Source organism: Muntiacus reevesi, chromosome X (assembly GCF_963930625.1).
Source record: "Muntiacus reevesi chromosome X, mMunRee1.1, whole genome shotgun sequence".
Classification (NCBI taxonomy): domain Eukaryota; kingdom Metazoa; phylum Chordata; class Mammalia; order Artiodactyla; family Cervidae; genus Muntiacus; species Muntiacus reevesi.
The window spans coordinates 123,341,482-123,413,570 of NC_089271.1; the positions used below are offsets into that span (position 1 = coordinate 123,341,482).

Sequence of the window (72,089 nt, forward strand, 5' to 3'; positions counted from 1 at the left end):
ATACACACATATATATGTAAATGCTTCTTATAATTTGATGCAAATTTCCAATTTTCCAGTTGTTAAAGGTGGAAATAGTGTCCCTCAATATCTGTTGAGACATGATATCCTTCCTTCTAGGTATCTGACACATTTAATTATCCTATTCATTTCCTTTCTCTTTTATCACTCTCTCTGTACTATCTCAGCCATAACAGTTAAGCATGTTTGTATCTCTCCCACCATAATTACAATCAAGCACATAAAATATTTCATCAATCCAATTTGTCTGCCTAAATTTTATCTTTTGCAGATTTCTGAAACAAGTGCTTTTTTTTGAGCACACTGTGTACACTAGAATCAATAGACTCAACAAAGTCAAAATAAGTTTATATACACACACATATTCAAGTATAAATATATAATTATAGTGTAATATATATTATAGATATCTATCTGTCTAGATATCTATGAGATATGTATGGCTTACAATGTGTCATAGGTATAAAGAATCCACCTGCCAAGCAGGAGCCATGGGTTCGATCCCTGGGTCAGGAAGATCTGCTGGAGAAGGGAATGGCAACCCATTCCAAGTATCAGCAACCCAACTTTCCAGTATTCTTGCCTGGAACATTCCATAGACAGAAGAGCCTGGCAGGCTACAGTTATGGGGTCACAAAGAGTCAGACACGACTGGGCATCTGAGCATGCATGCATGAGAAATATAGATACTCAGATTATTTATTTGGCATGCTGGAGACCCAGTAGAGCTGATTGTGTAATTCCAGTACAAATTTAAATAGGAGAGCTGATGCTCTAAATTCTAGTTTGAAAGTCTGCAGGATTTTTCAGTTCTAGACTGAAGGCACAAAAGATCCATGTTTCAGCACAGGCGCGATGGGATCACTCTTACTCAGCCTTTGTGTCCTATTGTGATCTTTAGTTGGTTGGATGAGGCTCACACACATTAGGGAGGGCAATGTGCTTTACTAACTCCACTGATTCAGTGTTAATCTCATTCAGAAATCACCTCAGAGGGATTTTCCTGCTGCTCCAGTGGTTAAGAATCAACACTTTCACTGTTGTAGCCCAGATTTGATCCCTGGTTGGGAAACTAAGATCCTGCAAGCCCCGTGACATGGCCAAATATATATATATATATATCCTCAGAGGCAAACACGGAATATTATTATTTGAGCAAATGTGTGAGTACCCTGTTGCCTAATCAAGGTGACACACAAAATTAACCATCGCAAATTTAACCCTTGTCAATATGGCACCTATTCAGAGCCTTAAACCATACTTAATCTCTATACAAAGACAAATACAAGGTAATACTTTCACCTAATATGATATAACTTATCCTGAGTATAACTGAAAACATAGAAAATCTTTCACAAAAAGGGGAGGTAAAGTTTTTGGGTGATGGTTACTCATGTCCTTGATATTCTATTACTTAAATATATAAATATTATGATAAAAATTCTATATATTATGTGTAATATAAGAAGATAAAAGAGAGAAAACAATTGCTAGATAGATAAGGACACACACACAAATGTTCTAACAAAGTAAGGAGAAATGAAGATTTTAACTGTCATGGCTATTTTCTCCTTGTTTTTCCAGTGTCCATTATGAATCCTCTCTGCTTTTAGCAAGCCCTTCACCTGGTCAGAGGCTTCCCTGGTGGCTCAGACTGTAAAGAATCTGCCTGCAATGCAGAAGAACTGGGTTTGATCCCTGGGTTTGGGAAGATCTCCTGGAGAAGGGAATGGCGACTCACTTCAGTATTCTTGCCTGGAGAATCCCAAGGACAGAGGAACCTGGCAGGCTACAGTCTATGGGGTAAGTCAGACACAACTGAGCAACTAACACTTTCAATTTTCACCTAGCCATGGTTCTTTACTTAGGGGAGGGACCCAAACCATCACTCCAAGAGATTCTGGGTATTAGTAGTTCTGCCTGTATTGAATTATTACAATTTTTTTAATTGACATTAATCATAGGGTATGGTGACACATAAGAAATACTCTAATAGATCTCCCATATTCACACATATTCTTCCTTGCCTTTGTTGTGGAGTAGTAGTCCATTTTCCCCTTTGTAGTCAGGAACTGTCACCCCAGCTAGCAGTTACTCCCTCCTTTTCCTGTTCATCCAGGCACATGAGGAGACCAAAATGGCCAGGTGGTATTCTTAACTTTCATTTCAATGGAGTCACTGTTGTATCTCCTGGTGGAAGCATTCCTCCCTTGGGAGCTAAGAACTCTAGGCCAGCAGAGCATAAGGTCACAGGAAGCAAATATTTTGATGTGATACTGGGGCTCACTTTGTTATTGAGAAAAGCAAGTTACTAGGTGAAATAAATGCTTGAAGTTCTGCCCAATCAGAAAATTTCCTTTCACTACTATCCTTTAGGAAATCACTATAGCTGCCCTCTTACAGGTGATGCCTACGTATCATGCAGAAACATCTATAAAACAGGCCCAAGTCTTCTCTTCCCTAGTCCACTGACCATTGGGAACACCTCCATGAGGCCAAGAAGCAGGCAGAGAGAGAGAAGGTAGTATAGCAGAAATGGGGACCCAGAAGCATTTGGAACACTTCTTCGTGTAACTTACTTGTGCCTTGACGGCATGCCTAGCTTGACTTGTATATAGGATTTCCACTTGATGAAGGAGTGCTCCTGTGCATGCCCAAATTTACAGTGTGATGAGTCACATAACACCCAGTTCAGATGGGCAGCTCAGGTTACCCAGGAACTTAGTGGCCCATGACCAAGTATTCATTTTCTACTAAAACCCAGTAGTAGGCCCATAACTTTCTCCTCAAAAGGGAAGTAATTATCCACAGAGAATGGTGGCATTTGCTCCAAAATTCGAAGAATCTTCTCTTCAGTTCACCTATAGTAGCCTACTAGAGACTCCTAACAGCCTCCCTGTCTTCCACGGACACTTCAAGCTTCATTGGACCTGAGGGATCATATTACAAAAGTGCAAAACAGCTTGCACAGCAGCCTGGACCTGTTGGAGAACCTTCTCTTATTCAGGGCCCCACAAAATTGTAGTAGCTTTTAGGATCACTTAATAAATAAGTTAGAAACACACTCAAATAAGAACTTTCTCCTCCAAAATCCAAAGAGGTCCATTAGGCATTGCACCTCATTTTTGGTTGTAGGAGAGTCAGATATAACAACTTACCCTTCTTGACATGCTCCACACCACCGCATTCCTAGAAATTTTAGTGAGGTGGAAAGACTGAATTTTGTGGGATTAAACCTTATCTTCTGACACACAGATGTTTCAACAATAAGACTAGAATAATTCTTCTTGCTTGTTCATTGGGTCCCATCAGCATAATGTCATTGATATAATGGACCAGTGTTACATCTTGTGGAAAGGAAAGGCAATCAAGATCCCTGTGAACTAAATTATGACATATGGCTGGATAGTTGATGTACCCTTGCATTAGAACAGAGAAGATATATCTCTGGCCTTGCCAGTTGTATGCAAACTACTTGTGCTGATCTTGACAGGGATGGAGAAAAGTGCATTTGCCAGATCAATAGCTGCATACAAGGTACCAGGGGATATGATAAATTGCTCAAACAATGAAACCACATCTGGTACAGAGGCTGCAGTTGGAGTCACCACCCAGCTAAGCTTACAATAATCTGTTGTCATTTTCTAAGATTCACTGTCTTCTGTACAGGATAAATAAGCAAGTAAAATGGGGATGTGGTAGGAATAATCACTTCTTATCTTTCAAGTCCTTGATTGTAGCACCAACTTCTTCAGTCCCTTCAGGAATGCAGCATTGCTTTTCATTATTATTTTGCTGCATAGAGACAGTTCTAATGGCTTCCATTGGGCCTTTCCCACTATAACATCCCTCACTGTACAAGTCAGGGAACCAATGTGGGGATTATGCCAGCTACTGAAGTTTTCTATTCCAATTCTGCATTCCAGAACAGGATGAGTTCAGGGATCACTGAACCCGCCATGAGATGAAATGAGGTAAAATTATTTTACCTTCATAAACCCCTACTCTTTGGTGGACCACAGTGACATTTCAGGTCTCCTGGAGTTAGGACTCTGTTTTATGATTTAAGTTAGACTTTTGCTTACTTGATCTAGAACTTTTATGACTATAAGATCAAGTAATAATTTAGTAGCCTTCCTAACATGTCTACAAAAGTCATGATCAACTAGCCAGTGCCATAGGTCTGTGAAAATCAGATGACTGTTTGCTGCTTTGACTCAACTGTCCAGTATGGTAACCACACCATCTTGCCTTTAGTGGTTAAGTGTCACCACATGTCACTGTCACCCTGGGATCTTATTACTCCCATTGCACTTAGGTTTCCCAATTCAGTGATTGCATTTCCCACTGAAAGGTGTGGCCTACAGAGAAGACCACAGGACTTTTCAAGGATACTGGGCTCCCCTCACAAGTTTCTTTCTTAGTCATGGTGAAAGACCTTTTAGACCCTCCCAGTGTGGATGAGTAGTTCTTATGTGACAAATCTGTTCTAACGTTTCAATATCCCTACGCCTTTGAAGTGCTTCCTCTACATTAAAGTAAGTCATGTCTAGAATTTCAAACTCAAACATAGTGGGGCATCTTTTGATCCATGAATCAGCCAAACAGAGCCCTCTCTAATTCCTGATACTGCACCATTAAATGCAGAATCTCTGCTTTGTGATTCTGCTTACATATATAAATTTAGTCTGTACAACTTCATGTTCCTCCCACCATTATTCCACTTCCGTAGTATTCATTACTAGACAAATTTGAAAATTCAAGCAGTTTTGTTGGAGTATAGCACAAATTCTTATGGGTCATACTGTGTTTTGATACCTTACCTTTAGGAACTTGCTAGAACTTGAGTCTAGTTACGGACCTAGATGCAGAGAGGAGTGGTGGGGGTATCTTGAGAAGAATCAGCATTGTTTTATAGAATAACTGACTACACTAGATATGTTCCCATTGGCAAAGAAGATTCATTAGGATTTAGGACTCCATGTCCCCAGCTCCATCAGTGTTCTCCTGTATGTCTGCATTCCAACTTTCAAGGTCCTAGTCCTTCCCCATCAATTGTCTCACTTTAACCATAGTCATCCTGTGAGGCTGGGAGTTTAAATTATGTTATAATGCAGCCAGATGCAGATGAGATTCTGGGGATGGTTTTCAGCAATTACAGGAGGTATCTCCTTCAGAGATACAAGATTTAAGATTCAGAGATATAAGCAATAGAATTGTATGGCATTTGAACTCAGAATTCAAATCCTTGAGCTCATTCTTTTTTTCCCCAATTTGTTCAGAGACATTAGGAGTAAGCAGCCAGTCTCCCTGTATTAGTTTGTCATAACTGTTCAAAATATCATATACACACTGACCTAGTTCCTTGCTTTTAAGTGGTTGATTAGTATCAACCAGTTCTAATGTCCTGCATTGCTAGATCATAGACTGTCAGTGCTCTGTTTAGTGCCAGAAATAGTCATTAGCATCTATAAATCTACCGAGGTTAGAAATCCAATTCCAGAAACTCACAAGTCACAGAACTCAAATTCCATTCTTGAACAACTCAGTACAAAAACCGGTACCATAAAAACACTGCCGAGAGAGAGAGAGAGAGAAGAATGACATACAGACAATATACTAAGCAATATACTAAGATATACTAACCAATATACTAAGACTTGGGAAGGACTGAGGGATGCCTCAGACTAACAGCCTGGGAAGATGTGAGCAGCTATCAGTTTAACAACTCTTGAGGAATTGAATCCTGCCAAGAACTATGTAAGTGGACTTGTCAGTGGATCTTTTCTCAATCACATCTTCAAATAAGAATGCAGTCCCTGCTGACACCTTGATTGCAGCCTTGCAAGCTTCTGAAACAGAGTACTCACCTGCAGCGTACCTGGATTCCTAAACCATGAATACTCTGAGATAAAGAATGCATGTTTTTTTAAGCCACTAAGTTTTAGGGAGATTTGTTTTGCAGCAAGAGATAATTAATTCAAGGCCATATGCCAGTATGCAGTCTTGAGTTAACATTGTTTTGTCTGAGAAAACTTAATTAGAGAATTTATTCTTTAAAGAAGTCCAAGTTTGATACTGCCTCCATGGAACTGGTAAAAACAAAGGCAGATTTCATCTAGAGGAACACAGCTTTCAACACAGGGCTCAAAAAGACTTACAGATGAAGATATAAGAAACATGAGCTTATAGATAAAACAGAAAATCTTGAAACAAGTCCTAAGATTTAGATTAATTACAAAAAATCAGAATAGCACTTTTACCAATATTTCAGAGAAGGTCTTAGATACTGTAATTTTTTTAAAAGAATTAGAAAAAAATCATAGAACTGAAACAGTTAATTGTGGAAACAAAACAACTGAAGCTGGTCAAATACTGGGTTAGACATACCTGAAAATGTAATCACATAGTGAAAAATAGAATTACTTAAAAACATATAATCAACGAGCTTAAAAATAACATGAAGGAATATTTAAGAGATGTAGATAAATGAATAAAAAGGTCAATATATACTGAAAGAAGATGCAGATGGAGAGAACTGGGTAGAAGCAACATACTAAGAGATAAATTTTGAAAAATTAGCTCCTTCTAATGTCCAAATTCCTTACTACAGAAAACTTGAAATAAATGACAGAAGAAAATCTTAGTTTTAAGGTTATGAGGAAAAAGACCTACTCAACAACAATTTTGTATGCAACTAAACAATAATTAGGGTCAATAAAAGCATTTTATAAACAATATAAAAATTATTCATAAGTTATCATTAAAAGAACTATTAGATGTATTTCTGGTGGATAAAAATGGAACCAATCTATTAGGATGCAAGAAACAATGGCATACAAATAATAAATACATTGAGTAGATTTGTTATATGCCTTGCCTATAAAACATAAGTAATGGTAAGATTTAAGTATAAGTGGTTAATGGAAAAAGTAAAATTCAATGCTATAATGTACATTATTTTTTCACACACCTGAACAGTAGATAGTGGTAATTTCTATATGTCATGCTGTAGTAAATCATCAAGGTTTCTCATAAACTGAGGTGATTGGCTTGGGGACTCTTAATGCTTCTGGCTTCCCTGAGTACCTATGGTATTGATCTCTCAACACATTTATATAGATTTCTTAACCATACCATTTTCCCAACCACAACATTTGGAAATCTCTGATCTAGACAAGTATAACCAACAAGATGGAGGTAGAACGTTCCTGGAATTAAATCCTATTTTATTTCTGTTGTAAAAGGGATGGTAGATACAGTAAAAAGAATTAAAGTATCCTTGTTAAAACATTGAAAATAATGATAAAAAATTAAAATATAATGTAGAATACTTAAATAGATAAAGTAATTTGGCTGAGGTTAACATATAAACACTACTTTGTATAAAATAGATGACCACCAAGGACTTACTGTATACCATAGGGGAACTAGACTGAATATTATGTAATAATCTATAAGGGAAAAGAATCTGAGAAAGAAATATATACAACTGAAATACTGTGCTGTATACCTGAAGCATACATGACATTATAAATAGTTGACACTTGAATAAAAAAAAATATAAAAAAGAACTTAGGTTAAAAATTAGATAAGGGGAGAGGATAAATTATATGGTAGCAAATCAGTATCTCAAACTCAACAAATGTCAAACTGAGTTTTAAAATCCCTGGAGGAGGAAGTGGCAACCTGCTCCAGTATTCTTGCTGGGATAATCCCATGGAAAGTGGAACCTGGTAGGCTACAGTCCATGGGGTCACAGAGTCAGACACAAGTGAAGTGTCTGAGCACACATATTATTTAAAATACACATACTTAAACTATGAGATCATAGAAATGTGAAAGAAATTATATAAAAACACATAACAAATAATTACAAATAACAAGAAACAGGATCGTGATGTTAATATCAGATATAATAAACATGAATTGAAAGCATTATTCAGAATGTGATTATTAATTAGTGCTAGCAAGCTATTAAAACTATGAACTTGTTTATATTCAGTGGTATATATAAGCTTAAAATATATAAAGATAAAATTGATTATGAATAGGAAGTTACAAATCTGCAAATACTATATGAAGATTTAATGTGAGTTTCCAAATGATTTATTCATTGTACAGTTTAAAATAGCAAGGTTTATGGAAAATACAAATAAAATTTGTAATCTAGTTAATATAGAAACTGCAACTGCCATTTACAGAATTTAGAATTCATAGAACACTTCCATTAGTAGCCACAGACCAGAGCAAACTCAAACCAGATTTGTTACCATATGGACAACAATGTATTAAATTAGAAGCTGATAACAAAATGTAGCCATATTTTCCAAAATCAAAAAATGTAAAGCACTTTTATATAAATGACTCATGGAATGAAAAATAATATGAAAAATTTGAGTATCTAAATGAAATTATAATTAAAACACTGTATATAAAATCTGAATTAGAAGAAAATTACCTATCAAATTACCAAGGGCATTTTTCACAGAACTAGAACAAAAACATATCTTAAAATCTATATGGAGGCACAGAGACAGCCAATAGCCAAAGTAATATTGAGGGGAAAAAAATGGAGTTGGAGGAATCAAGCCCCCTGACTTCAGACTAGACTACAAAGCTATAGCCATCAAAGTAGTATGGTACCAGCACAAAAACAGAAATATAGATCAGTGCAACAGGATAGAAAGCTCAGAAATAAACCCAGGCACCTATGATCGATTAATCAATGACAAAGGGATCATGACTATACAGTGATAGAAAAACAGTCTTTTCAACAAATTGTGCTGGGAAAACTGGAAAACTACATGTAAAAAAAAAATGATCTTCTTTACCATCATACACAAAAAATAAACTCAAAATTCATTAAAGACAGAAATGTGAGACTCAACACTATAAAACTCCTAGAGGAAAATATAGGCAGAACACTCCGACATAAATCATAGCAATATCTTTTTTGATCCATCTCCAAGAATAATGGAAGTAAAAACAAAGATAAACAAATGGAACCTACTTAAACTCAAAAGCTTTTGCAAAGCAAAGGAAACAATAAACAAAATGAAAAAGTAGCCCACAAATTGTGAGAAAATATTTGCAAATGATGTGGCTAACAAGAGATAGTCTCCAAAGGTTACAAACATGTGGCTTAATATCATCAAAACAAATAACCCAATCAAAAAATTGGCAGAAAGGTTTCCCTGGTAGTCCAGTAGTTAAAATCAGTCTTTCAATGCAGGGGACACTGATTTGATCCCTGGTCTAGGAAGATCCCACATGCCACAGAGCAGCGAAGCCCATGTGCCACAACTACTGAAGCCCTTGTGCCTAGAGCCTGTACTCTGCAACAAGAAGCCCACACACCACAACTAGAGAGTAGTCCCCACTTGCCACAACTAGAGAAAAGTCCATGCATAGCAACGAAGACTCAACACAGCCATAAATAAATAAATACTTTTAAAAAAATGGGAAGAAGATCTAAATAGACATTTCCCCAAAGAAGACACTCAATTGATCATGAGCACATGAAAAGTTTTCAACATCACTAATTTTTAGAGAAATGGAAATCAAAACTACAAACACCAGTCAAAATAGCTATTCCCCAAAAATCCACAAACAATAAATGCTGGAGAGGGTGTGGAGAGAAGGGAACCCTTGTACACTGTTGGTGAGAATGTCAATTGGTACAGCTACTATGGAGAACAGTGTCAGTTCAGTAGCTCAGTTGTGTCCAACTCTTGCATCCCCATGGACTGCAGCACGGCAGGCCTTCCCTGTCCATCACCAATTCCTGGAGATCACTCAAAATCATGTCCATCAAGTCACTGATGCCATCCAACCATCTCATCCTCTGTTGTCCCCTTCTCCTCCTGCCTTCAATCTTTCCCAACATCTGGGTCTTTTCCAGTGAATCAGTTCTTTGCATCAGGTGGCCAAAGTATTGGAGTTTCAGCTTCAGCATCAGTGCTTCCAATGAATATTCAGGACTGATTTTCTTTAGGATGGACTGCTTTAGGATGGACTCTCACATCCATACATGACTACTGGAAAAACCATAGCTTTGACTAGACCTTTGACTAGACTGAGGACCTTTGTTGTCAAAGTAATGTCTCTGCTTTTTAATATGTTGTCTAGGTTGGTACAGTGTGGTGATTCCTTAAAAAATTGAAAAATAGAGCTACCACATGGTCCTGCAATCCCAGTTCTGAGCATATATCCAGAGAAAAACATGATCTGAAAGGATATGTGGAAACCAGTGTTCACTGCAGCACTGTTTACAATAGCCAAGACATGAAAGCAAACTAAATGTCCATTGACAACAGAATGGATAAAGACGATGCGGGACATATATACAATGGAATATTACTCAGCCCTTAAAAAGACTGAAATAATGCCATTTGCAACAACATGGGGGGACCTAGAATGTGTCATACTGAGTGAAGCCACAGAAAGAGAAATATGATATATCCCTTATATGTGGAATCTAAAAAGTAATGATACAAATGAACTTACTTACAAAACAGAAACGGACTCAGACTTAGAGAACAAACTTTTGGTTATCGGGGAGGAAAAGTGGGGTTGGGAAGGGGTAGTTAGGTAGCTGGAGATCAACATGTATATACCGCTATATTTAAAATGGAGAACCAACAAGGACCTACTGTATTACACAAGGAACTCTGTTGAATATTATGTGGCAGCCTGATGGGAGGGGAGTTTGGGGGAGAACTGATACATATGTATAGCTGAATTGCTCTGATGTCCACCTGAAACTATCACAGTGTTATTAATTGACTATACTGCAATATAAAAAATTAAAGAAATAAAAATAGAGACTGATATAAAAAAACAAAAATAAATTAAAATCTAAAAACATAAAAATAACATCCTAATACATTGAAGTTGATAAATTAGTAGAGAGTAGCTATAAATTCACAATATTATTTATGAAGATGAAAACTGTAGACTTTGTTGAAGAAAACAGATGAAATAATATATAAGGTAGTATAATGTGATATTACTATAGCTATATTTTAGATTTTTAAAACTCAAAACATTGAATAACTGTATATGGATACCTTGAATAATGCATATATAACCGAATAGAACCTAGGAAAATGTAATTTAATAAAACTGAACAAATTAACTTGCATATATGACTTGGTAAGTTTCTACCAGAATTATCTTTCTTTAGTTAACAGCTTTATACTGTGAACAAAATAATAGAAGTCTGGACACGGGCAAATGAATAGGCAAGAAGATTCAGAACAAAACTTAATATTTGAATGAAAAAAAGGGGGTTACCATCATGATGTAATAGAAACTGGATTCACCATCCTTCTGGAAATAACTGAACAATGGATGAAATTTATGAAATAATTTTTAAGACACTAGGTATTATGCATTTAAGGGCCTTGTCTACTTAAGGTGAGCTATATATTTGTACCAGATTATGGGAAAAGATTTCCAGGAAACTGAGGGAAAGAGAAGTGAGGCAAGTCCAATGAATCTTCTGCACTGAGTATATGAAACAGGCTATGCGATGGGACACAAAAGGCCTAGAGTTTGCAGGACACAAGAGTGAAGAGAGTAACACAGGAAAACAACTCCAGATCTCTGCAGAAGAGCTCATTCAATTATTGAACTCAGTCAACCCATGAGCATATTGCTTCTGAGGAAGTGACCCAAGACCAGAAGTGAACCATACAAAAGGATTAGAGGAAACAGCATTCAGAATTCATACAGGGCCAGGAATAATGCTTGTTTCTTTCAACCAAACTGGAAAGTTTCATGAAGATTCGTGGCTCACTGGTAGAGTACAGAGGATGTGTCTTACCTCCATAGGAGAGAAAATACTTAGCCCAAGACTGACCACTGTCCTGGTTTTACCTAATAAATGTTAAAAGCAAGTCCTGGAAGATTAAATTGCTTTCAGGTAACTTAGCTGTGTACCAGAAGGAAGATGGAGATTTTTTTGGAATTAAAGAAAAGTTTCCAGAACTCAACAGGGTTAAATCCACAATGGCTGGCATGCCATTAAAAAAAAAAAATGAAAAGATGCAGATGAGAACCCAAATGAGAACAGAAATTAATAAACAGAAACCAATCCAGAAATTACACAATGACACAGTGTTTAGAATTAGCAAAGGTCATATCAATTATTATAATTTCAGTCTTAGAGAAGTTAGAGACATGAAAGATATGTGAAAGTTACTTAGTTCTTTACAACTCTTTGTGACCCCGTGGACTATACAGTCTCTGGAATTCTCCAGGCCAGAATACTGGAGTGGGTAGCCTTTCCCTTCTCCAGGGGATCTTCCCAGCCCAGGGATTGAACCCAGGTCTCATGCATTGCAGGCGGATTCTTTACCAGCTGAACTACCAGGGAAGTATAGCACAAATCAAATTTACACAGATAAAAACTCCAAAATATGCTGAATGGATTAAGGGCATATTAGATACTACAGAAAGAAATACTTGTGAATGTGGAGATATTCAATGCAAATTATAAAACAGAGAAGATAATAAAACCATAAAATGAAGAGAAAATCAGTGAGCTGTGGGCAATGTCAAAAAGTCAATTACATGTGTAATTAACATCCTCAAAGATTAAACAGAGATAAATGTGGAAAAAAAACTTATTGAAGAAATAGTGGCAGACAGTGTCTTAAATTTGATGAAATGTAATCTAGTCAGTTCAATATACACCTGTAGTCATAGCAATTATTTGATGATTCCTTGGAAAAGACAAGAGGTAGCTGTAGCAGGGATTTATTTGGGTGGCGGTTCGATAGGATTCCTTATGAGAGGAAGTCTCTCACAGTAGGGAACCTTCCAGATACTTTTGGATCATTGCTCAGAAGGAGAAGAGGGATGGGGACTCATAGAGGGGAGGGAAACAGAAAGAGAGCTTACATATATGTGATGTCACTTAGCATCATGGCAGGGAATCTCTAGGGTCAGAACTCTGAAGGCAACAATAGTTTGGGGTCTTTTACAGACTCAGGGTTTGTCAAATCTGTGGCTAGCAGATGTTGGGTGCAGCTGAAGTTTGGGTTGAAGTATGAATTTTCTCAGGGATGATTTCTACATATTTTGCTCAGCATTAAGTGTTATTTCAGATTGGGAATTTGACACTTAGATTGTGGTAACACTGGAATTCATACCCGATTCTCCAGGATTTTCTGTGGTAGTTTTTAAATCACTTAAAGTGTGGTATTAACATTTGATTTGAGATTTTGCTAGACCATTTTTGCAAAGGCTGTTCTTACTGTATGTAATCACTGAAGTCTCTATTTTCATAACTTATATTTAGGCAATATTTCAGTAGAAATTTCCTTTAATGCCACAGGCTATAACAGAACAAACAAACCAAAAAAAGAAAAAGAAAAGCAAAACAAACAAAAAGACTCAGTTACCTTTCCTAATCTGCAAATTGCCTCTTTTCTGTAGCCCAACATGAAAGCTTGATGTCTACTCAAGTCCTTTTTGAGCATATATCTCAGCTTTCCGAGTTTTCCCATATATGTGGCTGGTGTTGAACATCCTAATTCCACAAAAAGCCTCCCTCTAGTTCCTTATGGGGTCTGTTGTATGTCTCTGCCCATAATCTCTTGCCTCAGGTGTCTGTGGATTTATTGTCCTCTTGCAGCTTTTATGAGAAGGGCCAGCTACTTATCCCACCTGTTTCTGGAGTTGGGAGAAGTAGAAATGAGTGCTTTGCTTCAGATATCCCCTGAACATGTTAGAACAGATGTATATGATAATCTGCAGATAAGATCAGCCAGTTCTCTCAAGTTTAAGAGAGGGAACTGGGAACTAGAGTGCTCCCACTGCAAGACCAAGACTGGCTGCACACCAGAAGAATGTGGGGAAAAGTAAACATACATAAATTTTTCTATCATTTTGGAGGATGTTTTTTTCTGATTGAGTGTTCACCTGGTTTCTATAAACCTTTGACTGTTCTCCAGAAATCTGACAAAGATGGCTCAGAGAGCCCTGCTTGTTTTGTATTTTTCTTGAGGGAGAATAAGGCCTTGGAAATTTGTAGTACCCCATTTTTCTGACTACCCATACTTTTAATATATCCCAGATCTGTAGTGAAAATCCACTTCACTCAAGTGTTGATCTTTCTTTTAAGGATTTGTGAAGTGAAGTGAAAGTCACTCAGTCATGTCTGACTCTTTGGGATCCAATGGACTATACATGGAATTCTCCAGTCCAGTATACTGGAGTGGGTAGACTTTCCCTTCTCCAGGGGATCTCCCCAACCCAGGGATCGAACAGGTCTTCCGCATTGCATGTGGATTCTTTACAACTTGTTAAACGTTTCAAAAACATTGTTTTCAATTTAAAACTTTTTAATATTATTTCCTATTTCTTTTTTTGGCTGTGCTCTACAGACAGCACGTAGGATCTTAGTTCCCTGACCAGAGATGGAACCCATGCCCCCTACATTTAGCACATTCTTAACCACTGGACTGACAGGGAAGTCTGTCTTTGATTTCTGATTGTAGTTTGTTATCCTCTTCCATCTCCTTACTTTAGACTTCTGCACAATTATTTTTATAGCTTCTTAAGTTGAAGACTTAGATCATTTATTCTAGATATTTTCCTGTATGTTCATTTCTTTTGTTACTACTCACTTAAATAACTTATCTAATTTTGCTGTGATTACTGACTTCATCTATGGGTTATTTCGAAGTATGTTCCTTAGTTTTTAAAGTTTGTCTATTTTCTGAATTTTTTCCCCTAGTAGGAGATTAAATTCCATTGCAATCAGACTGTATACTTATATTAAATTTCTAACTTTTCTTATGGCCATGTATGATGTCATATAAATGGAATCATATCACATATAGTCTTTCGGATCTGGCTTCTTTTATCAAAGTACATTTAAGATTTATCTCAGTTGAATGAATTACTAGTTCCTTATTTTTATTGCTAAGGAACACTCCATTCCATGTGTGTTCCAAGGTTTATCTATCCATTCACCTTTCGAAAGGCATCTAAGTTCTTTCAGTTTGGGGAAAATTTTGAACAAAACTTCTATATATATGTCCAAGCTTTTGTATGAACATAATTTACATTTCTCTTGAATAAATCCTTAGGATTTGGATTGCTAGACATATGTTGTATGGTTATTTAACTTCATAAGAATCTGCCAAACTGTTTTCTAAAATGATTATAACATTTTACATTCTTACCAGCAGTGTGTGACATTTCAGTTGTTCTGCCTTCTCTCCAGAACTTTATATTTTAAGTTCTTGTTTATAGTTTTATCCATTTTGATAGGTGTGCAGTGATAACTAATTGCGTTTGGTTCCATTTTTCCCAAATGGTGATCAACATTGTTCTTCATTAGGGGAAAACAAATAAAAAAAAATGAGGTATCTTTATAGTCATACCAAGATAGCTAAAATTAAGAATGCTGACAATTCCAAACTTGGTTAAGATGTAAAACAACTGGAACTCTCAGATGTTGTTTTGGTTGTTGGAAATAGTACAGACAGAGCCTTGAGAAAGAAACACAGTCTTATTTTCTTACAATATAATTTTCTTCCCTGTAGTAGCTGAGATTTGCAAATTATGAAAAATATAAGACTGAGAATTGTTGGTGTCCAAATCACATTGGAGAGGCCTCAGGTAAATATGAAGAAGTTATGTCTACAGTTAGAAGGAACTAGGAATGATAGTGATTGAAAGCAGGTGACTAAAGTATCAATGTAACTTGGAAGTTTCTCACTTTTGTTGTATTTGGTTTAAGCTACAATTTTAAGATAATTGTTGAAAAAGCTTAAATTTAACTAACATCTTATGGAAAAAACCCAAATGAACTTTTCGGCTAACCCAATATTAATAAAGAATTATTGAGTAATGTTAACATCATGGCATCATGAAATGCTCCCTTTTTCTCTCGTCTTCAGTCTATAACCATTAAAACAGCTATAACTTAACAAAGATGCTTCTGCCCAGGACTCTGGACAGTTCCACACATTTGTACATCTAAAGGAAGGTGGAGTGGACACATAGAAGAGGTAGAACAAGGGGAGCACTTGAGACAGTGCCTGTGATCCTGGACCCCTGGTTGCAGTGGCTGAGCCTGCAGCCCCAGAGAACCCAATAGCATCAGGGAAGGCAACGCACATAACCAGCCTTTCAGCTGCAGTGGTGTCCACAGTCACAGGGAACTAACTGAACACAGGGGCAGTAAAACCTGTGACCCTGTCCCATCAGGCATAGAGGCACCTATGACTCTGGCCCTGCAATACCACCTACAGTGGTGGCACCCATGAACCCAACAACCCTAGTCAAGGCAGAGACACCTTTGACCCTGGGTCCCCACCCCTCTTCATGATGGGAGAGTATACAACTCAGGATACTGGATCCAGTACAGGTGCCCACCATCCTGGCGCCACAGGCAGCATTGCCAGTTACACCAGTAGCAGCAAGGCATCCGTAACTCCAGAGGCACAATCAGCAACATTGAGGGGAGATACCTCTGAAAGAGTCCTTGTAGGGTGGAAAGCTTCAATTCTCAGGTATACCCAGAGGTAGCTCTGAGAGGAGAAATGAAAACCTTGTGATATAGTGCCACCTACTGGAAAAGAAAAGAAAGGCCCCTAATTACTAACCTGTTGAATTCTTAGAATCAAGGAAGAGAGAAGAATAAAGAGGCGAGGAAGAGAAGGAAGAAAGGTGTCCGTTACTTCAAATGCATCAGCAGAGGAACGACATCAAGTAACATGAAGAACCACACTAACATAGTATCACAGGAAGAAAATGACAGTTCCCAAGAAGCCAAACTTGAAGTCATGATACTTTGCCGTGTAACTGATACAGAATTCAAAGTAACTGTCATGAAGAAACTCAGTGATATACAAGAAAACCTAGAAAGGCAGTTCAGTCAGCTCATGAATAAAATTAACAGAAGGAGAAATTGAAGCTCTTAAAAAAAAACAGTATGTGTGCTCAGTTATGTCCAACTCTGCAACCCCATAGACTGCATCCCACAAGGCTTCTCTGTCCATGGGATTTCCCAGGCAAGAGTACTGGAGTGGGTTTCTATTTCCTACTCTAGGGGATGTTCCCGACCCAAGGATCAAACATGCATCTCTTGTGTCTCCTGCATTGGCAGGTGGATTCTTTACCACTGAGCTACCTGTGAATCCCTAAAAAACAAAGTACCAAATTATTAAGTTGAAGAACCCCCCCCAAAATTAGACGAATAATGCATAGAAAGCATTGTAAATAGAAAATACCATGTGGAAAGCAGAATCAGTGAGTTCAAAGGTAGAACTCTAGCAATGACACACGTAAGAGAAAGAAAGAAAATCTAAAAAAATGAAGAAATTCTATGAGAACTACCCAACTCTATTACAAAGGGAAACATTAAGATAATGGGTATCCCAGAAGGAGAAGGGTAGAAGGTAGTATAACAGCATTCATTTAAAGAAATAATAGGTGAGAACTCCCCAAATATGGGGAAGGAACAGGATATAGAATTTCATGAAACCAGGAGAATACCTAATTACCTCAATGCAAAAAGACCTTCCTCAAGATGTATTATATTAAAACTATTACAATTCAATGACAAAGGCAGAATTTTAAAGTCAGCCAGGGAAGAAAAAATGGTAACCTACAAAGAAACTCCTATTAGGCTATCAGCAGATTTCTCTATAGTCAAGGAGAGGGTGGAATGACATACTCAAAATACTAAAAGATAAAAACTGTCAACCAATAATACACTATTTAGCAAGATGTCATTCAACTATGAAGGAGAAACAAAAACCTTTCCCAGAAAAAGAAAAGCTGAGGGAGTTTGTCAACCCTAGACCTGCTTTACAAGACATGTTGAAAGCAGCTCTTCTATCTGAAACAAAAAGGCAAAGGCACATAAAGCTTTGAGTAAGGTGATAGAATCAGATATTTTCAATTCCATATTAGAATGGGCTGTTAAACAGTTAATTATAGCATGAAGGTTAAAGAGAAAAGACAGTAAAAAATGATTACACCTACTGCAATTTGGTAAGAATATCAAAACATAAAAAGGGATAGATAATGTGAGATAACAAGAGCATAAAGGGGGGAAGAGAAAAAGGGTGAACATCAGGCAAATAAAGATAAGATGCTATCAGCAGCAAAAGGGCTATTTTGTCTATGAGACATCTTAAAAATACCTCCTGGTGACCACAAAACATACATCTATAGCACAGACACACAAAAAAGAGGAAACTGAGAAAAACATAAAAAACTACTAACATAAAATGGTAGAAAACACAAAAATAAACGAGTTACAGAACAATCAGAAAACAAAAAGTAAAACTGCTACCTCATGCCATACACAAAATAAACTCAAAGTGGACTAAAGACTTGAATATGGCCTATGAAACCATAAGCTCCTAGTAGAAAGCATAGAAAGTATGTTCTTTAACATCAGTTTAGCAGTACCTTTCTGGATGTCTCATGCAAGGGAAGCAAAACCAAAAATAAATAAGTGGGACTACAGCAAATTAAATCATTTCTGCACAGCTCAGGAAACCAAAACATAATCAAAAGACAACCTACTAAAAGAGAGAAAGTATTTGCAAATCATAAATTTTATAAGAGTTAATGGTCAAAATATATAAAGAACACATACAAGTTAATAACAAAAAGAATCCCAATTTTTAAAAATGAACAGAGGAGCTGAATAAACATTTTTCCAAAGATGACATATGGTAATTCAATAGGCAAATGAAAAGATGTTCAACATCCTTAATTATTAGAGAAATGCAAATCAAAACCACAATGAGCTATTGCCTCACAACTGTTGGAATGCTATTATGAAAGAGGTAGGAAATAACAAGTGTTGGAGAGGATGTGGAGAAAAGAACTCTGTCATTTTGTGCTTACTGCAAGGCAAATGGCTCTGCCAGTTGGGACTACAGTTTATCAAACTGGGAGAGTGATAACTTTCATTGTTGTACAAAATTTTATCATATATTCAGTTCTGAACAGTTCATATGGAAGAGAGGTGTGAGCAGGCAGAACTTACCAATAAGTTCTTGATAACTTGAATTTACCAATACTGCAATGACACTGGCCCAGGAGACAGAGATCATTTGGGTCCCTGGAACCTGGAGCATATCTCCCTGAAAGATTTATCTGCCTCGGCTGCCACCAAGGGTTCCTGAGTTTCAGGATCAGATATAATACAACAAAGCAGGATCTCCCTATGAAAAAATAAAAATAATTTTTGTCACAGTTGCTTTAGAATGAACACAAAGTAGGATGCTGAAGAATTACTTCTTAAAATTATACATTAATAGCTTTAACTTCTAGCTAATTCTGCCTCATAAGCAGGATGTTAAGACAGTGACCTGTTTATAGTAAAATAGTGATACATCCGCAAGTGACTTCTGAACTAAAGTTGTTTAATATGCATGCTTGTTGATGCAGTATGGTCACCCAGAAAATCACTCTGCCAGTAATAGCTTCCAGTAGATGTAGCCTTAGTCCTGAGACACTGGCCACCAGCCTCAGTGTGCCAATATTGGGAAAAGTAGTCAAATATTAGAATACTTGTACAAAGAATTAATTGGTGAACAAATCATAATTAGAGGGAAACCCAAAACATCATATGACTAACATTAAAGCATAATTTTTAGAAATATTTGTAGTAAGATAACTTTATATTAACAAAGCTACGGTTATTTGTGAAGAATACATTAGTTTACTAATCATACAGAGAGGGTCAGATGAGAACTAAATATGGGATGGATTGTGTTACTCTTTATCACCCCTATACTTTATGTCTGAGTTTAGATGTCTAAAATATATGTGTTTTGAAATTTAAAGAAAAAATTTATTGAAGATCCGAAAAACAATTTCTAAACGGTTAACTTTTTTTTCCAGAAAACTGTAGCTGCATAATGTATTGCGTCTATCAAGTTAAAACATGTATTAGGCACAAATACATAAACCATGAAACAAGCCACCATTCTTCAACAATCTGAGCAAAGATAAAATGCCTAATGAACAACATGGATGGATGACTCGCAAAGGATGGGCTCCTTTTACTTTAAGCACCATAAAAAATGGCGGGAGCACAAATGGATGAGTGTGTTCAGTTATATACATTGAATCGAACCTTTGGCACTAGGAATCAAGAGTATCATGTCATATAGCATTAGCACATATTGTAAAAGTGTGTTGTGCTAAAGCACAATGTTCAAAAGCAGCTTTGCCCACTAAGCAATAAAACAATCGACAGCATGTCTGTTATCCATCACCGAATAAACTGGCAGCAACTTTGAAAAGAAAAAAGGAGCTGTAACTCCTTTTATTTTATCTATTTAAAATCAAACAGAACACAAACATTAATTCTGTTAACATGAACGTTTACAAAGTACATTGTTTCTACAAGAGAAGGACTAAGAAACAAAATGTGTTTACAGAGATCAAAAATGGGTGAGTGCAAGCATATCACACAGATTTCCAGTGGGACTCACGGGAACAGCTTCATAATCGCTGGCACTAAACAAAGTTGTAGAGTTCTTTGCTGGGTATTTTAGGAAATGATGAAGATAATTCATTCAAAAATAAAGCAAGGCCATTCTGATCCAGAGGTGTATAGACCAACATTGCTCCAGTTCTAAAAACACTCTCAAGAGATGTGAGGACCAGTACACCTGGGACATGGGTGCACCAGGGTGGTCCACAAGGATCTCAGCGTAGGAGGCCTCTCAAACTTATACAGCTGTTGGGTGGCCAGCATCGTGCTGAACTCCTTCTTTACAATGGCCAAATTTCATTGATTGCATACTCCTTATTATCTGTGTTGCTTCAAGATTTCCGGTACGTTGCATAACCCTCTAAATGGAGGACTTCAATGGTGGCTCAGCAGTAAAGAATCTGACCACGAGTTACAGGAGCAACAAGAGACACCAGTGCGATCCCTGGGTCAGGAAGATCCCCTGCAGAAGGCCATGATAACTCACTCCAGGATTCTTGCTTGGAGAATCCCATGGACAGAGGAGCCTGGTAGGCTGCAGTCCATGGGGACGCAAAGAGTCGCATGAGACTGTCGCAATCTGGAAGACACGCACTAGCACGGAATCCACACTCTTCTTGACAGGAAGATGAGAGAGCTTGTTTGGGCCGGGTAATTAAGTTGCAGTCATCACCTAGCCACAATTTGAGTTGTTCGAGGATGGTGACTTTGATGGCAACCGGCTCATGAACGCTTCCTCGTTGTCAACAGTCGGATCTACTCAAGACCACCTCTGGGGAGGAGGCTGAGGTGACTCAATGGGTCTGCCACCATCTCCAGTTCCAGGGGAGTTCTAAGTTTGTCCTTTTTCCTTTTCACTTCAACGTTTCTCTGCTGCATTGCAACAGGCTTCTTGACCGAGGTCGCCCCTCGCATGCATCTTCCACTCTGCATCCCACTGCTGACTGGCTCTTTGAAGTTCTTGCTTTGCAGATTGGTATTCACATGTTTGAGGACTCTGCTTTCTGGAATCCAGTCCAAGCACAGTAATGTATGAAGTAAGGCACTTGCTTATCTTCGATGGCAACTTCTAGCTACTTTGTTTCATAAAGAATCAGCTCCACAAGCACGGCACTCTCTCACCCTCCTGGAACTGAGGCTTCGGATCCTGCTTTGGTGCTGTGGATGAGAGATTCACTGCTGCCGCCGCCGCCTCCTCTCACCAGCCCTGACTACTGCCCCCTACTCTCTACCCCACCCAGCTGTGCGTCAGACTTGCCCTCAGGCATCGCCAACTCTACGTCCTGGTCCCAATGCACCTGCGTCCACAGACGGCCCAGCAAACGGACCTCAGTGCTTTTTTGAGGAGCTAAATGTTTAACCGGAGGTAAGATGACAGAGACGATTAATTTGGTCTTCCAAGATTCAGACCGTAAAAAATCTGAGCGCAGTGCTACAGGAGCTACAGGAGACATGGTTCGATCCCTAGGTCAGGAAGATCCCCTGTAGAATGGCATGGTAAGCCACTCCCAGGTTCATGCCTGGATAATTCCACGGACAGTGCAGGCTGGTGGGCTAAAGTCCATGGGGAGGCAGGAGTCGCATGAGACTGTCGCGATCTGGAAGACACGCACTAGCACGGAATCCACACTCTTCTTGACAGGAAGATGAGAGAGCTTGTTTGGGTCGGGTAATTAAGTTGCAGTCATCACCTAGCCACAATTTGAGTTGTTCGAGGATGGTGACTTTGACGGCAACCTGCTCATGAACGCTTCCTCGTTGTCAACAGTCGGATCTACTCAAGACCACCTCTGGGGAGGAGGCTGAGGTGACTCAATGGGTCTGCCACCATCTCCAGTTCCAGGGGAGTTCTAAGTTTGTCCTTTTTCCTTTTCACTTCAACGTTTCTCTGCTGCATTGCAACAGGCTTCTTGACCGAGGTCGCCCCTCGCATGCATCTTCCACTCTGCATCCCACTGCTGACTGGCTCTTTGAAGTTCTTGCTTTGCAGATTGGTATTCACATGTTTGAGGACTCTGCTTTCTGGAATCCAGTCCAAGCACAGTAATGTATGAAGTAAGGCACTTGCTTATCTTCGATGGCAACTTCTAGCTACTTTGTTTCATAAAGAATCAGCTCCACAAGCACGGCACTCTCTCACCCTCCTGGAACTGAGGCTTCAGATCCTGCTATGGTGCTGTGGATGAGAGATTCACTGCTGCCGCCGCCGCCTCCTCTCACCAGCCCTGACTACTGCCCCCTACTCTCTACCCCACCCAGCTGTGCGTCAGACTTGCCCTCAGGCATCGCCAACTCTACGTCCTGGTCCCAATGCACCTGTGTCCGCAGACGGCCCAGCAAACGGACCTCAGTGCTTTTTTGAGGAGCTAAATGTTTAACCGGAGGTAAGATGACAGAGACGATTAATTTGGTCTTCCAAGATTCAGACCGTAAAAAATCTGAGCACAGTGCTACAGGAGCTACAGGAGACACGGTTCGATCCCTAGGTCAGGAAGATCCCCTGTAGAATGGCATGGTAAGCCACTCCCAGGTTCATGCCTGGATAATTCCACGGACAGTGCAGGCTGGTGGGCTACAGTCCATGGGGAGGCAGGAGTCGCATGAGACTGTCGCGATCTGGAAGACACGCACTAGCACGGAATCCACACTCTTCTTGACAGGAAGATGAGAGAGCTTGTTTGGGCCGGGTAATTAAGTTGCAGTCATCACCTAGCCACAATTTGAGTTGTTCGAGGATGGTGACTTTGACGGCAACCTGCTCATGAACGCTTCCTCGTTGTCAACAGTCGGATCTACTCAAGACCACCTCTGGGGAGGAGGCTGAGGTGACTCAATGGGTCTGCCACCATCTCCAGTTCCAGGGGAGTTCTAAGTTTGTCCTTTTTCCTTTTCACTTCAACGTTTCTCTGCTGCATTGCAACAGGCTTCTTGACCGAGGTCGCCCCTCGCATGCATCTTCCACTCTGCATCCCACTGTTGACTGGCTCTTTGAAGTTCTTGCTTTGCAGATTGGTATTCACATGTTTGAGGACTCTGCTTTCTGGAATCCAGTCCAAGCACAGTAATGTATGAAGTAAGGCACTTGCTTATCTTCGATGGCAACTTCTAGCTACTTTGTTTCATAAAGAATCAGCTCCACAAGCACGGCACTCTCTCACCCTCCTGGAACTGAGGCTTCGGATCCTGCTTTGGTGCTGTGGATGAGAGATTCACTGCTGCCGCCGCCGCCTCCTCTCACCAGCCCTGACTACTGCCCCCTACTCTCTACCCCACCCAGCTGTGCGTCAGACTTGCCCTCAGGCATCGCCAACTCTACGTCCTGGTCCCAATGCACCTGCGTCCACAGACGGCCCAGCAAACGGACCTCAGTGCTTTTTTGAGGAGCTAAATGTTTAACCGGAGGTAAGATGACAGAGACGATTAATTTGGTCTTCCAAGATTCAGACCGTAAAAAATCTGAGCGCAGTGCTACAGGAGCTACAGGAGACATGGTTCGATCCCTAGGTCAGGAAGATCCCCTGTAGAATGGCATGGTAAGCCACTCCCAGGTTCATGCCTGGATAATTCCACGGACAGTGCAGGCTGGTGGGCTAAAGTCCATGGGGAGGCAGGAGTCGCATGAGACTGTCGCGATCTGGAAGACACGCACTAGCACGGAATCCACACTCTTCTTGACAGGAAGATGAGAGAGCTTGTTTGGGTCGGGTAATTAAGTTGCAGTCATCACCTAGCCACAATTTGAGTTGTTCGAGGATGGTGACTTTGACGGCAACCTGCTCATGAATGCTTCCTCGTTGTCAACAGTCGGATCTACTCAAGACCACCTCTGGGGAGGAGGCTGAGGTGACTCAATGGGTCTGCCACCATCTCCAGTTCCAGGGGAGTTCTAAGTTTGTCCTTTTTCCTTTTCACTTCAACGTTTCTCTGCTGCATTGCAGCAGGCTTCTTGACCGAGGTCGCCCCTCGCATGCATCTTCCACTCTGCATCCCACTGTTGACTGGCTCTTTGAAGTTCTTGCTTTGCAGATTGGTATTCACATGTTTGAGGACTCTGCTTTCTGGAATCCAGTCCAAGCACAGTAATGTATGAAGTAAGGCACTTGCTTATCTTCGATGGCAACTTCTAGCTACTTTGTTTCATAAAGAATCAGCTCCACAAGCACGGCACTCTCTCACCCTCCTGGAACTGAGGCTTCAGATCCTGCTTTGGTGCTGTGGATGAGAGATTCACTGCTGCCGCCGCCGCCTCCTCTCACCAGCCCTGACTACTGCCCCCTACTCTCTACCCCACCCAGCTGTGCGTCAGACTTGCCCTCAGGCATCGCCAACTCTACGTCCTGGTCCCAATGCACCTGTGTCCGCAGACGGCCCAGCAAACGGACCTCAGTGCTTTTTTGAGGAGCTAAATGTTTAACCGGAGGTAAGATGACAGAGACGATTAATTTGGTCTTCCAAGATTCAGACAGTAAAAAATCTGAGCGCAGTGCTACAGGAGCTACAGGAGACACGGTTCGATCCCTAGGTCAGGAAGATCCCCTGTAGAATGGCATGGTAAGCCACTCCCAGGTTCATGCCTGGATAATTCCACGGACAGTGCAGGCTGGTGGGCTACAGTCCATGGGGAGGCAGGAGTCGCATGAGACTGTCGCGATCTGGAAGACACGCGCTAGCACGGAATCCACACTCTTCTTGACAGGAAGATGAGAGAGCTTGTTTGGGCCGGGTAATTAAGTTGCAGTCATCACCTAGCCACAATTTGAGTTGTTCGAGGATGGTGACTTTGACGGCAACCTGCTCATGAACGCTTCCTCGTTGTCAACAGTCGGATCTACTCAAGACCACCTCTGGGGAGGAGGCTGAGGTGACTCAATGGGTCTGCCACCATCTCCAGTTCCAGGGGAGTTCTAAGTTTGTCCTTTTTCCTTTTCACTTCAACGTTTCTCTGCTGCATTGCAACAGGCTTCTTGACCGAGGTCGCCCCTCGCATGCATCTTCCACTCTGCATCCACTGTTGACTGGCTCTTTGAAGTTCTTGCTTTGCAGATTGGTATTCACATGTTTGAGGACTCTGCTTTCTGGAATCCAGTCCAAGCACAGTAATGTATGAAGTAAGGCACTTGCTTATCTTCGATGGCAACTTCTAGCTACTTTGTTTCATAAAGAATCAGCTCCACAAGCACGGCACTCTCTCACCCTCCTGGAACTGAGGCTTCGGATCCTGCTTTGGTGCTGTGGATGAGAGATTCACTGCTGCCGCCGCCGCCTCCTCTCACCAGCCCTGACTACTGCCCCCTACTCTCTACCCAACCCAGCTGTGCGTCAGACTTGCCCTCAGGCATCGCCAACTCTACGTCCTGGTCCCAATGCACCTGCGTCCGCAGACGGCCCAGCAAACGGACCTCAATGCTTTTTTGAGGAGCTAAATGTTTAACCGGAGTTAAGATGACAGAGACGATTAATTTGGTCTTCCAAGATTCAGACCGTAAAAAATCTGAGCGCAGTGCTACAGGAGCTACAGGAGACATGGTTCGATCCCTAGGTCAGGAAGATCCCCTGTAGAATGGCATGGTAAGCCACTCCCAGGTTCATGCCTGGATAATTCCACGGACAGTGCAGGCTGGTGGGCTACAGTCCATGGGGAGGCAGGAGTCGCATGAGACTGTCGCGATCTGGAAGACAGGCGCTAGCACGGAATCCACATTTCTTCTAGACAGGAAAATGAGAGAGCTTGTTTGGGCCACGTTAAGTTCTAGTCATCACCTAGCCACCGTTTGAGTTGTTCGGGGATTGTGACGTCAAGTCCACTCATGAACGTTTCCTCGTTTTCAACAGTCGGAATTACACGAGACCTTCTCTGGGGAGGAGGCTGAGGTGACTCACGGGACAGCCACCATCTCCAGTTCCAGGGGAGTTCTAAGTTTGTTCTTTTTTGTTTTCACTTCAATGTTTCTCTGTTGCGTTGCACCAGGCTTCTTGCCAGGACCCGGCCCTCACATGCATCTTCCCCTCTGCATGCCTCTGTTGACTGGCTCTTTGAAGTTCTCTCTGCTTATGCAAATTGGTATCCACATGCTTCAGGACTCTGCTTTCTGGAATCCAGTCGAAGCACTGTAACGTATGAAGTATGGCACTTGATTATCTTCGATGGCAACTTCTAGCTACTTCGTTTCCTAAAGAAGGAGCTCCACAAGCATGGCACTGTCTCACCCTGTTGATATTGAGGCTTTGTGTCCTGCTTCGGTGCTGTGGATGAGAGATTAGCTACTGCCACCGCTGCCTCCTCCCACAGCCTTGACTACTGCCACCAACTCTCTACCCCACCCAGCTATGCATCATACTTGCCCTCAGGCATCGCCAACTCTACGTCCTGGTCCCAATGCACCTGCGTCCGCAGACGGCCCAGCAACCGAACCTCATTGCTTTTAGAGAAGCTAAATATTTAACCGGAGGTTAAGATGGTGACCGAGATGATTCACTTGGCATTCCAAGACTCAGACCATAAAAAATCTGACCACAGTGCTATAGGAGCTACAGGAGACACGGGTTCAATCCCTTGGTCAGGGAGATCCCCTGGAGAATGGCATGGTAACCCACTCCCGGGTTCATGCCTGGATAATTCCATGGACAGTGCAGGCTGGTGGGCTACTGTCCATGGGGAGGCAAGAGTCGCATGAGACTGTCGCGATCTGGAAGACACGCACTAGCACGGAATCCACATTTCTTCTTGACAGGAAGATGAGAGATTGTTTGGGCCAAGTAATTAAGTTCTAGTCATCACCTAGCCACCGTTTGAGTTGTTCGGGGATCGTGACTTTGACGTCAACTCTGCTCATGAATGTTTCCTCGTTTTCAACAGTCGGAATTACTCGAGACCTTCTCTGGGGAGGAGGCTGAGGTGACTCACGGGGACAGCCACCATCTCCAGTTCCAGGGGAGTTCTAAGTTTGTTCTTTTTTGTTTTCACTTCAGTGTTTCTCTGTTGCGTTGCACCAGGCTTCTTGCCAGGACCCGGCCCTCGCATGCATCTTCCCCTCTGCATGCCTCTGTTGACTGGCTCTTTGAAGTTCTCTCTGTTTATGCAAATTGGTATCCACATGCTTCAGGACTCTGCTTTCTGGAATCCAGTCCAAGCATTGTAACATATGAAGTATGGCACTTGCTTATCTTCGATGGCAGCTTCTAGCTACTTCATTTCCTAAAGAAGGAGCTCCTCAAGCATGGCACTGTCTCACCCTGTTGATATTGAGGCTTCGGGTCTTGCTTCGTTGCTGTGGATGAGAGATTAGCTACTGCCACCGTTGCCTCCTCCCACAGCCTTGACTACTGCCACCAACTCTCTACCCCACCCAGCTGTGCATCAGACTTGCCCTCAGGCATCGCCAACTCTACGTCCTGGTCCCAATGCACCTGCGTCCGCAGACGGCCCAGCAACCGAACCTCAATGCTTTTAGAGAAGCTAAATATTTAACCGGAGGTTAAGATGGTGACCGAGATGATTAACTTGGCCTTCCAAGACTCAGACCATAAAAAATCTGACCACAGTGCTACAGGAGCTACAGGAGACACGGGTTCAATCCCTTGGTCAGGGAGATCCCCTGGAGAATGGCATGGCATCCCACTCCCAGGTTCATGCCTGGATAATTCCACGGACAGTGCAGGCTGGTGGGCTACAGTCCATGGGGAGGCAAGAGTCGCATGAGATGTTGTGATCTGGAAGACACACACTAGCACGGAATCCATATTCTTCTTGACAGGAAGATGAGAGCTAGTTTGGGCCATGTAATTAAGTTCTAGTCATCACCTAGCCACCGTTTGAGTTGTTCGGGGATCGTGACTTTGACGTCAACTCTGCTCATGAATGTTTCCTCGTTTTGAACAGTCGGAATTACTCGAGACCTTCTCTGGGGAGGAGACTGAGGTTTCTCACGGGGGCAACCACCATCTCCAGTTCCAGGGGAGTTCTAAGTTTGTCCTTTTTCGTTTTCACTTCAATGTTTCTCTGCTGCATTGCACCAGGCTTCTTTACAGGGGCCGCCCCTCGCATGCATCTTCCCCTCTGCATGGCGCTGCTAAGTGGCTCTTTGAAGTTCTTCTTGCTTTGCAGATTGGTATCCACTTCATTGAGGACTCTTCTTTCTCGAATCCATTCCAAGCACTGTAATGTAAGAAGTACGGCACTTGCTTATCTTCGATGGCAACTTCTAGCTACTTCGTTTCCTAATGAAGCAGCTCCACAAGCACGGTACTCTCTCACCCTCCTGCAGTTGAGGCTCCGGGTCCTGCTCTGGCACTGTTGATGAGAGATTCACTGCTGCCGCTGCATCCTCCTCTAAGCAGCCCTGACTATTGCCCACTACTCTCTACCCCCGCCCAGCTGTGCGTCAGACTTGCTGTCAGGCATCACCATCTCTGCATCTTGGGCCCGACGTGCCTACAGCCGCAGACAGCCCAGCACCAGGACCCCATGCTTTGTTGAGGAGCTAAATATTTAATCCAAGGTAAGAAAATGACCAAGACGATTAACTTGGCCTTGCAAGACAGAGACTGTTATGAATCTGACTGCAGTGCTACAGGAGCTATAGGAGACACAGGTTCGACCCCTGTGTCAGGAAGATACCTTGGAGAAGGTCATGGTAACCCATTCAAGGATGCTTGCCTGGAGAAATCCATGAACAGAGGGGCCTGGTGGGCTACAGTTCACAGGGACACACGAGTCACAGAAAACTGACATGATGAGGAACACACATACTGGAACGGAATGCACATTCTTCTTGGTAAGAAGATGAAAGCACTTGTTTTGACTGGGTAATTAAGTTCCAGTCATCACCATGCCACCGTTTGAGTTGTTAGGGGATCATGACTTTGACGTCAACTCTGCTCATGAAAGTTTCCTCATTTTCAGTGGTAGAATCTACTCGAGACCTTCTCTGAGGAGGAGGCTGAGGTGACTCATGGTGGCTGCCACCATCTCCAGTTCCAGGTGCCTTCTAAGTTTGTTCTTTTTTGTTTTCACTTCAGTGTTTCTCTGCTGCATTGAACCAGGCTTCTTGCCAGGGGGCACACCTTGCATGCATCTTCGCATATGCATGTCACTGCTTACTGGCTATTTGAAGTTCTTCTTGCTTTTGCAAATTGATATCCACATGCTTGAGGACTCTGCTTTCTGGAACCCATTCCAACCACTCTAATGTATGAAGTACGGCACTTGTTTATCTTCGATGCAACTTCTAGCTACTTTGTTTCATAAAGAAGCAGCTCACACAAGCACGGCGCTCTGTCACCCTCCTGGAATTGAGGCTTCAGGTCCTGCTTTGGCACAGTATATGAGAGATACGCTGCTGCCGCCACCGCCTTCTCCCACCAGCTCTGACTACGGCCCCATACACTCTACCCCACCCAGCTGTGCGTCAGACTTGGCGTCAGGCATCGCCAACTCTGCGTGTTGAGCCCAATGTGTCAGCATCCACAGTCAGCACAGCAACCGGACCTCAATGCTTTGATGAGGAGCTAAATGTTTAGTCTGACGTATGAAGATTACCGAGACCATTAATTTGGCCTTTGAAGATTCAGATCGTAAAGAATCTGACCGCAGTTCCACAGGAGCTACAGGAGACACAGGTTCGATCCCTGGGTCAGGAAAATCTCTTGGAGAAGGGAATGGTAATCCACTCCAGGATTCTTGCCTGAAGAATCCCACAGACAGAGGAGCCTTATGGGCTACAGTCCACGGGGAGGCAAAGAGTCGCAGAAGCCTGACGGGATGTGGAAAACAGGCACTAGAACGGAATCCGCACTCTTCTTGACAGGAAGATGAAAGAGTTTGTTTTGGCCGGGTAATTAAGATCCAGTCATCACCTAGCCACCATTTGAGTTGTTCAGGGATGGTGACTTTGATGTCATCTCTGGTCATGAATGTTTCCTCGTTTTCAATGGTAGGATCTACTCGAGACCTTCTCTGGGGAGGAGGCTGAGGTGACTCACGGGGGCAGCCACCATCTCCAGTTCCTGGGGAGTTCTAAGTTTGTTCTTTTTCGTTTTTACTTCAATGTTTCTCTGTTGCATTGCACCAGGCTTCTTCCCAGGGGCCGCCCCTCGCATGCATCTTCCCTTCTGCATGCCACTGCTGAGTGGCTCTTTGAAGTTCTTCTTGCTTTGCAGATTGGTATCCACATGCTTGAGGACTCTGCTTTCTGGAATCCATTCCAAGCACTGTAATGTATGAAGTATGGCACTTGCTTACCTTCAATGGCAACTTGTAGCTACTTGGTTTCACAACAAAGCAGCTCACAAAAGCACAGCCCTCTCTCACCCTCCTGAATTTAGGCTTTGGGTCCTGCTTCAGCGCCCTTGATTAACGATTCGCTGCTGCCGCCGCCTCCTCCTCCCACCAGCCCTGAATACTGCCCACTAGTCTCTACCCCACCAGCTCTGCGTCAGACTTGCCATCAGTTATCGCCAGCTCTACATCTTGGGCCCGATGTGCTGGCATCCCCAGACCGCCCAGCACCCGGATCTCAAGTCTTTGTTGAGGAGCTGAATATTTAATCTGAGGTAAGAAGATGACCTAGATGATTAATTTGGCCTTTCATCAGACTGTAAAGAATCTGACCTCAGTGCTACAGGAGCTACAGGAGACACGGGTTCGATCCCTGGGTCAGGAAGATCCCCTGGAGAAGGGCATGATAACCCACTCCAGGATCTTGCCTGGAGATTCCCATGGAGAGAGGAACCTGGTGGGCTACAGTCCGCGGGGAGGCAAAGAGTCGCAGGAGACTGACGTGACATGGAACACACGCACTAGAACGGAATGTACATTCTTTTTGCTAAGAAGATGAAAGAGCTTGTTTGGGCCAGGTAATTAAGTTCCAATCATCACCAAGCCACCGTTTGAGTTGTTTGGGGATCGTGACTTTGACAGCAACTGTGCTCATGAACATTTCCTCAATTTCAATAGGATCTACTCAAGACCTCCTCTGGGGACAAAGCTGAGGTGTCTCAAAGGGGCTGCCACCACCTCCAGTTCCAGGTGCCTTCTAAGTTGGTTCATTTTTGTTTTCACTTCATCGTTTCTCTGCTGCATTGCACTAGGCTTTTTGTCAGGGGCCACCCCTTGTATGCATCTTGGCATCTGCATGCCCCTGCTGAGTGGCTCTTTGAAGTTCTCCTTGCTTCTGCAGATTGATATCCAGGTGCTTGAGGAGTCTGCTTTCTGGACCCCATTCCAAACACTGTAATGTATGAAGTATGGCACTTTACTTTCAATGGTAACTTGTAGCTACTTCGTTTCATAAAGCAGCAGCTCACACAAGCACTTCATTCTCTCACCTTCCTGGAATTGAGGCTTCGGGTCCTGCTTTGGCCCGGTTGATAAGAGATTCACTGCTGTCGCCGCCTCCTCCTCCCACCAGCCTTGACTACTGCCCCCTACTCTCTACCCCACCCAGCTGTGCATTAGACTTGCCATCAGTCATCAGCAACTCTGCATCCTGGGCCCAATGTGCCAATGTCTTTATCCGCCCAGTACCCAGCCCTACAATATTTTGTGGAGGACCTAAATGTTTGATCAAAATTTACATGATGACTGAGATAATTTATTTGTCCTTGCATGTCTCAGATGATTTAGAATCTTTCTGTAACATGGAAGACCCAGGTAAGTTCCCTGGGTCGGGAAGATCCCCTGTAGAAGGGAATGTCTGCCCACTCTAGTATTCTTGCCTGGAATTCTATGACACAGATGCCCAGTGGGCTATGGTCATTCAGGTCCCAAAGATTTAGACATGACGGAGTGACTGAACAGTTTTTCTTTTTCAGGTTCCTCATTCTTAAGGAAATGTGCATAGTATATCTACAGCATATGAGCTTCTTTAGAGATAAAATAGTTTTTACATCATCCTTGATTACCTACAAATTTATCTATCCCTTTAATCATTCTTTTCTTTCTTTTTATTTTACATAAGTGGGTTACGTGTCTCCTTTGTAAAAATATATATCTAATAGCTGAATATTTATGTTAATAGTAAAATGTTTACTGAGCACCAGGACGTGTTTCGTGGGATTTTTTGGTTCCATTCTTTTCATTTTCTTCTCATAATGGTCCTGTGGTGTAGTTATTGTTTCCATTTTATTTTTTAATTTTTTAAATAAATTCATTTATGTTAATTGGAGGGTAATTACTTTACAATTTTGTAGTAGTTTTATCATACATTGACATGAATCCACCATGGGTGTATGTGTGTTCCCCACCCTGTAAGACTTAAAACATTTAACGTGTTTCTGAATTCACAGAAATATTCAATGGTGAACCAAAATAAAAACCCCAGTATTCTAGTTTCCAGAACCTGGGTTCTTATGTGTTAAGTCATAGTAATAGCAATGTCTATCCTGTTTTTTCTCTTATTTTGAGCCATCAGTTATGGGTTTTCCCTCCAGTACCCGTATCTTCAATATCCCTAAAGTTACACCTTCCCTTCAGTCTATAACTATGCCTATTTTTTTCCATTAAAATATTAAAAGAGGGTTCAAGATGGCCGAGTAGAGGGACAAGTACTCATCTCCCCCTGCGAGAGCAACAAAATTGCAACTACCTCTTGAATAGTCATTGACAGGTGGATGCTGAAACCCACCAGAAAAAGATATCACATGTCCAAAGACAAAAAAGAAGCCACAGTAAGACAGTAGGAGAGGCACAATCACATCAGATCCCATACTTGCCAGGTGAGTGACCCACAGACTGGAGATCAGTACCAAAACAAGTTCTTGCACTATTGTGAAGGTTCTGAAACCCATATCAGGCTTCCCAGCCTGGGGATCTGACAAAGGGTCAGGGAATCCCCTGGCAATCTGGCTTTGAGGGCCAGCGGGATTTGATCATAGGCCTTCCAGAGGACTGAGGGAAAGAGGGACTCCAGGGCACAACCAAAAATTTTGCATGTACCAAGACCCAGAGGAGAGGAGCAGTGACCCTACAGAAGACTGGACAACAACTGCCTGCCAGTGTTGGAGGACCTCCTGTGGAGGCATGGGTCAGGTGTGGCTCACCACAGAGAAGAGGGCACTGGAAAGTCCCATCCGGTGTAAGCCCTCTGGAGTTTGCCATTAACCTTACTATAGAGCCCTTCAGACCCCAGGGCTGGGTCACCTCAGGCCAAGCAACTACCAGGGAAGAAGCAACCCCATTCATCTGCAGATAATTGGATTAAAGCTTTACTGAGCAAGGCCCTGCCCATGAGAGCAAGACACAGTTTTTCCCATTGCCAGTCCCTCCCATCATGAAGCTTACACAAGCCTCTTAGCCTCATCCATCAGAGGGAAGATAGAAGAAGCAAGAAGAAGCACAGTCTCGCAGCAGCTAAAATAAAAACCATATTATGGAAAGGTGATCATGATGAAAAAAAGGTGTCCCTTTTGGCTCAGCTGGGAAAGCACCTGCCCACAGTGTGGGAGACCTGGGTTCAATTCCTGGGTTGGGAAGATCCCCTGGAGAAGGGAAAGGCTACCTACTCAAGTATTCTGTCCTAGAGAATTCCATGGATGGTATAGTCCATGGGTTTGCAAAGAGTTGGAAAGAACTGAGCAACTTACACATGTCCCAGATGAATGGACAAGATAAAATCCCAGAAAAACAACTAAATGAAATGGAGATAGGTAACCTTCCAGAAAAAGACTTCAGAATAATGATAGTGAAGATGACCCAGGATCTCGGGAAAAGAATGGAGTCAAAGACTGTAAAGATGCAAAAAAAAAAAAAATGTTTACCAAACACCTAGAAGAGCTAAAGAACAAACAAATGACTAATACACTAAAAGAAATCAATAGCAGAATAACAGGCAGAGAATTGGTAAATGTCCCAGAGGACAAAATGGTAGAAATCACTGCCACAGAACATAATATAGAAAAAGAATGAAAAGAAATGTAAACAGCCTAAGAAGACCTCTGGGACAACATTAAAGGTACCAACATTTGCATTATAGAGGTCTAAGAAGGAGGAGAGAGAGAGAAAGGACCTGAAAAAATATTTGAAGAGATAATAGCTGAAGAATTCCTGAACATGGGAAAGGAAATAGTCAACCAAGTCCCAGAAACACAGAGTATCCCAGGAAGGATAAACCCAAGGAGGAACACACCAAAACAGAGTAATCAAACTGACAAAAATTAAGGACAGGTAGAATATTAAAAGTAACAAGGGAAAAATGACACATAACATACAAGGGACTCCCATCAGGCTATCAGCTGATTTCTCAACAGAAACTCTACAAGTCAGAAGGGAATGGCATGATATATTTAAAGTGATGAATGGGAAGAATCTACAACCAAGATTACTCTACCCAGCAAGATTCTCCTTCAGATTTGATGGAGAAATCAAAAGCTTTCCAGACAAGCAAAAGTTAAGAGAATTGACCACCACCAAACCAGCTTTATAACAAATACTAAAGAATCTTCTCTAGGCAGGAAACATAAGAGAAGGAAAAGACCTACAGAAAATAAACCCCCAAAAATGAAGATAATGGTAATAGGATCATGCATATTGATAATTACCTTAAATGTGAATGGATTAAATACACCAACCAAAAGACAGAGTGGGTGGATGAAAACGTGCATGTATGCACTTGCACTTACTACATCACTCTACTTAACCCCCCCAAATTGTATGTAATGATTTTATATTGTTAAGTACAATTGCAAGCCATAGTGGAAATATGGTTAACTTATCTTTTATTTTTTGTTTGGCTGTTGATTGGGAAAACTGATATCTTTTACTGTTGTGATTATGTAACTATTACTTAATATCATTGTATTATGATTGGTCAACAGAAAAATAATAGAACTCTATCATCACCAAAACTAGGATCTAATGGAAACACCTGTAATCACTTTTTAAAATCCAGATGCATATCAGAATTATCTTGAATTTTTTGAAAAATACAAATGCTCAAGAATTGCTTTTTTTCCTCCAGAGCTCTAGATATGTTTCCAATGAGCAGTCATGTTGAAAAACAGCTGTACTATATGGTGATCTTTTATCTAGTTTGTTTCAGTTTTTCTATTTCATATTCAGTGCTCCCATTTTATTTAGTTTATGTTCTCCGATTTCTCCATCTCTTTTTTTTAATGTTTTCTCAAACCTTTATCAAGTGTAGGAGAAAAGGTTTTGTATAAATATATATACATATCTATATATATTTTTAGAAAACTTAGAATTTTTGCCAAAGTTATGACATTTTGATTCCACTTATTCGACTTAGTATGAATAGAATGCTAGATTTCTAATTTAAAAATAGATATGTAACAAACAACAAAGGTTTGCTGTATGGCATAGGGAACTATAGTCAATAGCTTGTAATAACCTATGATGGAAAATAATTTCAAAAGTAACACGTGTGTTTGTATAACTGAATCACCTTGCTGTGTACCTGAGACATTGTAAGTCAACTAGACTTCAATAAAATATATATTTAAAAAAAAAGAATAGGCAGGTGAAAGAGGAGGAGAAGCAGGAGGAGGAAAAAGAGAAGAAACCTCTCAACTTTGTTTCTCTTTAACTTACTGACATATTTCAGTCATACAGACTTCGTAAAAAAACAAACTTCTCGAGTCTTGTCTCTAGTTTTTAACCTACTGATTATTGTTCAGCCCACTCAAAATTAGTTTTGATCTTCAGTTCTTGAAAATGCTTACTCTGAAGTCAGTCAATGACTTCCCACTTGTCTAATCCAACAGTTCTTTATTATACTTTATTTTACTTGACATATATTTTACATTTGCCATGGTTGCAATTTTCATGTACATCTCTCGGTTTTCTACAGAACCATTTTATTTTAGTTCTATTTCTGTATCTATGAGTACTCTATCTCAAAATTATTCACTACTTTGGATCCTTTTTTATCTCCTGCCTTTTTACATGCTGATACTATTCGTTAAAGTCCTCTCTTGCTCCTCTCTGATTGACTTCCAAGAGGGTCTCATTACTTCAATTTTCATTATTTCAATTTTCATCTATATTCTACTTAGGTCTCCTTTTATTGTAAACTCCAGGACTATAAATCTTCATAAATCTCTATTTAACATGTTCCCTCCAAAACCCTTCTGATTGTGTCTCATAATCTTACCTACATCCTCATCTTCTCCACCTGTATATGGTCATCCTAAATAGCCTTTCAAAACACAAGTATGTTAATATCAGTCACCTGCAGAAACCTTCAGTGACACTTGCCACATACATATTAAAATTTAAACCTTTTAGTATGGTACCTTGGAGTGTTGCCAGTTTGGTCTCTCCCATCTTTTTGGCTCAATCTGTCAGCACTATCCTCCTTACATGGCACATTACTATTGTACTCCATTATTTTGAAATCCCAGAATGCACTATGTTCTTTTACATCTTCAAGCTTTTAAAAATTCATTCTGAATAACTGAAATGTTATCCCTTATCCTTCCATATGCCTATTAAATACTTTTTATGCTTTAAGAAGCACCTAAAATGTGACTTCAGTAAAGTTTAGTGGATTTTCTCAGTGAAATATCCTTGATCCTTCCTCTGAGTTCTTGTAACGTATTATAGTCACATCTATATATAATACCAACTATAAGGTTTTCACATGTCTCTTCCACCATATCTGAGACCAGAGGAGGTGTGTCTTTCTCATATCTGTAATCCCAAATCCTAGTAAATATTAAGCATTCTTGAAATGTCTGTTGAAACAATTAAATGAATAAATGGGTGCCAAGTGTTAACCAGTGAGGCAGGTGTTTCTGTCTTCATGTGAACACGTCTTGACAAAATTTTTTTTTTTTTGACAAATGACTATGAATCACTTGAGATTGTAAGGGAACTCACAGTAAGTGAGAAGTCTGTTTCACTCACTCACTGCATTATAATTGTTTAAATTCTTTGGAAATAATTTAAGGGAGCTTGGCTATATAATGTTTTAACCAAGAATATTACTATTGCTATACATTAATCATTATCTTGTTGCTTGAAACGCCCTAGAGATTTCTTAATTTAGAGCCTAGGAAGTAAAAAGGTGCTGGGTTATGGATGTTCATTGACATGGTTCTTGCTTCCCTGGTGACTCTAGCAGTAAAGTATCTGCCTGCAATGCAGGAGCTGCAAGTTCGATCCCTGAGTAAGGAAGATCCACTGGAGGAGGAAATGGCAACCCACTCCAGTTCTTGCCTGCAGAATCCCATGGACAGGAGGAGCCTGGTGGACTACAGTCCCTAGGGTCGCAAAGAATCAGGCATAACTGAAACAACTTAGCATGCATTGCTTTCAGATAGCTAAAAATAATGACTGCAGGTGCAAGAAGATTTTAAAGTATTTTAAGAAGTGAAGCAATGTCGATGTTTGGCAAAAACCACCACAATATTGTAAAGTAATTAGCCTCCAATTAAATATTTTTTTTTAAAGTGAAGCAATAGTAGCTTAGCATTTTTATAGTCTGTGTTTTAATTAAATAATCTTTGCCACATTAAAACCATTCCTCCACTTTAAGGAAATTAGTCTCTTGCCAAAGAATAGGGGAAAACTTGTTGCCAACACTCTTGCAGCTTTCTTGCAAAATCAGAACAGATGGAAGGCCAATGGAACATGAGATAAATGCAATATCAAAACAACTGCTGAGGTTAATGCTATACCCCGGGAGCTGTAAAAGTTTTGCTCTAATTCTAAGATAAGTTTTATGAATGTATATGTCAATGAAAGCATAACTTTGAATTATCTGCACATAATTTACAATATGTTTGGAAATATTTTTCAGAATTGAGTAATTTTTCTTACACCATAGTCAAATATTTAACTGTAAATAAATACACAAAACATTTTAGCTTATTTTCTCTCTGTAGCTTTTTAAAAGAGAAGCTAAATAATTTTGCATCAGTCAAACCAGTGAAAGAATGAATGCTGTTTCATAAATATAAGAACATTTTTACCTAAAAGTTTATCCTTTGAAGCTTGGGATTAACATTTAACATATGCACTCTACTATATATAAAATAACAAGGACCTGCTGTATAGCACAGGGAATTATACTCAATATTTATAATAATCTATAAGGGAAGAGAACCTAAAAATATATGTATAACAGAGTCACTTTGCTGTACACCTAAATCTAACACAACATTGCAAATCTACTACAATAAAAATAAAAGCCATTAACTTCCCTCTAAAAATGTTTTTTATGTTTATGTCAATCAAAATTTTCCTTTTATAAAATCCAGAATATTATAATGGTTCTCACTTTGTGCATGTTTGCAGCCTGGACAATTTAACAATCACCTATTGACTGATTTCTCTCCCTAGACTATGAACCTCTTGTGTCTCCTTTTATTCTGCTGTCAGAGTAACACTTCCCTGCATATAATCCTCCTCTGGCTTATCAGTGACTCCAGGATAAAATTTTCTGGTCATAATTGCTCCAAACCTATTTTTCCAGCACTGGATTCCCATTTCTCTTCTCTCTATATGCCCTTGCACAAAACTTGCTTTTCCTGACATGTAATGTGCTGTTTCACATTACTTAGCCTTAGCACATGTTTGTCTCTCTAAAAGGAACCCCTTTAGTTTCTACTATCAGTTGTAACTTATTAAAATCTTCAGCTATTAAATATGGCCTCTTTTTGAAGCTTTTCCCAATTCTCACAGGCAAAATTTGTAAATACTCTTCATATCTTCCAAAGTCATTGTGAATGTCTCAACTGCAACATCTTATCACATGATATTTGGTGTTTGATGCTTTTCTAAGATTGTGAGTTCCCTGTGGGTAGGAACAAGGACTTCTGTACAAGTTTCTGTCACAATTCCCCCAGTGTAATACTTGACACATAAATTCATATTGAGTGAATAAATTGTACTCTTTTCTTACAGTTCATTAATTTCACATATATTTATGAAATACTGATTATGTGCCATGTACTCAGCTTGGGTACTGGTGATAAGGTGATGAGAAAGACCTCATTCTTGTCCGTACGGGAAAGACAACTACAAACAATAGGATGCTGTTTTCTGAGTATATATTTTGAATTTCTCTATTTCTCTCTTTCCTTTCATAATGCCATTGTCAGAGGTCCTAGATTTTTATTAGGTGCCTACTGACCAGGTAGTTTCACAACTAGAGAGTAAAGATCAACCAAAAATACAGAAACATTTTATCAAATGAAGCAGCATAGTTTATAATAAAAAGTATACCACCTTATAATACACGTTATCAAAATTAAAATCATGTATTACTTTGACTATTTACAAGTTTTTGAAATATTTAGTAAAATAAAGTCCTTTACCCATGACTAAACTTTTAAAAAGATATTTTGAATAACAAAGTATAACAGCATAAGCATAGTCTTTTCAGGTGGTATTTATACATGTTTCCTTTCTATCCACATATATTTTACCCATTGTCTTCCGTTTTTGTTTGCATTCTTATTTTAAGTTTTTGAAGCACTATTTATACATGATTAAAATATTAAATAACATGCAAGATCATTTAACAAATTGCAATTGTTCCATTTTCCACTGCTCCATATCCTCAGTTCCACTTCCCAGAGGTGACAGTTTTTATTTATTGGTTTTCCAGTCAGCTTTCTTATGATATAAAGTTTTTCTAGTAAATTCTATCCTTTTTTTAGAGTTGCAATTTGATGAGTCTTGACAAATCTATACAGTTGTGTAATCACTAGCAAACTGAGACCCAGATGATGCCTATTACATTAAAAAGTTCCTTCCTGTACCTTTGCAGTCAGTTTTCTTTCCAGAAACTGTAGTACACACCAGCAACGACTGCTCTGTTTCTATCACTATTGGTTTGTATTTTCCAGAAATTAATGGGAAACATACACCAGGCAGTATATATTCTTTTGAGCCTTGCTTTTTAAATGCATTGAAGTTCACCTGTGTTGCTTCAGGTATCAATAATGCATTTTTTAAAAGTTATTGAGTAGTATTCTAAGGTAATCATTTTTAACAATTACCATTTTTTATTAGTTTTTCAGACTTAATTTGAAATAACATACATTGCTCATTGCTGCCTTGATTAAATACATTATCCATTAAATTTCCTTATTGGAAACCAAGATTTTATGTCACTCTTATACCCTTCCACTTAATCTCTCTAATGGTAATCTTTTTAAAAAAATTTCCTAGGATAATTGAGATATACTTGACAAGTACAGTTCTTGATTACTATGGTATCTTTAAATTACATAGTTAAAACTTTTTCTTATTTCAGTAGCTTTCTTTAGTCTATTGGCTTGCCCTCTCTTTTGAGATATTTAATTTTATCATCTAAACTTCTACAAATTTCTAATTTTGGAATGATACTTTATGATTTTTTCCAATTTTTTTACTGTGACATTTCCTTTTTTATTGATTTTTAATGAATGAAATTGCTTCACAGGTCCCTCTGAAAATGCAAATTAGATGGCTCTAGAGTTGTGTTTGTCAGTTTAATTTCTTGTTTCTTAAAATATGTCTTTAAAAACTATATTTTCCCCTGGGGTTAATACTTGTGTTTGTTTTCTGTTCTTTGCCTTTCATGCTATTGATTTTCTTCATACCTCTGGGTTTTTGTTTACATATGAGAACAGGCAGTTTGTCTATTTCTTCTAGGTAGTTCTGTTTCCATATAGATCAATTTCCTGTAAGGTATCCCTGTAGTTATGAAGCCTGACTTGGAAATCTGTGTATGTGGGCAAGGCTTATCTATTGACATGTTTCATTTTAAAATAAGTATGGTGCCAGCCTTGAGGCTAGGATTCTCCCAAAATGCCAGGATGGGAAGAATTTTGCTAATAGCACACATATTCACCTTAAGAGTAAATTTTCCTCAAGCTGTCAGCTTACACATTTTTAAAGGGAGGTGTCGTTTTACTTTTGTCTAAGGCTAATATGCCTAGCTGCCTGGGTCCTGAGGAATTTATGGGCTTCCCAGTTGGCTTAGTGACAAAGAATCCTCCTGCCAAGCAGGAGACGCAGGTTTGGTTCCTGGGTTGGGAAGATCCCCTGGAGAAGGAAACAGCTACCCACTCTAGTATTCTTTCCTGGAAGATCTCATGGACAGGAGAGCCTGGCAGGCAACAGACAGTCCATGGGGTCACAAAGAATCAGACGTAATTGAGCAACTAAGAAGCAATAGCTCATGTAAGTGCTGAATAATATTCCATTGTCTGGATATTGAGAACATATGACATATGTCCTACAGACAGTACTGTCAAACTGATGCTCTACTTAAAGCTGCTTGTTTTCAAGTAGCTAATTCAATGAGATAACCCTAGCTAAAGGAGCCAATGGTACTATTATTTTACTACTATCTGCCTTCCTCTTGCTTTGTTAGGCCCCATATAATTTCAGGGGTTTAAAGGAATGAGTCATGATATTCAGGCAGATTATGAAGAGTCCCTCTGAGTAAGGGAGACAACTCTACTGTAAATTGTATATCAGAGTGCATTGTAGGTGCTCGCTAAAACTATTATTAATTGACTTAAAATTATTAGCAGAGCTAGAAAATAATAAAGGTGTACGTTACCTTATTTTGTACTTCTCCAACCATTATGAAAGGCAGGATAAAAATGGAAAATAGAATAAAAAGTCAGGTGTTCACAGCAATTTTTCAATCCAGCTGGAAAAATCAATTAAGCTATTTGTTACCATTACTTCAGGGTTTAAATTAATAGTTTTTTTTCCTCTCCCTCCACACTGAATATTACTCTCTTATCTATTTAAAACAGCCACAGTAGGGAAGAAAGTAAGACGGAAAGAAGAAACAGAGAAAAGAAAAGATGAAGGGAGGGAGAAAGAAATTTTACAATTTGGAATTGTATTTGGAGATTATCTTATTTATTTTTACTTTAAAACAGTTACTTCTGTTGTGGATATTAGCAACTAAAAATACATGAATTATATATTATTAATACAGTTATATAATTATATTTATCTTATAAATCATATATAAACACATATAAATATATATCAACAGTTTGACAGAAAAGCTGCAGTCTCTGAAAACTTGAAAAAATATAGCTAGTTCATCTACAATTGCCCTTATGTAATCAATATTCTCAGTAGGTAGACAAATACAAAGTTTAGGTCACTGATTTGCCAGCGTGATAAGGAGCAACACCTCCCATATTTTCTAGGACACAAGATATTAATATACCAATTGTGGATCTTAAGTGAAGGTATCAATGTTACAGATTAAACTGGTCCTTAAAATGAGACTAAAATTTGTGCTAGAAGATGCTGAATAAAATATTTGTATACACATACAAGGAGTAATTTAGGCAAACTATAGTATCGAGTTCGTCTTGGACTTTCTGTTTCACCCTACCAAAAATGTATGTGATCTCATCTACTCCTTTTGTGTCAAAATTTTGTTGCTATCTTAGTTGTCTGAATTAAGTGTGGGGTAAAGTAGTCAAAGGATTTGTGAACATCTCTATTTAAACATCGTACAGATATTTCAGTATCTGCATATAAATTCATCTTCCTGTTTCCTATTCTAGTGATAATAGAGGCTTCTCCTCGGATACCTCTAATCTATTGTTTTCCCGAACCATAATGGTTTTATTCCATGTGACCCAAACACTCATCTTGGGTATTATTTCAAATATGTATATTTCAATTTGACTGTTTTTCTCCATTCACACTGCCATGATCCTTCTGTAAGACAACAACATCTTTCCTTTGCACCACTGTGATACACTGTGACAAATATTCTGACTTCTGTCTTTGCTCCACTACAATTCATTCTCTGAACTGCAGTCAGGGTGGTATCTTTAAATGTAAATCTGATTGAGTCATAAGTTTCCATTACTCTAAGGAAATTATTTTTTTAAAGAATTGTCAGTAAGGGTTATGTGTACTGGCTTCTGCTTTTCAATTTTATCTTATATCACTCTTCCCAGGTTTCTAATCAAGATAGTGGTCTCCTTTCAATTTCTTGAAAATACCAAAATCCTTCCAACATCAGGGTCTTTGCAATGCTGCTCCATCAACCTCGAATACTGTTCCCCCATTCTGTTCCCCTAATTCCAATTGCATTTTTAAGTTTCTCCTTAAATGCCTTTTCCCTTAAATTTTTCACCCTTCTTTGATCCAAATTAAGCCCTTCATTAAGTTCTCTGATAACCTCAAACACCAGCATCCTCAAAGCCTTTAAGTGTGGTTTCTAATTTGTTCCCGCATTCATTTGATACTTGAACTTTGAGAACTTTGTTGTTGTTGTTTTTTAAGATATGCTTTTTTTTATTAGTTGGAGGCTAATTACTTTACATATTGTAGTGGTTTTTGCCATACATTGACATGAATCAGCTATGGATTTACATGTATTCCCCATCTCGATCCCCCCTCCCACCTCCCTCTCCACCTGATCCCTCTGGGTCTTCCCAGTGCACCAGCTCCGAGCACTTGTCTCATGCATCCAACCTGGGCTGGTGAAACTGAAGCCCATTATACAGAGCAAAGTAAGCCAGAAAGGTAAAGACCAATACAGTATACTAATGCATATATATGGAATTTAGAAAGATGGTAATGATAACCCTATGTGCAAAACAAAAAGAGACACAGATGTACAGAACAGACTTTTGGACTCTGTGGGAGAAGGCGAGGGTGGGATGTTTCAAGAGAACAGCATCAAAACATGTATATTATCTGAGAACTTTTTTACCTCAGCACTCTTTCAATATGAAGACTTATTCCACATCTCTGATTTTGATATTAACTACTTCTCTTTAGCATTTTATCCTAGGGTTCAGAGAACTTCCCTACCGTTTTAATTAACAATCCTATGTGATCTGAACCTGAAACTTGGCAGATCATTTCCATGTGATTTCACAAGAACTCCCCCAGAAGCAATATACATCCCTCACAGTGATGGAGTTGGCATCTTTCTGCTAGCTTGGTCCATTTTACCATCATCTCTCACCAAGATTATTGTAGTTCCTAACTGCTTTTTCTACCTTTAGTCTTGCTTTTCTGCAAGAATTGTTTATACTGCAGTCAATGTAACCTACTTGAAAAGCAAAACTAATGTGGCATTCATTTATCTGAATTCATTAAACCTTTCAGTGTTCTGTCATTGAACTTACATATTTCAAAGTCTTCAGAATAAGGGCCTTACAAGGCCCTTAATAATCTGGTGTCTACTTCTTTTCATCACATGTCTGCCTAACACATAACACCACCTCCTGCTAACATGTGTAGTCTTCCACTGCTTCCCCTTTTATTTGCTCTTTTTCTGAATGATTTCATATAATTTGATGGTTATAACTACCACCTCTATATTGACAACTCCAGAATATTGCTTTGGGAAAGATGTGGATTGATTTAAGAGAGAACGGTTTTGAGGACTGGAAGAATGGGTTCAGGTCTATCGTAACACCACCATCTTTCCAGTCACCCAAGTCACCTAAAATAAGCACATAAAAATCTGTATGCCATTTTATACTTCTTGTTTCCCCAAATCTCATAGTCAAAAAATCACTGAGGTAACAGATGATTGGGGGCTTAACCAGAGTGATGTTGATAGAAATGGGTAATTAGTCACATTAAAGGAAAATAATTATATGGTCAATCAGTAAGATTTGTTCATTGATTGAGAGGGAGAAACATTCAAGGATCATTTCTAGATTTCTAGTTGGGGTGTCTGAATGGCTGGTGGTACCATTTAGTAGGAAAGGAAGGATAAGCATAGTTTTAGTTGTTAAGCTGTGTTTAATTATTTGTATTGTAGAGTCTAAGATAACATTGACCTTCCCAGAAGGAGTTCTTCAGCAGGAAGTTAGCTATGTAATTCTGAAACTTGGCGTAGAGATCTGTTTTGTAACTATAGATACTGTGAGTTAGGCACAATGGTTGATAAAATAATTATGGGCTAGATTACTCATGGAAAGTATGAAGATTGAAAAGAGTAAATCTCTAGAGATAAACATCAATATTTATGAGGCCCATGGAATATGAACAGCCCAGGAAGAAATCAAAGGAAAAAATCAGAAGAAGAAATACAAAGTATATTATAATGGACATAAAATATAGTGGCAAGTTTCAAGAAGTAGGTTCTGAGCAAGAGTGTCAAATGTAGCCTAAAATAGATTACGGTGGTTGAAATGTGCCCATTTTGTCTAGTATTTAGGAGGTCATTGAAATGTCACAGACATTTCCCAAGAGAATAGTTAGGTGAGAATCCTAAATGTCATTGTTTAGGTTATGAATACAAATTGGGAAGAAAAAGAATAATGAGAAAATATTGATTAACAAGAGGTGGGATACTAGGTTAAGGGACAGATCATTTATTCATTCAACTAAACTTTATTGATGTCCTATGGTGTGGCAGGTGTTTCTCTAGGCCCCTGATATACATCAGTGAATAATTTTAAAAAATAAAAATATCGTGGCCCTTGTAAAACTTAGATATTATCATGAGAGGGGGACAACAGACATACTAAATAATGCATATAGTATAAAGTTAAATAATATATGAAAAAACTGAGCAGAGAGGAATAACCAGGTGTGCTGCAATGGTTATTTTTTAAGTATAAAATGCTCAACACTACTACTAAAAAAAAAAAAAGAATCTCAGTTTACACCTACTATAATGATATGCTTGTCTTTGGAGTCATAAAATTTTAGATCTTAAAATTATGAACATAAAGGCAGGGGTTGAAGCTCAGGAAATTATTTTTTGAACTAGCAAGTATAATAGACCTTTCACTTTTGTTGTTCATAATTTATACTTGCATACTTCTGACAGTATTTGAAATTGTATGTCATGTCATAACACATTTATAATAATATTTTAAGCCTAGAAAATAAAATAATTAAAAGAACAATACACTAGATACATAGAATGAGCTTGGAAAGTCAATTTAAAAATAACTAAGCTTTGAACCCTGGAATACACAGGCATACCTCAGAGATATTGCAGATTTAGTTCCAGACCACTGCAATAAAGTGAGTCACACATTTCTGTTTTGGTTTTTCAGTGCATATAAAAGTTATGTTTGTACTATATTGTAGTCTATTAGGTGTGCAATAGCATTATATCTGGAGAAAACAATGTGCATACCTTAATTTAAATATCCTTTATTGCTAAGAATGCTAGTAATAATCTGTGCCTTCAGCAAGTCATCAGCTTATTAGCTGGTGGAGGGTTTGAAATATTGTGAGAATTACCAAAATGTGATACAGAAACATGAAGTGAGTAACACTATTGGAAAAGTGGTACCAACAGACCTGCACAAGGTTACCACTAACCATCAATTTATTAAAAAAAACAAACCAGTATCTGCAAAGCCCAATAAAATGAGGTATGCCTGTAATATGAAAGGGAAACACACAGAATTATATAGTTCACATATAACTGTAAAAGGCGATAACAGTGGTGAGATATAATGTATTGATCACTTACTATGAAATGGAAAGGCAAAAATTCATGTGTATATCTTGTAAATGTGGCCAACATAACAGATTATCTTGAATAATTCAAGTATATATCAAGTATATTGGAAACACCTCAACACAATAAAGGCCATATATGAAAAGCCCAAACTAACATCATAAAGAATGGGGGAAAACTAAACACTTTTCCTTTAAGACAGAATGCCCACACTCTTCACTTCTTTTCAACATAGTACTAGAAGTCTTAGCCAGAGCAATTAGACAAGAAAAAGAAAGTAAAAATAATTCAAATTGAAAAGGAAGAAAATTTATATCTGTTTGCAGATGACAGGCTCATACATGTAGAAAACCTTAAAGACTTAACAACAACAAAAAAAACTTGAACTAATAAATTCAGCAAAGTTGCAGGATGCAAAATCAACATAAAAAAATCAGTCATGTATCTATACACAAACAAAATGAAAAAAACCTCATTACAATAGCAACAAAAGGAGTACAATACTTAGGAATAAACAAGAGATGGAAGACCTATATACTGATGAAAGAAAGAAGACATGGATAAATGGAAAGGCATCCCATGTTTAAAGACTGAGAAACTCCATATTGTTAAACTGTCCATACTACCCAAAGTGATCTAAAGATTCAGTGCAATTTCTTACAAATGTTGTAATGACATTCTTTACAGGAAGAGAGAATTTTAAAATTCAGATGAAACCACAAAAGCCCCAAATAGCCAAAAGAATATTGAACAAGAAGAAAAAAGCTGGAGTTATTACACTGCCTGGTTTCAAAGCCACAGTAACCAAAAGAGTATGGTAGTTGCAAAAAGTCAGACATACAGGCCAATGGAACATAATAGCCCAGAAATAAATCCACATATTGATGGTCAACTGATCTTTGACAAGGGTGCCAGAAAGAGAGAGACAAATACCACATGATCTCACTTATATGTAGAATCTAAAATAGTCGAAGTCATAATGGCAGAGGATAGACTTGTGGTTTTCAGGGACTGGAGGAAGAAGAAAATGAGCAGACATCAAATAAGGAATATAAAGTTTTAGTTATGAAAGATGAAAAATCTATGGCTATCTAATATAAAATGTGACTGTTTTTAACAATATTGCATTGTATACTTGAAATTCACTAAAGAGGTTATATCCTAAGTGTTCTACACACATACACACACAGAAAATGGTAACTATATGAGGTGATGGATATGTTAATTAGTTTGAGTTTTATCAATATTTCTCAAAGTTTTTATAGATAGACATAAATGCATCAAATTGTATACTTAAAATATATACAGCTTTAATTTTCAATTATATCTCACTAAAAATTTGAGTAACATAAATAAGAGAATAATGGGGAATAAAAGTAGTAATTGCTTTTACTTAAAAGCCTGGGGAAGGCTTCCCAGAAGAAGTCATAAAAGAGGTTGGCAAAATTAAAAAAGGGGACTGAAGTATGCTTCCAGTAGAAAGACAGCATAGGCAAAAATACGAAAGCATTAAAAATATATAAAAATGTCAAGTAATCTAGTGTGAACGGAGGACATGATATATCAGGACAATTATGAATGATGAAGCCAAAGAAAAGTTGAGATGCCAAAAATAAGGAAGAGATTCATTAGTCTAACATAACACCATATTACATTCTTGAGTCATTGGGTGGAAGACAGATTATGTTGAGAGAGAGAAAGGCAGACAGAGGAGAGATATCTGGAAGAAGAGTGTACTTGTAAGTAAAAGTAAACTATGTGGTAGGAAGTTAAGGAGTTATTGCAAAATCAGGTATACCAAAGAACTGCTCTGGTGACAAATATTTCTAATTAAGAAAAAGGAATAGATTCTCAGTAGAATAGACATTATTGCATGTTTCTTGATAGCTCATTAGTTGAGGACACTGTGCTGAGATCACATATAAATTTAGTCTCCATGAAGTGGATACAAGATATTAACAGCTTCTGCCCACTGTCAAAGATTGCGGTTTTAACTTCAGACAGAATGTGTCATCTATTAAAAAGGGAGTCAAGAGACCTGACCCCATAGCTGAAAAAGCAATATTTAAAGACAATGAAATGTTTATGAATCCACATATCTAGCTTTAACCAAAGATGTATACCTTATATCATAAAGTTGATCTGAGATGCCTGAAGACAGACAAGTTTGGGAGTCAGAATGGTATTAGTGATACGAGTGCAAGCAATTCATATTATGCTCAATGTACTTTGTTTCTGGACTATTGTTTGAAAACTCCACCTCTCTTAGGATGCTTCTACAAGTTTACACTTGAATTATCTGGCATCTCCCTGAATATGCACTATCTACAGAATTTAGTTTAGGCAGGGGTTTAAACATAGAAAAAAAAGTTTTATTTATTCCTGTCATTGAATGATCCTTGGTTTTCTTAAGTCTTCAGTCCCTTGCTATTCTTAAATTTATGGCTGGTTTGGGTATTGAATAGAGAATAATATTACTTATAAACATAACTTAAAATGTCTTATAGAAGCTTAGAAATGTAATAGGCTTAGCAAAGAAATTATGGTCATAGAGAGTAATTTTTACTGTGATTAGGGCTAAGGCATGGATAGTGTTATTTTTTCTGTTTATTGCGTTTGTGTGTGTGCATATGTGCTGCATTTCTTTGTGATATACATCTAGAATATCCTCTACTAGGAAAAAATCTCAATGCTATTACTAATATTCTGGTGAACATGAAGTTATAATTAATACCATTTATTTATCTGTTCATTTATTCAGTAAACATGTATTGAATAACTACTCTCTAATGGTGCTGTGTTGAATACACAGTCCCTCTTCTCAATAAGTTTAGTCTATTTCAGGAAGTTAGTACAAAGCACAATTAATACATAAGAAAAATATGATAACTGATATAGAGATTCAAAAAATAATATAGGGGATATAATATGTGATACAAATATAATAATAAACATGTAATGAAAATATAAAATTATTTGGAGGAAAAGACACTACAAAGCATGTCAAAAGTGTCAAAGCATGAATAAGATTTATATGGAGGGTGAAGCAACAGTAAAGAAATGAGTGAAAAATGTTGAGACAGGTCAGCAGTAAGATCCTGAAATGAGAAAGCATAAATTGCTTTCCTATTGTGGTGAATACACGACAATACGCTATTAAATTCAAACAAGCAGTCTGCTTAGGGTCCTGTCTCTCCTTTACCTATCACATGTAACTCATTACTAAGCATTACACCTGAGCTTTCCAGGTGGCTCAGTGTTAAAGAATCTGCCTGCCTATGTAAGACATGCTGGAGATGTGGGTTCAATCCCTGGGTCAGGAAGATCCCCTGAAGAAGGAAATTGCAACCCACTTTAGTATTCTTACCTGGAAAATTCCATGGACAGAGGAGCCTGGTGAGCTCTCATCCATGGGATCACAGAGTTGGACATGACTGAGCACACATACAAGCAATATGTACTGAAATATCCTTTGAGTCTGTATTCTTCTCCATAAGTCCACTATCATTACCTTAACCAGGTCATTTCTATTACATCATTCCACTAACCTAATAGGTCTTCTGGACTCAAGTCCTGACTTTCTCTAATTCATCCTATACACTCACATGGAGCATGAGATAAAAAGCTGAACCAAAATAACTCAATACCTTTGAAAATTAAATCACTAATGGAACTGTACCCTACAAGAATAAACCAAATTTCTCACAAAAACAGACAAAAATATCATATTCATATGGAACCACAAAAGACACCAAATAGACATGATAATCTTCACAAAAAACAAAACTGGAAGTATCAGAATTCTTATTTCATAATATATTACAAATGAAATGGTTTCAATGAAAATGGTTTGAATCTGGAATAAAACAGATACAGTAAACAAATAGGACAGAATAGCGAGCCCAGAAATAAACCTTCATGTATGTGGTTAAGTAAAAATAGGCGTAGGGCTTGAATAGACCTTTCTCCAAAGAAGATATACAAATGGCCAACAATTACATGAAAAGCTGCTCAACATTGCTAAACATCAGGGAAATCCAAATCTACACCACAATGAGATATGACCTCACACTTATTCGGATGGCTACTATTAAAAAAAAAAGATGATATGCTGGTAAAAATGTGGAGAAAAGGAAACCCTGTACCCTGCTATTGGTAATATAAATTGATGTATCCACTATGGAAAAAAAGTATTAGTTTCTCAAAAAATTAAAAATAGAACTGCCATATGATCCAGCAACTCCACTTCTGGGTATGCATTCAAAGGAAATGAAATCAGTATTCCAAAGAAATAAATGCCCCCTCATGTTTGTTTCAGTATTGATCGCAATAGCCAAGATACAGAAACGATTTAACAGTTTGGGTGCTAGCTATTCTACAGAGAATAACATTGATCTACCATGCTTGTAAACTTCAAAGACTTTAGCATTAAACCTAGCCATAGGGTTATTTCTGAAAATATATTTATGTTTTTCTTGTTTCCAAACACTATAATACTCCAAAATCTGAATTTTCTTTCAGTTTTTCATTTTGTTTTTATTGTTTTACTCTTTTATTGCTTTAGTTTTCCTTCCTCTCTCTCTCCCTTCCATCATGTTATCCAAGAAAAGCGATCTTTGCATTTTTAATTAGGTTTACTATTCTGTTGACCTTAAGAGAAAGAGATTATCCAAGTGTGCCTGAGCTATCACATGAGCCCTGAAAGCAGAGAGTTTTATCTATTCAGTAGCAGAAGAATTGAAAGTGTGAGAGAATTTGACATTAAGGAGGTCCTCCATTTGTTGAGATGGAGGGGATCATAGCAAAAGGACCTGAAAAAGGTCTCTATAAGATTAGAGCAGATAATAGAAAATATATATATATATTAGAGCAGATAGCCAGAAAATGGGCATTTCAATCCTACAATGGCAAGGGACATGAATTCTGCCGACAATCTAAATGAGCTTGGATTTTGGATTCTTCCACAAGGCCTCCAAGTAAGAGACTATCCAGCTAACAATCTGATTTCAGCTTTGTGAGACCTCAAATGGAGAAGTCAGGTGAACCTACCTGAACTGACCCGCAGAACTATGAGTAAATAAATGAATATTTGGTTGAAGTTGCTAACACCAATAGAAAGCTAATATGCTCTAGAATCCTTTTGAGATTTACACAAGGCTTTATTATCAGTTGGGATTAAGACTCTTGCCTTGTGCCAAAAAAAAATGTGATATAAATCCTAGATCTATAGACTAAGCTATGTTTGAAAACATAGATTTATGTTTCTGAATGTCTTCATAGGAGCTCTACTCCAGTATTGCAAAACTGCTTACTTTGCCTCTCTATCCCTTAGAAGCCCTTGTGCATGAGTGAGACAGAAAATGTAGTTTCTTAATTTGCGGGTGATAAAAAGGTACATAGGCAGTTAACCAATTGTTTAGTAAATTTATAATATGAATACTGTACCTGAGTCTAGCCTTTCTTTGAAAATAGTGAAAACTTCTGACAATAGATGTTTTAATCTCTTGAAAGTGAATTGTACGTGAGATATTAAACTCCCTATCTACAACACGAAAGAGAAATATATTGATGGTTATATTGGTGATGGTTGGCATTTTAAGAAGATGAAAAAATATCTTTCAGGATGAAGATAGAAAATATCTCTTTTCCCTCTATGAAAGCAGAAAATGGAAAATTTATTTTCCCTCTATAAAAACAGAAAATTGCAAAGCTACTAAGCAAACCACTGCATAATAGTTGTTTTCCTAAATGGTTGGTCACAGGACTTCTTCATAATTTCTGCTGCTTTTCCAAACAGATGGCACTGTACCTTCCAATATTAATCTCTATTGTGGGATTTCCAAGAGAGCAATACATGCCCTCTACTACAATACATCAAGGCTGTATATTGTCACTCTGCTTATTTAACTTACATGCAGAGTACATCATGCAAAATGCTGGGCCACATGAAGCACAAGCCGGAATCAAGATTACCAGGAGAAATATCAGTAACCTCAGATATGCATATGACACCACCCTTATGGCAGAAAGTGAAGAGGAATGAAAGAGCCTCTTAATAAAAGTGAGAGAGGAGAGTGAAAAAGCTGGCTTAAAATTCAACATTCAAAAAACAAAGATCATGGCATCCAATCCCATCAATTCATGACAAATAGTTGGGGAAACAAAGGAAACAGTGACAGACTTTATTTTCTTGGGCTCCAGAATCACTGTAGATGGTTACTAAAGAAATGAAATTAAAAGACACTTGCTTATTGGAAGAAAAGCTATAACCAACCTAGACAGCATATTAAAAAGCAGAGACATTACTTTGCCAATAAGGTCCATCTAGTCAAAGCTATGATTTTTCCAGTAGTCGTGTATGGAGGTGAAAGTTAGACCATAAAGGCTGAGCATTGAAGAATTGATGCTTTTGAACTGTGGTGTTGGAGAAGACTCTTGAGAGTCCCTTGGACAGCAAGGAGATCCAACCAGTCCATCCTGAAGGAAATCAGTCCTGAATATTCATTGGAAGCACTGATGCTGAAGCTCCAATACTTTTGCCACCTAATGTGAAGAACTGAGTTATTGGAAAAGACCCTGATGCTGACAAAGATTGAAGGCAGGAGGAAAAGGGGATGACAGAGGATGAGATGGTTGGATGGTATCATCAACTCAATGGACTTGAGTTTGAGCAAGCTCTGTGAGTTGGTAATGGACAGGGAAGTCTGGTGTGCTGCAGTCTATGGGGCCAGAAAGACTTGGACATAACTGAGTGACTGAATTGAACTGCAACACCACCAAAAGCCCAAATGGCTAGATATTACCACTCTCTGTCTTCTCTAATATCATTTTTGTTATGTTTATGAATGACAAATTTTTTTTAAATAGCACAAAGGAACATAGTCAATATAAACATGTTATAAATAGTCAATATAAACATATAAACAATATAAAAGGGAAAATGTTTAAAAACGTTCTATCTAGAGGAAATCTCTTCATTTATTTAACCATATATATATAAGATTTTAGAAGATATAGAGATGGGAAAGGGAGTCAGAGACTATCTTTTATAAAGTAAAGCAAAAATGGAAAAGAAAAGTTATGGTGTATTAGTTTCCTTGAGCTGCCATAACAAAATATCATAGGCTACATATCTTAAACAACAGAAATTAATTTTCTCACAGTTCTGGAAATCATAGACCAAGGTCTGGCAGGATTTGGTTTCAGGTGTGGTCTCATTTCATGGATTGCAAAAGCAATTATCTCACTGTTTCCTCACATGAATTTTTCTGTGTGCAGAGAGAGAGAGAAAGAGAGAGAGAAAGAGACATACTATCTCTTCCCCTTATCGTATGGACACTAACCCTATTGGTTATGGCTCCACTGTTATTATCTCATTTAATCTTAATTACCTATTGAAAGGCCCTATCTCCAAATACAGTTACACTGGTGATTAAGTCTTTAATGTATGAATTTGGGGTGGGGTGGGCACAATTCAGTCCATAATATTATGCTGTAGCTTGCTTGAATCCTAGATTTCTGTCCTGTGATTTCCTTGCTTGCCAGAGACTCCAAACAACATTATCTACTCCAGATATTGTCCCATGGAATCTGCCATGTCTTATGGGAATTGAAAAGAATGATTAACCTGATCGAGAATCACATTCAAGGATTGAAAGCTGTGTGGACCTGTTCTACCAAAGAGATAAAGCCCTGAGCCTTTGGAGTGGGAGCACTGACTCCAAGACCCTAGGCTACCCGAGAAATAACCCTAGGGGGTATCAACTAGTGATAACTCACACAAATGAAACCACTGGAATACAAGACTCAGCATCACCCAACCATCAGTAGCACCCTGTGCAGGATACCTCATCTAAACAACAAACAAAACAAAGTGAAAGTGAAGTCCCTCAGTCGTGTCCGACTCTTTGCGACCTCATGGACTATAGCCTACCAGGTTCCTCTGTCCATGGCATTTTCCAGGCAACAATACTGGAGTGGGTTGCCATTTCCTTCTCCAACAAAACAAAAATATAAACCAAATCATCCACCTCACTCAGTCTTGCCCATTAGAGGAAAAACAAAGAAAGAAACAAAAACTCAGCACAAATATCACCCTATATGAAGCTTACACAAACCACTGGACCAACCTTAGGAGGGCAGAAACCAAAAGGAAGAAAAAATTCAACCTTGAAGCCTGGGAAAAGGAGACCTCAAACAGAGTAAGTTAAAAAATAATAATGAAAAGGCAGAGAAATACTACACAAATGAAGGAACAAACTAGAAACACAGAAGTCCAAATAAATGAAGAGGAAATAGGCAAATTACCTGAAAAAGAATTCAGAATAATGATAATAAAGATGATCAAAAACTTTGAAAACAAAATGGAGGAAATGCAAGATTCAATTAGCAAAGACCTAGAAGAATTAAAGAATAAACATACAGAGACAACACAATTACTAAAATTAAAAATGCTCTAGAAGAAATCAATAGCAGAATATCTGAAACTGAAGAACAAATTAGTGAGCTGGAAAAGAATGTAAAGAACTGAAGATAGTCTCAGATACCTCTGGGACAATGTCAAACTCACCAACATTCGAATTATAGGGGTCCCAGAAGAAGAAGAGAAAAAGAAAGTGTATGAGAAAACATTTAAAGAGATTATAGTCAAAAATTTCCCCAACATGGAGAAGGAAATAGTCAATCAAGTTCAAGAGGCACAAAGAGTCCCATACAGGATAAACCCAAGGAGAAACACGCCAAGACACATACTAATCAAACTAAAAAAGACTAAGTACAAAGAAGGAATATTAAAAGCAGCAAGGGAGAAGCAAGTAACATACAAGGGAAACCCCATATGCTTCACAGCTGATCTTTCAGCAGAAACTCTGCAGGCCAGAAGGGAATGGTAGGATATATTTAAAGTAATGAGAGGGAAAAATCTACAACTAAGATTACTGTACCCAGCAAGGATCTCATTCAAAACTGATGGAGAAATAAAAAAGCTTTTCAGACAAGCAAAAGTTAAAAGAATTCAGTACCACTAAACCAGCTTTACAACAAATGTTAAAGAGACTTAATATAGTCAAGAAATACAAGAAAAAAGATCTATAAAATCAACCCCAAACAATGAAGAAAATGGCAATAGGAAAATATTTATCAATAATTACTTTAAATGTAAATGGATTAAGTGCTCCAACCAAAAGACACAGATTGGCTGAATGGATACAAAAACAAGACCCATATATATGCTGTCTACAATATTATGCTGTCAAGTCTCCCAAGCATCTTGTCCTTACTGCATGAAAAATACATTAAGCACTGAAGTCTTCATTCCATTATCAACTTTAAAGCCTAAGTTCCAAAATCTCATGTAAATTATCATCTAAATAAAGTATGAATGAGATTTGAGGAATAGTTCATTCTGAGGCCAAATTCCTTTCCAGGTGTGAATCTGTGAAACCAGACAAGTTATGTGGTTCCAAAATAAAATGGTGGGACAGACATAAGATAGACATTCTCATTCCAAAAGGGAGAAACAGGAAAGAAGAAAGAGGTGACAGGTAACAAGTGAGTCTAAAAACTTCCAAGGCAAATTCCGTTAGATAATTTCCTAAAATTTTGCTATTGAAGTATAGTAGATTTAGAATATTGTGTAAGATTCATGTATACAGCACAGTAATTCAGCTATATGTCTATATAGATACAGATATATACATATAGATAGATAGATACTCTATTTCAGATTCTTTTCCCCTATAGGCTATTAAAATTTTTGAGAATAGTTCCCTGTGCTATCCAGCAAGTCCTTGTTGATTATCTATTTTATTTACAGTAGTGTGTATATGTTAACCTCAGCCTCAGAATTTATCCCTCCCCTTCCCTCCCTTTCTCCTTTGGTAACCATAAGTATGTTTTCTTTCTTTGAGAGTCTATTTCTATTTTGGAAAGAAGTTCATTTGTGTCTTTTTTTAAATCTTTTAAGATTCCACGTATAAATGATATCATATGACATCATTTTCTGTCTTGCTTATTGCATTAAATATATACATACATCCCATCCCTCTAGGTCATCACAGAGCACCAAGCTGAGCTCCTTGTGCTATACAGCAACTTCTTAACTCAAAAAGACACATGTAAACAGGAGAAGCAGATGTACAGAATGGACTTGTGGACACAGCAGGGGAAGGAGAGGATAAGATGAACTGAGAAAGTAGCACTGACATATATACACTAACCTGTGTAAAACAGATAGCTAGTGGGAAGCTGCTCTATAGCACAGGGAGCCCAGCTTGGCACTCTTTGATGACCTAGAGGGATCGGATGTGGGGGAGGGGAGTGAGGGGATACACACACACAAACAGACGTGTGTGTGTGTGTATAAATACATATATATATATGACATTAGCACTGTTGTACAGCAGAAACCAACACAACATTATAAAGCAGTTTCCCTCAAATAAAAAATGTGTACCCCAGTGTTCTTTGCAGCATTATTTACAATTTCCAGGACATGGAAGAAACCTAAATGTCCATCAGTGGATGAATGGATAAAAAAGATGTGGTACATATATACTCAGAAGATGTGATACCTATATTACTCAGTCATAAAAGGGAATGAAATTGTGTCATTTTTAGTGATGTGGATGGACATAGAATCTGTTATATACAGTGAAGTAAGTCAGAAAGAGAAAAATAAATACCATATATTAGCACATATGTATGGAATCTAGAATGATGTTACAGATGAGACTGTTTGCAGGGCAGGAATATCTGTAGACTGATGATGGCCATTCTGACCTGTGAGAGGTGATATCTCATTAATAGCAATATTGAACATGTTTTCATGGGTCCTTTGGCCATCTGTTTGTCTTCTCTGGAGAAATGTCTATTTAGATCTTCTACCCATTTTTGATTTTTTTTTTGTTTATATTCTGCTGTATAAACTGTTTGTACATTTTAGTAATTAATCACTTGTCCGTCACTGTTTATAGATGGCATGATATTATGCATAGAATATCCTAAAGACACTACCAGAAAACTACTAGAGCTCGTCAATCAATTTCTGTAAAGTTGCAGGATACAAAATCAATCCACAGAAATCTCTTGCATTTCTATACAGTAACAAAAGATAGAGCAATTAAGGAAACAATCACATTTAGCACCATATCAAAAAGAATAAAATAACGAGGAATAAATCTACCTAAGGAGGCAAAAGACCTGTACTCTAAAAACTAAGATGCTGATGAAAGAAATCTGAGATGACACAAACAGATGGAAAGATATTCTGTGTTTTTGGATTGAAAGAATCAATATTGTCAAAATGACCATATTACCCAAGGAAATCTATAGATTCAAGGAAATTTTTATCAAACTACCAATGCCATTTTTCACAGAATTAGAATAAAACATTTAAAATTTTCTGTAGAAACACAAAACCCCCTGAATAGACAAAGACATTTTGAGAAAGAAAAATGGAGCCAGAGGAATCAGGCTCCCTGGCTTCAAACTATACTACAAAGCTACAGTAATCAAAATAGTATGGCACTGACACAAAAACAGAAATATAGATAAATGGAACAGCATAGAAAGCCTAAACATAAACCCACTCGCTTATGGTCAATTAATCTATGACAAAGGAGGCAATAATGTATAATGAAGAAAAGACAGTCTCCTCAATAAGTGGTGCTGGAAAAACTGAACAACTACATGTGGAAGGATGAAATTAGAACCCTCTTTAATACCATACACAAGAATCCAAAGTGGATTAAATAGCTAAATGTAAGACTAGATATTATAAAACTCTTAGAGGAAAACATAGGCAAGATACTCTTGGACATAAATCTCAGCAACATCTTTTTGGATTCATCTCCTAGTGAAATGAAAATAAGAACAAAAATAAACACGGGACCTAATTAAACTTAAAAGCTTTTGCATAGCAAAGGAAACCATACACAAAATGAAAAGACAACCTACAAAATGGGAGAAAATATTTGTAAATTATATGTTTATTGGATCTTAAGTCTCGAAAATAATCTTTTTTTTCCATTTATTTTTATTAGTTGGAGGCTAATTACTTTACAATATTGTAGTGGTTTTTGCCATACATTGACATGAATCAGCCATGGATCTTTGATTCAATGCTCTGTCCGCCAGGTCTACTGGGTCAGTAAAATCAACTCCAGGGCCCCTAGGTGGCAGCCCTGCCTTCAGGGCTCCAGTCAGCAGCATCCCAGCCTGGTGAGATGGAGGTAGTGACCCCACCCTTTGAAACCAAGAAGGCAGCTTTGGCAATCAAAATGACCTCATGGTTATTCTTGTCTTCTTGAAGAATAATGCTCCTTCACAGCCAAACAGCTCTATTTACCCATCCTGTAGAAATCCAGAAGCTTTTTTTTTTTCTCTGCTCCTTTTGGTGCAAAATAGTATTGTCTGGTAATATAATCCCATCTCCTTTCCTGGCTTTGACGGAAATGCCCGATTCATATCCATAGTAGCCTCCTTATCAAGTGATTTTTCAACCACATCCTTAGTGTTATATTCAGAACACAGTTTCACACTTTTTGTAGAATGGATAAACTGAGAATTTTCCAAAATTTCAAGTTCATGTTCCTTTTTACTTAAAAACTTCTTCAATTTACGTCTTTCATTTCACATTTTTATAATAAGCAGAAAGGAGAAGCAATAGTGCATCTTCAATACTTTGCTTAGAAATCTCAGCTAAATATCCAATTTCATAGCTCCCAAGTTCTACTTTCCACAAGACACTAGCATACTGTTCAACTAAGTTTTTCATCATTTAAAACAAGATCCTCTTTCCATCAATTTTCAATAACATGTTCCTCATTTCTGTCTAAGTCTCTCTAGAATTGCTTTTAACATCCAACAGACCCTTCAATACAATGTAGGCTTTTTCTATTATTTGTCTGTAAACTCAAGTCTTTATCAAAGCCCAGTTCCAAAGTCACTTACACATTCTTAGGTATTTGTTACAGCAGCACCCCATTCACAGCTTTAAGTTCTGTTTTAGTCTTCTCAGACTGCCATAATAGAATGCCACAAACTATGTGGCTTGAACACCAGATACTTATTTTCATACAACTCTGGAAGCTGAAAGTCCCATATCAATGGCCAGAAGGTTTTTTATTTTTCCCATGAGAGCTCTCTTCTGAACTTTCAGATGACCACCTTCTTGCTGTTTCTTCACATGACTATTTCTCTGAGCAGAGGTGAGTGGGGGAGAGAGGGATCTCTGGTGTCCCTTCTTATAAGAACTCTAATTCTGTTGGATTAAGGGGCCAACCTTATTATCTTATTTAATCGTAATTACCTCCCTAAAAATCCTATCTCCAAATACAGTTATATATGGATTGGTTAAGTCTCAACATATGAATTTTTAGTGGACACAGTTCAGTCCATAACATGAGGAAAATTCCAAATACCCAATAAGAAACTGGAATAATATTATTTCCAATGGTATACTTAAAGTTTCTGTTCTCTAAGACCATTGAATAAAGCAATACATTAGAAATGTACTACTCAAAGAGAAAATTAACTAGATAGGGGGAAATCCTTTCACACTGTAAATATATATTAAATCACCACAACATACACTTTAAATGTCTTATAATTTTGTCAATTATATCCCAATAAAACTGGAGGGAAAAGAAAGAATGTTATAAAAAGAAGTTGGTTTGGTAGTAAATTTGTGAAATGACATCATAAATCAGTAACGTCAGAGTAGAATCATGATGCCAGACTGTTGAAACGTCACCTCCATCTTTAAATTAGGATTTGTAGTAATTTAAAGAAACATACTCAACATGTATCTCATTCACATTATATGTAAGGAGAAAGGATGTATATCAATGGGAATGGCATGGGTTAATATAAAGGCATAAGAGGGTTCCCTTTTCTCCACATCCTCTCCAGCATTTATTGCTTGTAGACTTTTGGATAGCAGCCATCCTGACTGGCGTGTAATGGTACCTCATTGTGGTTTTGATTTGCATTTCTCTGATAATGAGTGATGTTGAGCATCTTTTCATGTGTTTGTTAGCCATCTGAATGCCTTCTTTGGAGAAATGTCTGTTTAGTTCTCTGGCCCATTTTTTGAATGGGTCTTTTATTTTTCTGGAATTGAGCTGCAGGAGTTCCTTGTATATTTTTGAGATTAATCCTTTGTCTGTTGCTTCATTTGCTATTATTTTCTCCCAATCTGAGGGCTGTCTTTTCACCTTGCTTATAGTTTCCTTTGTTGTGCAAAAGCTTTTAAGTTTCATTAGGTCCCATTTGTTTATTTTTGCTTTTATTTCTAATATTCTGGGAGGTGGGTCATAGAGGATCCTGGTGTGATTTATGTCAGAGAGTGTTTTGCCTATGTTCTCCTCTAGGAGTTTTATAGTTTCTGGTCTTACATTTAGATCTTTAATCCATTTTGAGTTTATTTTTGTGTATGGTGTTAGAAAGTGTTCTAGTTTCATTCTTTTACAAGTGGTTGACCAGTTTTCCCAGCACCACTTGTTAAAGAGGTTGTCTTTTATCCATTGTATATCCTTGCCTCCTTTGTCAAAGATAAGGTGTCCATAGGTTCGTGGATTTATCTCTGGGCTTTCTATGCTCTTCCATTGATCTATATTTCTGTCTTTGTGCCAGTACCATACTGCCTTGATGACTGTGACTTTGTAGTATAGTCTGAAGTCAGGCAGGTTGATTCCTCCAGTTCCATTCTTCTTTCTCAAGATTACTTTGGCTATTCGAGGTTTTTTCTATTTCCATATAAATTGTGAAATTATTTGTTCTAGTTCTGTGAAAAATACCATTGGTAGCTTGCTAGGGATTGCACTGAATCTATAGATTGCTTTGGGTAGAATAGCCATTTTGACAATATTGATTCTTCCAATCCATGAACACGGTATGTTTCTCCATCTGTTTGTGTCCTCTTTGATTTCTTTCAACAGTGTTTTATAGTTTTCTATGTATAGGTCTTTTGTTTCTTTAGTTAGATATACTCCTAAGTATTTTATTCTTTTTGTTGCAATGGTGAATGGTACTATTTCCTTAATTTCTCTTTCTGTTTTCTCATTGTTAGTGTATAGGAATGCAAGGGATTTCTGTGTGTTACTTTTATATCCTGCAACTTTACTATATTAGCTGATTAGCTCTAGTAATTTTCTGGTAGAGTCTTTAGTGTGGAGATTTCTTAAAAAACTGGAAATAGAACTGTCATATGACCCAGCAATCCCACTTCTGGGCATACACACTGAGGAAACCAGATCTGAAAGAGACACGTGCACCCCAATGTTCATCGCAGCACTGTTTATAATAGCCAAGACATGGAAGCAACCTAGATGCCCATCAGCAGACAAATGGATAAGGAAGCTGTGGTACATATACACCATGGAATATTACTCAGCCATTAAAAAGAATCCATTTGAATCAGTTCTAATGAGATGGATGAAACTGGAGCCCATTATACAGAGTGAAGTAAGCCAGAAAGATAAAGACCATTACAGTATACTAATACATATATATGGAATTTATAAAGATGGTAATGATAACCCTATATGCAAAACAGAAAAAGAGACACAGATGTACAGAACAGACTTTTGGACTCTGTGGTAGAAGGCGAGGGTGGTATGTTTCCAGAGAACAGCATCGAAACATGTATATTGTCTAGGGTGAAACAGATCACCAGCCCAGGTTGGATGCATGAGACAAGTGCTGGGTCCTGGTGCACTGGGAAGACCCAGAGGGTGTGGGTGGAGAGGGATGTGGGAGGGGGAATCGGGATGGGGAATACATGTAAATCCATGGCTGATTCATGTCAATGTATGGCAAAAACCACTATAATATTGTAAAGTAATTAGCCTCCAACTAATAAAAATAAATGAAAAAAATATATAAAGGCATAGAGGTAGAAAAATATAAGGCTTTTGAAATAAAACATTTGGCTGGGGCATAGGATAAAGGAAAGGAAGTTTCAATAGACTAAGTTAATTCCATGCCCAAAGTATGGATAATTTTTAAATGTTCATTTGTGTTATATTCTAAATCCCTCCAACTACAGGAAATGCTTCATGAAGGAGATGCTTAGTTTTGTTTTGTTTTTCCCTTTTATGTAACTCTGATTCCCAGGAATCTGCTCTCCTTAAATCTATGTCTCTTATGTACTACCAGGAAAAAAACAAATGTCCTTTCTCACATGACAAGGTGTCATATGTAAATACTGTTTATTCTATGTCAATCCATTCTCTTCTCCATGGGATCTTCCCAACCCAAGGATTTGAGCCACGTCTCCCGCATTGCAGGCAGATTCGTTAGCATCTGAGCCACCAAAGAAGCCCAAGAATACTGGAGTGGTAGCCTGTCCCTTCTTCAGGGATCTTCCTGACCCAGAATTGAACCGGGGTCTACTGTCTTGCAGGTAGATTTTTTACCAGCTGAGCTACCAGGGAAGCCCATATCAATCCTCAAGGCTTCTCTTTTTCTAAGGTCACCTGATGATTCTTTATCTCATATCTTCACCCTCTCCCTCAATTTCTGTTGCTAGTGCCTTTGTTCAGGCAGTCATTATTTTTTACCTCAATTACTGAAATGGTATGGACCTAACAGAAGTAGAAGATATTAAGAAGAGGTGGCAAGAATACACAGAAGAACTATACAAAAAAGATCTTCATGACCCAGATAATCACGATGGTGTCATCACTCACCTAGAGCCAGACATCCTGGAATGAGAAGCCAAGTGGGTCTTAGGAAGCATCACTATGAACAAAGCTAGTGGAGGTGATGGAATTCCAGTTGAGCTATTTCAAATCCTAAAAGACGATGTGGTCAAAGTGCTGCACTAAATATGCCAGCAAATTTGGAAAATGCAGCAGTGGCCACAGGACTGAAAAAGGTGAGTTTTCATTCAAATGCCAAAGAAAGGCAATGCCAAAGAATGTTCAAACTACTGCACAATTGTACTCATCTCACATGCTAGCAAAGGAATGCTCAAAATTATTTAAGCCAGGCTTCAAGAGTACATGAACTTCCAGATGTTCAAGGTGGATTTAGAAAAGGCAGGGGAACCAGAGATCAAATTGCCAACATCCATTGGATCATTGAGAAAGCAAGAGAGTTCCAGAAAAACATCTATTTCTGCTTTATTGACTATGCCAAATCTGTTGAGTGTGGATCACAACAAAATTGTGGAAAATTCTTAAAGAGATGGGAATACCAGACCATGTTACCTGCCTCCTGAGAAATTTTTATACAGGTCAAGAAGAAGCAGTTAGAACCAGACATGGAACAACAGAGTGGTTCCAAATTGGGAAAGGAGTACGTCAAGGTTGTATATTGTCACCCTGCTTATTTAATTTAAATGCAGAGTACATCATGCAAAATGCTGAGCTGGATGAAGCACAAGCTGGAATCAAGGTTGCCGGGAGAAAGGTCAATAACCTCAGATATGCAGATGACACCACTCTTATGACAGAAAGCAAAGAAGAATTAAAGAGCTTCTTGATGAAAGTGAAAGAGGAGAGTGAAAAAGCTGCCCTATAACTCGACATTCACAAAACTAAGATCATGGCATCCTGTCCCATTAGTTCAGTTCAGTTCAGTCTCTCAGTCATGTCTGACTCTCTGTGACCCCATGGACCGCAGCACACCAGGCCTCCCTGTCCATCACCAACTCCCGGAGTTTACTCAAACTCACGTCCATTGAGTCAGTGATGCCATCCAACCATCTCATCCTCTGGCATTCCATTCTCCTCCCACCTTCAATCTTTCCCAACATCAGGATCTCTACTTTAAAAAGAAAATATAGGAAGTACCATGATTAGAAAAAATATAGCTCTACTAAAAAGAGAAGACAGGTAAATAATCTTAAATATCTTAAATAATCAAGGATAGGATAAAGTCAAGATTAACTAGAGGAAATTATTCTGATAAGACACAGAATCTTTGTTTGCTAGTCAGATTACTCAAAAGGTAAAGAAAACCTTTTTATAATTTCTTACTAATGAAGACCAGTAATCCAAGAAAAATTTAGTCATTTTAATAGAGACAAAAACAAACTCTAGTTTTGGATCAGTATATTGTTGATACTAAAGCTCATTAAATCAAACAAGCAAAATATAAAACCATATAAATAAACCAATCCCACTCAGCTTTACCCACACAACTTAAGGTTCATTTTTCATAAACTTTCTACAACTTTCTGTACCCATTCAGATTTTGGCCTACTCTTTCCTCCTGTCAGTTTGGAACAACCACTTACTTCACTTTAGGACAAAAATTACTCTCTTTTTACTTAATAAAAATAACCCTAGAGACTCTTCTGGTGATCCAATGGTTAAGACTGCATTTCCAATGCAGGGGACATGTGTTCAACCCCTGGTGGGGGAACTAAGTTCCCACATGCCATGCTGCTTGGTCAAAAAAATCCTACCTACCTTGCATAGTTTACTTAAAGAAAATTGTTTGTCTTTATTGTCCTAGTAGTTTCATTAACATATAATTTTTAACTATTAGTGACTTTATTTTACAGAGAAAACTAGGAAGTGGATAATTACTGTTTTTCAAATATTAGCATTGCTCAGCAGACTATCAATGCTCATGAATATACCATCTTGCAATTTTTGTAGAATCCTTATAGCACAGTTTTTCAATGTAGCAAGAAGAGTATATTTTTACCAGGCTCAAATATATTTAGCCTTTGTATAATATAAAAATAAGAAGATAGCAGTACATAAACTTATACTCAGCAGTAAACATTTCAGTAGTTTATGTTAGTATCCATTACTTAATTTGCATAAGTCTAAATTTGCATGTTACCAAAAAGATTTTAGAAACTATTTTTAAGCAGACATATTATAAAACGAAACTATTATTTACTAATTTTTGGTATGAATAATGACTCAATTTGATCACAATCCAACATTATTTTTATAACCCTAAACACATAGCTCCTTGGAAGAAAAGCTATGACAAACCTAGACAGCATATTAAAAAGTAGAGACATTACTTTGCCAAAAAAGGTCTGTATAGTCAAAGGTATGGTTTTTCCAGTAGTCATGTATGGATGTGAGAGTTGGACCACAAAGAAGGCTGAGTGCTGAAGAATTGATGCTTTTGAACTGCGGTGTTGTAGAAGACTCTTGAGAGTCCCCTGGACTGCAGGGAGATCCAACCAGTCAATCCTAAAGGAAATCAATCCTGAATATTCATTGGAGGGACTGATGCTGAGGCTGAAGCTCCAAAACTTTGGTCACCTGATGCAAAGAGCCGACTCATCAGAAAAGACCCCGAATCTGGGAAAGACTGAAGGCAGGAGAAGGGGATGACAGAGGAAAGATGGTTGGATGGCGTCACTGACTCAATGGACATGAGTTTGAGCAAACTCCAGGAGATTGTGAAGGACAGGAAAGCCTGGCGTGCTGTAGTCCATGGGGTCACAAAGAGTCAGACATGAGTGAGTGACTGAACAACACCTAGCAAATATTACCTTTTTTGACTAGCAAACCCAATTAGAATAAAATATACCTATGCATTGAATTAATGCTAACAACTCAGAACACATAGCTGTTTTTATTATATCTACAATATTAAACTAGGTTTATTTGCTAAAGTTTTACTTAATTTAAGAGAAAATTTACTTATTTTTTATGAGAACAGTTACTTTTCCATACTGGAATTATCAGAAGTTCAGGGCTTTTATTATTATTATCACTGGGAGTTTCAGAAATATTTAATTTTTAGAAGTGATTATTTATCTGGAAAATACCCTGATGCTGGGAAAGATTGAGGATGGGAGGAGAAGGGGATGACAGAGGATGAGATGGTTGGATGGCATCACCAACTTGATGGACATGAGTTGGAGTAAGCTTCAGGAGTTGGTGATGGACAGGGGACCTGGTGTGCTGCAGTCCATGGAGTCACAAAGAGTTGGACACGACAGAGTGACTGAAATGAACTGATCTGTAAGCCAATTAGAATAGAACTCTGTATTATATTTTATAAATTAACTGCTAATTTGTTAATTGTTAATGCCATCTGGGGACAGGTAAAATATCACATATACATATATTTATATGTACATATAAATAGTGTGTATATATATATATATTTGTACATATGGAGAAACATACATGGATGAATGCAGGCATCTTAGCTATGAGTCAGGCATAAACACAGTAATACAAAACTCACTGATCTATATAAGACGTTGACTCTGATTTTTGTGCCACTTTTTATTTTTATCTGAATTGTATTTCTGGCAAATTAGACTTGTTGCAGTTCTGCTCAGTATGAGAACTAAATCTTTCCAATAATATTAATACTTGGAAGAGACTTTTAAGTTTTTCTTTCTCTGTGGAGGCTGTGGACGAAGTTTTAGGTGAGGGATTTGGTAGATACTAATCACTTGTCTGGGTGTTTCCAAAGTTCTTTGAAGTGAACAAAATATTCAGTGTGTTTCCAGTTTTCTTTTTCTCTTTTTCAACCTCAGGTAGTTGCTTTTGCAATTCTTGAATCTCAAAATATTCATATGGTAGTAGGGAGTTGAGGGAATAGAATGGTAAAAGTTTGGCAGGGTTGGAAAAAAAGGACAGAGAGGGCAGTGGTATTGAAGTGGGACAGATCAAAGATTTAAAGGGGCTAAAGTGAAGACTGAAGTTCATAAAATATGGAAGGAGTAGAGATAATGAGAAAGAAGTCTTAGGTGAGCCAGTTTGAGAAGATTTCAGGTCTCCCAAAGAGATCACTGAAGTTACAAATTACCCATAAAATATTTCTACATATGAGATCTTTGTACATAAAAAAAATCCAAATGAGGAACAGTACTCTAAATACATGATGATAATAATAATAAAGTTCAAGCAAATGAGACCTCAATGAGAATCTTCCAGGTTCTAAACCAATGGTACATTTCCATAAAGCAGAAGTCTGGGACTCTAACCCAGCCTCAAGACTATACTCTGCATCCTAAGAATAAAAATCTGTTCTTTTAGTGTTTTGTATCAGGAGTTGGACTCACCAATAGATCCTCAATCAGTCAGTTGGGAATGAAGACAAATACTTTAAAGTAATGCATCTAGGGTTCTAGGTGTGAGGTACAAGGTCTAATGGTGAATCTGATCCTCTCCAAGTCAGAATCATCACTGTCAAAAATATTTACACCAGTTAGATTTATACAGGCAAAAAAAACTTTATTCAAGGCTATTGTAATATGAAAGTGAGATTGAACTTTATTCTGAATAAAACAGGGGCATTTGGGGAATTTTAGTCAACAGGCAGGATGAGGGAGTCAGCAGATGAAAAATTACTAAGAAAAACTTGATTAGGTATCAAGGGTGGAAAGACACTAAGCTGACTTGGCAGAACTATTGCTGAACTGGCCTTAGCAAGGAACTTGACCAAGTATATGACTTAGTTGAGAAGAGAGATCAGGGAACTCTGACTACAGCTTAGTCATAAAGAGAATCCTTGTTAAAAGCTAGCATTCAAACCCAAGCTAACTCAAAAGCTTTTGTTTCTAAACATTACCCAAAGTTACCCATTCTTCTATGCTTCTGTAGTTTTTGCTTTTTTTTTTTTTTTTTTTTTATGTTCCTACATAACTTCTTTGGGTAAACATTGCTTCTTTTGGCAATTTTTTCAGGTTCCTAGGATTTATATACTGCTACCTAGCTTGTCCTCCTTATTTTGACTTTTCTGAACAGCACTCCATACACTGGATTCTCATATTCACAAATTTACTTGCCTTATCTCCTTAAGATTTTGAATCATGGGTCACTTGAGTATAAAACAAACAGCTATAACAAGTTACTGAGCTATTAGTTTTCTAAGCAAAGGTGTTATATCTAAAGCCAATAAAAATGTGTGTATTACCAGAACATGACAAATTTATCTGATTCCTGGAATTTTAAGATGTTTTGCAGGCGAGTGCTATTGAGCATTTGGACCTAGAGCCTTTTTGTTCTCATCATGTCAGACCAAGTAGTAGTTATCAACTCACTTCCTTTTTATGAAAAAAAGAGAGGGCAACCCACAATAGCAATAGTTCTCATTGTATGTGTTAATGACAGTATTGGAATGTGGCCTCTTTTCCACTCTGGATCATAGATGATGTGCTAATGTATCAACCTACTCCTAGCATTAAACATTATTAATAGCTAAAACAAATATACTAGAGGCTCAACATTTTATATTTATTCTCTACCCAAATGCAATGGCAACCCACTCCAGTATTCTTGCCTGGAAAATCCCTTGGGCAGAAGAGCTTGGTAGGCTATATAGTCCATGAGGGTGCAAAAGAGTTGGACATGACTTAGTGACTGAATAACAACAAGCCAAATGCAATGTCATCAATGAAACTGAGAGCCAAAGTCTCTTTAATGCAGTCTTAAAAATATTTTATGACATTTTGTCTATAATAATACTATCAATGTTGGCAATTTTTCATCTTATATTTTCCATTCTTCCTCCCTCTGATGGCCCCTTTGACTTCCTACAAGTTCGACAATTTATAACAACTGTTAGTTGTCATTGCATTCTCTGTCCCCAGATTTTTTATTATTATTTCAGTCATCCAATGAGGAATATTACTTTTGTAGTGTTCAGTTCAGTTGTTCAGTCATGTCCAACTCTTTGTGACCCCATGGACTGCAGCATGCCAGGCTTCCCTGTCCATCACCAACACCCAGAGCTTGCTCAAACTCATATCCACAGAGTCAGTGATACCACCCAACCATCTCATCCTCTGTCGTCCCCTTCTCCTCCTGCTTTCAATCTTTCCCAACATCAGGGTATTTTCCAATGAGTCAATTCTTCACATCAGGTGGCCAAAATATTGGAGTTTCAGCTTCAGCATCAATCCTTCCAATGAATATTCAGGACTGATTTCCTTTAGGATTGACTGGTTGGATCTCCTTGCAGTCCAAGGGACTCTCAAGAAGAGTCTTCTCCAACACCACAGTTCAAAAGCATCAATTCTTTGGCGCTCAGTTTTCTTTATAGTTCAACTCTCACATTCATACATGACTACTGGAAAAAACATATCTTTGACTAGACAGACCTTTGTTGGCAAAGCAATGCCTCTGCTTTTTAATATGCTGTCTAGGTTGGTCATAGCTTTTGTAGTGTTATTCCTATGTTAATAATAAAATAATAACACTGTTATTAAGAAGGGAAAGCCTCTAACCTCTTCACAATTTGAAATTTGCCAGCCATTATTAGTGAATTGTTTCACTGATATTATTAGAAACACAATTTTTTCTATTTACATTTTTGTTATTTTTTTTCTCTTTTTAACCCTACTAGAAAATAGATGTTAAGTGTCACTGAAGAAACTTAACTGACATTGTAATTTACCTTTTTTTTTCTTTTAATTTCTGGGCTTCCCAGGTAGCGCTAGTGGTAAAGAACCCGCCTGCCAATGCAGGAGACATAAGAGACACAAGTTTGATCCCTGAGTCGGGAAAATCCCCAGGAGGAGGGCATGGCAACCTGCCCCAGTATTCTTGCCTGGAGAATCCCATGGACAGAGGAGCCTGGCAGGCTGCAGTCCATAGGGTTGCCAAGAGTCGGATACCACTGAAGTGACTTAGAACAGCACAGGCATAATCAAATCTTTTTAAAAATTATTTTAATTGGAGAATAATTACTTTACAATATTGTGATATATCAGTGTGAATCAGTCAATCTTTTTATAAAGCCTTTTTCAAAGGGTGATGTTAGGTTCACAGTGAAATTGAGAATGTAGAACAGAGATTTCCCATATATCCTTTACCCCCTTGATGCATATCCTCCATTATTATCACATGCCCAGAGTAGTGCATTTGTTACAATTGATGAACTTGATACATTGATAAATCATAATCATCCAAATTCCATATTTTAGTGTTCATTCTTGGTGATGGGCATTCTATGAGTTTGAACATATGTGTAATGACATGTATCAATCATTATGGAAATCATTATGAAAATACAATCATTATGAAAATACAGAGCATTTTCACTATCTTAAACATTCTTCATCTTCCACCTATTCATTCCTCCACCATCCCTAAACCCTGGTAGCCACTGATAATTTTGTTTCCATAGTTTAGCCTTTTCTAGAATGTCATATAGTTGGAATCATATGTGTAACATTTTCAGATTGGCTTCTTTCACTTAGCAATATGCATATAAATTTCTTCCATATTTTTTTCATGGCTTACTAGTTCATTTAATTAATAATTATTTAAATGTATTTATAATTGATTTTCTTTCCATTTATTTTTATTAGTTGGAGGTTAATTACTTCACAACATTGCAGTGGGTTTTGTCATACATTGACATGAATCAGCCATGGAGTTACATGTATTCCCCATCCCGATTCCCCCTCCCACCTCCATCTCCACCCGATTCCTCTGGGTCTTCCCAGTGCACCAGGCCCGAGCACTTGTCTCTTGCATCCCACCTGGGCTGGTGATCTGTTTCACTATAGATAATATACATGCTATTCTCTCGAAACATCCCACCCTCGCCTTCTCCCACAGAGTCCAAAGTCTGTTCTGTATATATAAATTTCTTCCATGTTTTTTTCATGGCTTACTAGTTCATTTAATTAATAATTATTTAAATGTATTTATAATTAGTTTTAATTAATTTAATGTTTATTTACTTGTTTATAAATTAAATGATTAATTAACATTTAGTTAATAGTTTCCCTGGTCGCTCAGATGGTGAAGAATGTGCCTTCAATGCAGGGGACAAAGATTCAATCCCTGGGTCAAGAAGAACCCCTGGAGAAGGGAACAACTAAGAACTAATAGCTCATTTATTCTTACTGCTGAATAATATTCCATTTTCTGAAAGTGTGAGTCACTCAGCCATGTCCAACCCTTTGTGATCCCATGGACTGTAGACTGCCAGGCTCCTCTCTCCATGGAATTCTCCAGGCAAGAATACTGGAATGGGTAGCCATTCTCTTCTCCAGGGAATCTACCCAACCCAGGGATTCACCCCCAGTCTTCCTCATTGCAGACAGATGCTTTACCATCTGAGCCACCAGGGAAGCACTGTTCCATTGTCTAGATATATCATAATGTATTTATCCAGTCACCTACTGCAGGATATCTTGATTGCTTCCAAAGTTTGGTAGTGATGAATAAAGCTGGTATAAACAGCCATGTATAAATTTTGGGGGACCATATGTGTTTTCAACTCCTTTGGGTAAATAGCAAGGAGTG

The 72,089-nt window shown here is 38.3% G+C and overlaps 10 pseudogenes; all 10 read right to left on the reverse strand.

Annotated features, from left to right (window-relative positions):
- Positions 1-20,456: 20,456 nt before the first annotated feature.
- Positions 20,457-21,963, reverse strand: LOC136154689 (mortality factor 4-like protein 2; annotated as a pseudogene).
- Positions 21,964-22,023: 60 nt separating this feature from the next.
- LOC136154691 (mortality factor 4-like protein 1 pseudogene) lies at positions 22,024-22,795 on the reverse strand (annotated as a pseudogene).
- A 246-nt stretch (positions 22,796-23,041) lies between these two features.
- LOC136154692 (mortality factor 4-like protein 1 pseudogene) lies at positions 23,042-23,999 on the reverse strand (annotated as a pseudogene).
- A 60-nt stretch (positions 24,000-24,059) lies between these two features.
- On the reverse strand, positions 24,060-24,831 carry LOC136154693 (mortality factor 4-like protein 1 pseudogene; annotated as a pseudogene).
- Positions 24,832-25,077: 246 nt separating this feature from the next.
- LOC136154694 (mortality factor 4-like protein 1 pseudogene) lies at positions 25,078-26,034 on the reverse strand (annotated as a pseudogene).
- A 60-nt stretch (positions 26,035-26,094) lies between these two features.
- Positions 26,095-26,861, reverse strand: LOC136154695 (mortality factor 4-like protein 1 pseudogene; annotated as a pseudogene).
- A 250-nt stretch (positions 26,862-27,111) lies between these two features.
- Positions 27,112-29,141, reverse strand: LOC136154696 (mortality factor 4-like protein 1; annotated as a pseudogene).
- An 82-nt stretch (positions 29,142-29,223) lies between these two features.
- On the reverse strand, positions 29,224-29,936 carry LOC136154697 (mortality factor 4-like protein 1 pseudogene; annotated as a pseudogene).
- Positions 29,937-30,226: 290 nt separating this feature from the next.
- Positions 30,227-30,998, reverse strand: LOC136154698 (mortality factor 4-like protein 1 pseudogene; annotated as a pseudogene).
- A 249-nt stretch (positions 30,999-31,247) lies between these two features.
- LOC136154699 (mortality factor 4-like protein 1 pseudogene) lies at positions 31,248-33,577 on the reverse strand (annotated as a pseudogene).
- Positions 33,578-72,089: the final 38,512 nt, after the last annotated feature.